We start from the raw sequence: 72,089 nt of genomic DNA on the forward strand, positions 1-72,089 counted from the left end.
AGCGAAATTCAATCCGCATTATCCGCTATTAGCACAATTTCATTAGTAAGGAACCTTAACTAACATCAGATTAGCATCAGCATGCTGGGCTTCATGCAAAACAATTTAGTAACACAAATTTGGAAAAACATCTAACTAGGGCTCTATCAAAACAGTGGAGGTGGTACCTAGAAAGGAAAAGCAAATATGCATGATAATCAACAGTCTAATTCATAATACATATCCTCAATGTGGATCAGCAAGCAGAGTCAGTCTTTGTCCTCAGGACATTAGTCCATCAGCAAGGCATTCAGGATTCATCATCAAAGTTCAGAAAACACAACGTCTTTAAGCATTAAAGTTAAGCATGTCTTTTGTCAAGACACAAAATAGGCAAGAATGAGCTATCCCTTCCCCATGGAGTCCCGTTAAATTAAAACTACTAAAACTATGTCTCAAATCCCTATTGGTCAATGAATCACATATTCACACTTTGTCCAATAAAACTAAAACTCCAGATCTATGTATTCTACCATTACTCCATTCATATGTCGTTGATTGGTTGTCCTGCAATGTCCTCATCATCCGGCTTGTCAGGTAACAAAATTGTTGCAGCTTCTACTCCAGTCAGTATCTCCATTGTTCTTCTCCTGAGAAAGTCAGTCTCACACACTTTACAAATGTTACATTAATGAGAACAGCATCTTCTAGCAGTCAGTTCTCATGATAAAGGACTTCAGCTATCACCACATATAAACAATGCAAAATGGAAATTACAGTATAACTCTCTAGGACAGACATTTATTAAACGTTAGAAAATACAGCTTTGACATGAGGCCTGGCAACTGGGCCAAGACGTTTGCTAATTTAAGGCCTACAATTAATAAAGCTAGAGCATGATGCATAACCCTTAATATGGCATACTACTACATTAGTCAAACATATATTCAACATTTCACAATATTAATTCACTAGTAAGTACACTTTGTGAACATTGGCGGCCACTCCTCACAATCACATTTTCAAATGTGTGCATTATTTTTCTATGTTATCATATTTCTACGCAAATCCCTTATTCAAAGTACGTGAACACTCTTTAATAATTTTTATTAAAACACCTGCGCTAGCATCATGACAACGACAGAAAAGCATCTGCGGAGCAAAGAATGGGGCCCAAACTGAAAACTACCTTGTAGGAGCCAAAACATTTGCTCTAACCCAGAAATAATCCTATATCAAGTTTTTGCGCAGGAGAAATAAATTGCATAGGAAATACACAGGCTGCTTCTTTTAGGATGGTACAGACCAAATTCGGACTACCGTCTATCACGCTTGGGATTGGATGTCTTCAGGTCGGTGTCATTGTCCTTGTTGCTTTCACCTCTCCATTTTTGTTTTTATCAGTGAATGGAGATATTCTGGCCCTACTATCTTAGTTCACAATTCTGTTTCTCAAGTTGCACTGCCGTGACGTGTTTAAGATAATTGAAGTATATTGCAATAAATGGTCTGGCAGTGCGCCTGTTTATGGATTTGAAGGCAATGAGTGATGCACCCTTTCAATGGCAAACGTTTTTGACAAATAAGGCCAGCACAAGATTTCTAGCAACATAAGGGTCCAGATGTAGGAACCAAAAAATTAGCGAGTCAGAAATAGCGACCCCTTGCGAATCACTTTTTCCGACTCACAAAACGAGATGCAAGGAAAAATCGCTATACCGAATAGCGATTCGGTGCAGAGTCGCACCGCAATTTGCGACCTCGCAATTTGTGAAGTCGCTATTTGCGACCTCGCAATTTGCAAGGTTGCAAATTGCACAAGGGTGTGGTCCAGAGTCGCAAATTGCGACTGACTCGCAAATTGCATGCAGGTGCAGATAAACTGTTGAAAAACCCACTTCCTGGTTCTGAGTGATGACATCAGAACAAGGAAGTAACCCCATGGAACAGGGAGGAGCCTACCCAGCCCAAACTGCAGAGTCACACCCAGGTGAGAGGAGCTACAGCAATAATGGCATCTCAGGACAAGGAGACACCCAGTACTGGCAGCAAAAGAAAACTAAAGTTTTCAGAGAAGGAGTTGGAGGTGCTAACAGAGGGGTGCTGCCTGCACCATGAGGTGTTGTTTGGAAAGGCAGCAATGAGTGTCCCTGACAGCCAAAAGAAAAAACCTGGCATGACATCGTCACCAAAATCAATGCAATCGGAGTCAGCCAACGCACACTAGATGAGGTCCGCAAAAGGTGGTACGACCTTCGCTTCAGGACCCAGGAAAGGGTGGCTGAGCGTATGAGGGAGATGCATGGCACCGGAGGAGGCCCATCTATAGTACCACCCCCTACAGCCCTCGAAACCATGGTGGAGACCACTCTGGAGCTGGAGGTAGTACTTGGCATTGGAGACCTTGACAGTTCAGCACCAGGAACATCCAAGAGTAAGTACCAAAATTAACATATTTACAGCACTCTATGCACCATGCACACAACCACAGTACACATAAGCATGCACCTCCAGATTAACTCCATTCCCAGTTTTGCAACCTATAGAACAGTGCATTATGGGCAATGTAGTACAGTAGTCCAAATATAGAGAATTTTTTTATTCTGAGGCATCAAACATATGTGAGGCACTGACATTGTTTCCCCAGTATCCCACAGGTCTCCCACAAGGACCCACCAACAGCGCCACTGTGCAGGGATAGGAACAAGCCATACACACACAAGAGGAAGCTAACACAGAAACTGCAGGGCAGTGCATGACAACACCACCTGTCCAACATGCACCAAACGACATGGATGATCCTGATATGGGTTTAGAGGCAGCCAACGTGACACCGGGGCCAATGATGAGGTAGAGTCGACCACATACGTCAGCTGGATCTGTGTGTAGAGGGCAACGCCCAATGCAGTCAGCGCATGGGGGGGATGTCACGGACATACAATTGTTGGGACTGGAGGCATCCTTACTGCAAAGTCACCAGCTGCAAAACAGACACATGCGGTTGATGAATCGTAACCTGACCAGACTGCAGAACACACTCTCGCAGGGTTTTGCTAATGTGGACAACCAGTTCACTACTATGAACGCAAACATGGCAACCCTAACCTCTTCCATAGACAACTTGGTCAGGGAAATGGTGGCAGACAGGGCACATGCAAGGCGCAGGGAGCGCAACACTGCTGCCCGTTTGGACAGCCTAAGGCTCATATTTATACTTTTTGAGCGCCGCATTTGCGTTGTTTTTTTACGCAAAATCAGCACAAACTTAAAAAATACAATTGTATTTTGTAAGTTTGTGCCGATCTTGCATCAAAAAACTATGCAAATGCGGCACTAAAAAAGTATAAATATGGGCCTAAGTGTGTCAATAGGGCACCTGGCTACAACAACAACCTGCCTGTCAAGGCGCACAGTGAGGCTGCAGATCGAACTTGGCCATTTTGCAGGTGATGTGGCAAGGGGACTTGGCCGCATCAGCCATGCAGTGGACCTGCTAGAGACCAGACAGGCAGCAAACGGCATTGGCGATATCCTGCAGGATATTGAGTAGATCTCCAGTGTCAGCAGTGTGTCTGCCACTGATGCACGAATCCTGCGGAGTAGCAGTGCCCGCCAGGGATCAGGGACCAACCTGGAGTGAGCCATGGTGGCCGTAGTCGCAGGAAGCTGTGAGCTCCCAATATTTGGTGTGACAGAGGCACATGAACTTAATGTGTCAGACTATACTTTTTGCTTTCATTATGCAGTTTAGTTGACTATAGTTTCCCCATTATATTCCTGAAATAAAAGGGATAATTTGTTGAACTACACAACTGGGCTATGTGTGTCTTCCATTAGTGAGTGTTGTCATGGTTGCCACGTACCTGCCAAAGTAGTGGGTTGCAAAGAGGTTGAGTCTCTGTCTGCCCTCCATTGCGATGCTTCCATCCCCAGGCTGTCGATGTGGTAGCTCCTGCTCTTCATCCTCTGAATATGTGTAGTCAGGGGTGAGATATAGCCCACGTCTGGTGGCAATGTTGTGTAGGATGGCACAAGTAGCAACGATCTTGCATGCTTTTTCAGGGGCATACTGGAGTGCTCCTCCACTTTTGTGCAGGCATCTGAAGCGTGAATTCAACAAGCCGAATGTCCTCTCTATGACAACACTGGTCCGACGATGTCCAATGTTGCATCGCCTCTCATTCTTATTGCCAGGTGTTAGGTATGGGGTGAGTATCCATGGTCTCAGGGCATATGCACTGTCACCTGTTTGACAAAAGAGGCAAAATTAGCAGGGCATTACAGGGTTACACAGTAACATGTATTTAAGGCATCAGAGTGTACTCGCCAGTACCTGATAAATATCCTTCGCCAAACTCCCCACGTTCTAGGCATTGGTGTATCCCACTGTGCCTCAATATGTATGCATCATGTGTAATCCCTGGATATTTAGCCACAATGTCAGTAATGACATTGTGGGCGTCACATACCACCTGGATGTTTAGTGAGTGGGTACATTTCCTATTGCGGAGCACATATTCCAGATTTGCAGGTGGGCAAATTGGTTTATGTGTCCCGTCCACACACCCTATTACATGGGGGAAGTTGGCAATTCTGTAGAAGTCCAACTTGGTGCTGTTAATTTCTGCCTCATTCCTGGAAAGGTATATATATCTGGACATGTGTGCGAGTATGGCATCTAGGAAACGTCTGAAGAATCGTGAGAGGGCACTTTGGGATACCCCACCTGCCACTGCAATCACCCCCTGATAACTACCCGAGGCCAAGAGGTGCAGTGAGCATAGCACTTGCACATGTGTGGGGAGGGCACAGCTGCGCATTGTCTGGCGTTCTAGCTGAGATTTCAGCAGTTCAATGATCTCTAGGATAACTGTGCTGCTCAGTCTGTATTTGTCATAAATCTCATCCTCAGTTTGTTGAAATAGTGTCTGCCTGATTCGGTATATCGTCTCCTGCCTCCTCCTCCTCCTCTGCTGGGCATCCTGGACTCTCCTCCTCCATGCAATCACGTATAGTGCACCCATTTTGAGTAGCCCAGATGCCTTCTGGGTCTCCTTTTATACTTTGGTTCTAGTTACCACTTGTTCGGAATCAGTGGTAATCTGGGTGTGCAAAACGGGCTTCTTGTGACTAGTCGCAATTTGCGACTGGATTGTGCATTCGGTTTGCGACTCGCAATTTGCGACTTCTTAACTGCGAGTCGCAAAATCAGGTCACAATTTTTGCAAGTTGGTAATGGGTCTCATCGCTATTTGGTACTCCGAAATGGGATTTGTACATCCCATTTTGCTTTTTGCGAGGTCGCAAATAGCGCTGCGAGCCACTTGCGACTCGCAAAAGTTTCCTACATCTGGCCCTTGATGTTGTTTCAATGCAAGTGCGTCTAGAAATCTTATTTGTTGGCTTTAATGATGTCCAAAGCCTTTTCCTTATGGAATGTTTTTCTTTTTGAAGGACTAGCATTACCATGAATATCTGAAATGCAACGCTCAGCCACATCAATTTTAGTATTCAGTTTGAGACTCTCTTTCACATGGTCAATCCTCACAGGCACAGAGATAATTTTGCCATCAATGGTTTTAAGATTGTCTTTCATTTTGAGCACTATATAGACCACACATCATATAATGCAAATCATCCTCTAATGCATTGTCTGTTCCGCTTCAGTTGGCCAAGCCATTTTGGATGATCGCCCCTTCTGAAAACCCATTATGTTTTGTTTAACGGTCTCCAGTACACTGTGCTACTCGAAGGGAAGTAACTGTAATATCACTGCCAGGTTCTATATATTCTCTCACTTTGGGAAGAGGGGCAAAATGATGATGATAACTGGTGGCGCTGAGGGTGTGCTAAGTGGCGCAAGGAAAGTGGTGCTCCACTGGGTGCAGCCTCCCTTTCCTTAAATCTGCCCCAATATATCTCACTATTGGAACCTAAATATGAATGAATGAAATCATGAACTCAATATGTAGAGTAATTTAAAAGGTATCACAACATTGCACTTATTAGGTCATTACAGCAAATGAGGATAAAGGAAACAGAAAATGTGTACACATTTATTTCACAGGAATAGAAAAATTTATTTCTACTTTTTATTTCATTGTACAGTCCCTGTTTTGAGTTCATATGGGGGTGTTCACTCAGTTTTAGTGTTCCAAATACACTCAAAGATAGCCCCCAAATTCCTGTGAAAGCCACAGAAGGCAACTAAACAATACATTTACAGACCAAATTTCCTGTGAACGAATCTAGCTGCTTACTGTGTTTTTTTTAATTGAAATTCCTCTTGTTAAAATGTCAACACGTTTCAGCCCATTCAAATCAGGCCTCCTTAGTACAAGGAACAAAGATGTGGGGTAATCAAAACATTAAAAAAATATTTTAATAATGTTTCCTGTATTGGACTTTGTGTTATACCACATTATTCTCATTGTGTATAAACATATTAAATACCTGTATTTACCCACAAGATTTTTAGATGTAATTTTGAGTGTGTATTTTTCAAAGCTCGTTTGCAATACTAACATGCAAGTTAAATATAATTTAAAGTAACAGGATTTAATTTCAAGCAGGTAGGATTGGTATTGTGCAGGAAGGGGCACCTTCCTGCCCAGAAAAAAATTCATAGAGGCGTTTTCCTCTTTCTATGTGTGCTCCAGAATTCAGCATTCATGAAAAAAAGGAAAAAACAAGAGAAATACAAATATTTCTACTCGTTACACCCACCTACCACAACGCCCATAGAATGCCTCTCTGGGGCAGAGTAAGGCAATGAAGCAACTTGCTCTGACTTGCCTTACTCCGTATGTATTAGGCCATTCAAAGCCACACTTTGAGTGGCCTCATAGATATGATTTTGTAGTCTGTGCTTCCGGAGCATCAAAAAAAGTGATGTTCTGGTGGCGCACGGGGCTCATAAATGTGGCCCTTAGTTCCTTCCAGTCCAGGTTTCTGTTGCACTTCCCTGATGCATTTTGTAGTTCCCTCTGTCTTCAGACCATTGCTAGATCATATCCTGGTAGTGGATTCATGTTCACTAGATTTGGTTCTAGATTCTATGCTTATTTTGACACCTTTATTTAAGCATTCTGAACCCTTCTCTATATTCGTTCCAATTCATACTCTGTTCCAGGCTTTCCTATTCCCTTTCATGTGTCTCTTGATTCCACTCGCCTTACCTTCTCCAGGTCGTAGCTGAGCCTTCCCTTTCTTAGTTGTTCCCTACACCTGGTTAAGTCCAGGCACTTGCCTTTCAACCTGCACCTGTGCTCCTTCCCCTGAGCCTCTAGCTATTTCAGTCCTGGGAGCACAGTTGTGCAGCAGCCTACAGCTAACTTCTTTTGAGTCTCTTCATGTTCTGGTGTGTTCCTGCTGCTATTACAGGCTTGCTATTTGGCCGTGTTCACCTTATTCCCAGAACCTATCTTCCTGTTTTGGGCTATTTTGTAGTATTGTATATATTGTTTCTATCATTTGTTTTCTTGCATCTCTGTTTCTGTGTTAGCCATTGATCATAGTCTCTTGTCTGCACTCTTCCTGATCTGCCCTGTTATATGAAGACTCATTGCCTTGTGTTCTGTGTTCCTGTTTGTCTGCATATTTTTGTCTTGCCTTGTTTGAGTGATAAGCTTTCCTAGCCTTGATTTCAGTATTTCAGCTCTGTGTATTCGGCCCCTGTTCCTGACCCTGATTCCAGTCCTGTTTTTCCCGGGGCCCAGTTTCTGTTTTGATGTTCCTTATTCTCTTTGCTGTTGTTCTGTCTTGTGGTTATATTGTGATTCTGATTGTCTTAGCTTCCAAGGTTGCCAGTTGGACTCCAAGGCTTGGTCTTTGGCACGGAGGACCACCCTGCACTCCTTTTCCATAGGAGCTGGTGGGTGTCTCCTAGAACTCAGTGAGGTTAATCTGGTCCTTGCTTTTATATAAGATCTTTTCACCTCACAGATAGATAATTTCCTAGGAGCAGACAAACGATAATTTATGAGAGTTTCTTTGTAGTTTGCCTGCTTTATCTTCCTGTTGTTAGTACCTGTGTTTTTCCTGCAGTCTTATAGTTCCCCATTCATTGCCTGCTTCAACCAGCTTTAATCCTCAGCATCTGTTCTACTTCCCTTAGTCTGTTGTTTATATTACACTCCAGTTATCCAGTCTTGTTCCAGTCTCACCTAGCTGGTCCCCTGACATATCACCCTGATACAACCCTGCCACATTCACCTTGAAGCACAGTCACCGATCTAGGGCCTCCAAACCTCACCTCTGACACGGAAAACATCTATACCCCACACTGCTGGATCCCCACACCTGTAGTCTCACAAGACGTAAGAGGGGTACAGACCCAAAGTGAATGAGAGCTACATACTCATGCCATGCACTACATCAGTTCAGCTGTCTGGGGCTGGACAAAGGCCCCATACAACGGACACATGCACAACTACAGGCGGCTCTTACCTGTTGTTCAACAAAACATGTAAGCATTGCACAAATTCAGTTGACTTGACGCTTTAATCTTCAGACAAGGAATGTAGTAGTCTAGGGACTAAATACCCCAATATAACACAACATATATCATAAAACAACTGTAAAGTGCATGAGTACGAGAGCCCCATAACTACAATCCTGCAAGTTACACTTCCACTTGGTTTGGAGCTCATTACTGTCACTACATCAATCCAGATACTGAATGTCGCGGACTGAAATGTTCACAAACTCGTGTACTAACCAGAAAAACATGCCAAAGGAATTCGATAACTTCTGCCCCTCAACAGAACAGACAGACTCACAAGCTCTGTGCAAATATTGTCTTCAACCAAGTTACAGTAAATTCAAACCACCTAAGGCAGTAAATGTAAATTCAGACCGCCACAGCTCGTACCTTAAAAGACCAAAGCCATATTTGCACATCAAGTTATGGAGTACCTCACAAAAAATTCATCAAAGCCTCCCACAAGAATCAAACACCTAGCATGGTGAATATCCTCACCAACGTCACGCCCACAATGTAAACACATAAAGCAGAAAACACAGGACAGACTCTTAGCAACCATCCACCAAACTATGTTATCCGTGAAAGGAATAAAGCACACTGCAGCTGTTTCCACAAAACAATACAACTAGTGGAAACCTTCACAGAAAATAAACTACACTGCAGAAGAGAAATACATAGTTGTTTAAAAATCAGTACAAGAAACAAATTTAGTAGTTTAACAAATGCTTTCAACATCATGTTTCATTTGAGATCAAAGCAACAACCATTGCAACAGACATCTCTTCCAGAGTTCTGAAAGCCCCAGAAGACCTGGTTATTCGGCCAATAAAATGGACACTGCTAGCGCCTGTATACCCGAACACAAGAAGTGCTTCACAAATCTACTAATTGATTGATTGTTGAGTAAATGTGCTATAAACGTAAATAATATACCTGAGTTCAGGCAACCTGCTAAAATATTCAACCTCTACAAGCATCAGAGAAAATAGTTTGATTACTTTCCACTGATTTTCATTACTCCAAGCCCTATACTACTTCGTCACAGTCTTTATGAATAAGGGTTTTCATCTCCCACGTGAAGACATTAACATGCATTTTCGAATAGACTCAATTTATGTGGGACAAACTTTTAAATGTGACCTTTACCTAATGTACGTCCTTTAAAACCATGACCAAAGAATCATCCGACCACATGAATTCTGTCCTTTGTGGAAGGGTGTGGGTAGTGTTGGACTGAGATGGGTATCAGTAGTGTAATGAAGAGTAGAGTAATGGAGATTAGTGGTACTTTTTCCAAGATTCAGCACTAGTTTACTCTTCCTTGTCTCTGTCCGTACATATGAGGATGTAGCAAGTAGAAGGATAGTGTCCACAACATACACACAAGAATCAAACACTGACAGTACATCTGTAATAATGATACTCTCAGCCAACAGAGAAGAGAAGACCTCTCCTCTGATATCTGCGCCCCCTAGAAAATCTTTCACACCATTCCAGAACACCATGACCTCAGCAGATACCTATTAAAACAAAGGTGGGAGCATGCATCATTACACACAAAGTTTAATACAAAGACAGAGGACAAAATATAATACATACATCCAAGAATCAAAGACTTCTTACTCAACAGAGACAGAAACTACACTTAGAACAGAAGGCACATCTAGCTTATATTGTGAAACATAAGAGGGGATGTACAGGTAGCAACTCTATAGATACCAAGCATGGTCACTCTCTAAAACCCTGCCATCCCTATAGCAGACCACCCATGAACAGAAATGGCAAGGTGAACCTTTGAAGATGCATATGGAGAGGCAATGTCAGAATGGGGCTAGCTACTACTGGTGGGCACAGTTGGTTCATCTCACGTATGCCAAAGATCAAAAGAAACAATCAGAGAATATGTAGCATGGAATACTCTGGTCTTGGCCCTAAATTCTTGATTGCCCGACCTACATCCAGTAAATGTAAAGATCAGCAACCCCAGGATGCAAGGCAAGTAAAATGTTCTCAAGAAGATGAGCTTAAGAAAAAACATTAGGACTGAAGGAAAGAAAAGAGAACAGCAGCATCCCATCAATGAGATATCTCAAGCAAGGCTCCTTACACAAATGGCCCTTATCTCCTCCAACTATTGGACAGACCCAGGGGCAACGGAAACATGCCATTTTCAAGGTCAAAAATGTTATGCGGAAGACACTGAAGCCGAGATAATTAATCTTCATTTTTCAGGCTAGGCCAATAATGGGATACCCGAACCGTACTGCGCACATAATACTAGACAAAAAGTGTCATCTTCCGCCCTATAGCTCATAATATATATGAAATCCTTAGCTCAAACAATCCATCAAGAGGTGCAGATGACGGGGTTATACTTGAAATCATAAATTTAAAATCTGTTTTTTGTGGACAATATTTTAATCTCTTTGACTAATGCGAGGGGCTTATTTCACACACTCCTAACTAATCTTCAGGAATTTAACCAAGTAGCGAAGTTCAGAATCTCAATACATCAGACATGCTATGAATCATTATACCACCAGAAACAATGACATGGCAACAGGCACGCTCTCCTTTTATGATCAGTACCAATATAATAAAATACCTAGGAGTTGACACTTAGAAAGGCAGTTTTCCCTGCTCCTGGCAGAAATCAAAGTGGGCGTTCAAAAATGGCAAATTATGGCTCTATCATGAGTAGGCGATAGTGTTTCAGTCAGAATGTCCACACTATGTAAACTCCTCTTTTGAGACCATTTTTATAACAGTTTCCTTACAATAACCAAAAGAGCTCCAACAGATATGCAGTAATTTAATTCACGAGGAATGGGTTTTCCAAACATGAAGCGGTACTACTAGAAAACACACCCCCACTACTTACTGTAAACATCTAAAGCAGAAATGGTGTGAAAGTTGTATACTATCAACCATATTTTGACAGGCAGACCACTCTTGGTGGTCTCCTGATTACATTCCAAATATAGACCACCAAATATATACTGCTCTTCATTTGCAAAAACAATCATAATAGTCTGGGGGAAAGCAGGCTACTTCTAAACATTAACAACATGCACTTGCCAGGGCCCTAATGACCAGAAAATACCCTACAATGGAACCACTGGCTGAAACCTATGGTTGGCAAGATCAAACCCTCTGAAAAGTGGAGATGTACACTCAGGAAAAAACAACCAACCCCAGTTCAAAGCAATCATGCAAGGGGCATGTCAAAAGTGGCCAAGATATAGGACACCCTCCTCTAGAGCTCTAATCTGTGGCTGGATGTCCTGTACCATCCTGCCTTCTTGCACATTCATGAGGCCTGATTGACCAAGGTTACTTCTCTGTGCTTGGAACAGTCTGCTGCATCCTTGACTTTATATGATCTCTGCCATGAGCTTTGCTTGGAGATGGGCAGTGGACAGGATGCAACCTGGTGTGAACCAGCAGCCTTCTGTGCCTGGCAGTAGCAGTAAGAATCCATGGTGTTCAGCTATGGGCCTCCCAGCTGTTGGGCTGTGAGTTTCCTTCTGGCAGGGCCAGGGCACATTTCTTGGGCCCATTTCGCTCACCACATGCAGAGGGTCACGGGCGGGACATGATCACAGTACCTGTGACTGAAGCCGATGGATAGGTCCAGTATGAACAGGGGAGCTCTGTTGTTGCCACCTGCTATATAGAGCTTTCTCACTGGTGCAGCTAAACCCTCATTGCTGGTCTGCTGAGTCAGGTATCCTGTGGAGAATGTTAAAGCTGAGAGAGTGGGATGGACTGACACCACCATCCACAGGGCCCATTGGTAACAGGGACCCAGGTAAGGATACACTGAATGCCTTTCCCTTTGGAACAACTGGGGCTCCCAGGGCCCAGGGGTCTGCTGCACCAATACTCCTAACTGCTTAGGCTCATTCCTTCTCCTTAGATAGAATGTCCTGACTTTTGTGGGAATGAACCCGGGTGGGTTGGTCTCTAAACCTGAGTGGAACATGTCCCTACAGACTATTGTCTTCACAGTGCTGTCTGCCCTTGATAATAGAGTGACCCAAATTGGAACCAAGAATTCTGTAAAGACCTATTGAGTAGGTCCATGGTGCATGTAAGTACACCTGAAATGTAGCTGAATCATTCAGTGAGTGTTTTTTTCACAATTAGCTTAAGACATAATGGTGGCACCAGCATGCTTCTCTTCTATTGTATATTGCCTGCTCCCTTAGAAATGTGTGATGCACCCCTCCTAAGTATAAGTGAGTGGACGCACCAACAAATGAATGCTTCTAGCACCCCTCATCTCAGTGGTGTCACTGATTGGACTTGTAGTCTTCTTCCAAGCATCTTCTGGACACATGATAAAGCCTAGAAGTTAATCCACACCCAAAGGTGAGACTTCCCAGGGGATATATGCACACTCCTCCTTACTGTGCAGCATGGGAGACTTCCCCCTTTGATATACCTCTCTTCTTGGGACACACTCTTGCTCACGTTGGGCCCAGCAAGTGTCCTGATTTCTACGGGGTTTTCGTTTAGGGGACAGCATTCACTGTTTTTACTGAGCTGAATTAAATAACCCATCAGTGGAAACTTAACAAGATGGCCAATGCTGCTGGCAGGGTACCATCTGGCCCTCCTCCAGAATGCTCGGCTCAAGCTGAATCCAACCGTTCAATTATTTCAGCATCTCACATGGACACTATGCTTTAAGTGATTAATAACTCCCAAATGGCACTCAAAGTTGGACTCCCCCCGATCAAGACCTCCTGAATGTAGTAGATAGGGCCATGGAGGCTGAGCGTTGAATTTCCAAACTTGAGAACATGGTCAGGACCTCACAGGTATCCAGGGCCCACATGTCGAAGCCACCCAGGCATCCAGTGGCGGCTTGTGAACTCTGAAAGTAGTGGGAAGTAATATTTTCTTACTGAGATAATGAGCAAGTATAGTCAACAAGAGTCACCTAATTACGAGGAATTTTAGGGGGTTCTCTCGGACAAAAAGTTGAAAAAACATCTGTAAACAATAGCATCCTATAAACTTAAAATTCAGGCGCCCAATCTTGAATATGTTCTAATTTTACACTTGCCTATACTTCAAGAGTGGAAACCTTAAACCCACACACACCACAACATTCATGGTTCAAAATTTGACAGCTACCTGAAAATGTCCCCTATTAGCCCCCCAAAATATTTAAAAATGAATGGGTTCCAACTACATTTACCTCCAAAAAGCAGGAAAAATATTTCACCCTCACCCTGCCCTGCATAAGTCCAAGTCTCAGGATCATTCCCTTCTCTTTTTGAGGGCGGTTACACTTCCCATGCACATCAACTGCATGGACCCAAACTTTAGGCTACACATGTCCACACCACATTGCTTTTATTTTCATTGTTACTGGCGAGTCTTAGCACATTTTACATATCTCAGACACTTAGAGCACAGTTTTGAGATGAAATGAAATAAAATGAAATAAAGATTTTATGAAGCGTACTGCCACTCTAAAAAAGAGCATCCTAGCTCTTATTCAGTTATCCAACTAGTTGCTAAACCTACTGGAAAAAGAAACATTAGGATTCAAAGACCAGGATCAAAACCAACCATAAATTCATTCGGTTAGCCGTTTGCAAACATCATCAGGTAAAGAGATTAGCCAGGTTTTGAAACATTTCTTAAATGCTCACTCATTCTCAATGACTCGCAATGATCCCAGCAGCTGGTTCTAGGCTTTTAGACCCCAGTACAGCAACAGATTTACCTCTTAATTTAAGCCTGTAAGAAGGAATAGTCAAGAAATTAGGGGCCGTATTTATACTCCGTTTGCGCCGAATTTGCGTCGTTTTTTTCGACGCTAAACTAACGCCAACTAACGCCATATTTATACTATGGCGTTAGAGGCGTATAGCGCCAAAGTTCCCGGAATGTGCGTCATTTTTTAGCGTGAACCCCTTCCTTGCGTTAATGATATGCAAGGGAGGCGTTCCCGTCTAAAAAATGACTCCCAGGCCTTTACGTGGTATTTATACTCCCGGGCAAAAGAGACGCCCGGGAGTGGGCGTGGCTAAAAACGGCGCATTTGCGCCGCTTTTTAACGCCTGGGTCAGGCATGGCGTTAAGGGACAAGTGGGCTCAAAATGAGCCCAGAGTGCCCTCCCCTGCCCCCAGGGACCCCCCCTGCCACCCTTGCCCACCCCAGGAGGACACCCAAGGCTGGAGGGACCCACCCCAGGGACATTCAGGTAAGTTCAGGTAAGTATTTTTTTATTTTTTTTTAATAATTTTTTTTGGCATAGGGGGCCTGATTTGTGCCCCCCTACATGCCACTATGCCCAATGACCATGCCCAGGGGACAGAAGTCCCCTGGGCATGGCCATTGGGCAAGGGGGCATGACTCCTATCTTTACAATGATAGGAGTCATGTTGATGGGGGATGGGCGTCGTTAAAAAATGGCGCAAGTCGGGTTAAGACGATTTTTTTGCCTCAACCTGACTTGCCCCATTTTAAGACGCCCTAACGTCATTTTTGCCCAACGCCGGCGCTGCCTGGTCTACGTGGTTTTTTTCCACGCACACCAGGCAGCGCCAGTCTGCTTGCGCCGGCTAACGCCATTCCATAAATACGGCGCCCGCATGGCGCTTCAGAATGGCGTTAGACGGCGCAAAATTTTTTGACGCTAAACTGCGTTAGCGCAGTTTAGCGTCAAAAAGTATAAATATGGGCCTAGAATTGGGGGATCTCAAGGTCTTTTGGGTCCTGTAATGCGTGAATCTGTCAGATAGGTACTTGGAACCTTTAAGAAAAAACACTCTAAAAACCAAGGTCGGAGTTTCAGTAAGAATTCACTTATGTACAAAACGTAAGCACAATTTGTTGAGTCCTTGTGAGGCCTAGCAGTTCTGAGGAAGCTTAAAAACAAGCCTAACTGCAACATTGTGAATCATTTAGAGCTTATGTAGAGAATATTTATTAATACTGAGGTAGGGACTACTGCAGTAATCAAGCATTGAAGTAATTAGAGCCAAAGCCACAGATTTACTTGATGTCAAAGGGAGAAAATCAAACATTTTTAATTACCAAATTAAAGAGAAACAAATACCCTATGCAGATAAAAGTTGGGAACAGAAGTAAAGAAAGCAGTAAAATTTGACACCAAGGTTCCAAGCCACCTTAACAGTTGGAGGAGGAGAGGTAAGATTGTCAGGCCACCACATATGAGGGCAAATGTCAATTGAGTATCATTTGCGTAAGAAGTTGCAGAAATACCGAACGAGGCAGTCAGTGAAAAAGGGGGGAATGTATAAATGTGTTTTTTTTGTTTTGATTTTACATGTGCAACAAATACAAACAAACTTTATGAGGTACATGGGAGAAATTATTGACATATGTTCGTCAGCCTATGGCACCATTAGATGCATGTGATTGTCAATAAAGCATGCTGCACAGATACCAGTGAACAGATCTTGATTCCTATTGCATTATCACTGCAGTTACTGGGTTGGACCTGGATGTCGCGCACCTATCATTCGTGCCCATCTTGAGGTGCAGCAATATCCAAGATTAAGGATCTTGTGACATAACTTTAGGGATTGTGTGTGAGGTGGGCGTTATCTTGTATGCATTTTTACCTATCCCTCTGTCGACAAGGTGGCAGTGAGTATTGTGGCAGTGGGGGATTTGGGTATATTGTGAGTGTATAAGTATGTCCGGAAGGGGCCCCATATACTTTTGGGTTAGGAGCATTGTGGCATTAAGTATGTGTCTAGTTGCTCCTGGCAACACGCAACATCACTGTGGGAGCGGGGTGCCGCCCCCAATGCATAGCTACCCTCGCTTTGTCAGCAAAAGAAGCATGGCAATTAGGCGTCTACTCTCCTCTGGTACCTCTTTAACGTGACACAATATTGCCACCAGTAGCATCTGGGGAGGTCTGTGTCCTGTCATTTCTTGCATAACTTTATACACCTCCTCCCAAAAAGATAGAATTTGTGGACATAGCCAAGCTAGGTTCATAAAGGAGGCTCTCGTGTCTCCGCATCTTATGCATCTTGCATCTGAAATTAGACCAATTTTGAAGAGGTGTAATGGGTGTCTGTATAGATGGTGCAGAAAATTGAAGGGAATAAGGCGGAGTCTGTAGTTGGGTGAAAGGTGGTTTAATTGGTTGCAGATTTTCTTTTGGATTACCAGTACAGAGCAAAACATTGTCAGCGTACATGGAGACCACCGAGGCTCTTGTGGTGAGTCCTATGCCCCAATGACCGTTAAAGTGGCGAAGAAGTGCAGCTAGTGGTTCCATCGCAATGGTGAATAAAAGGGGTGACAGAGGGCATCCCTGCCTCATCCCCCTGGTTATTGGGGTCAGATCTGAAACATATTTGTTTGTGCGCACCCTGGCCAGTGGGTTGGTGTACAATAGGTTGATCTGTTTTATGAACAGTGGGCTAAGGCCTATTCTGGCCAGAAGGGAGAAGAGGTAGGACCACTCTAATGTATGAAACGCTTTGGTGGTGTCCAGTAGGGCCGCAGTAGCTTGCACATAGGTTATGGGAGGTGGAGCGACCCGGTATAATGCAGGCCTGGTCGGTAGGAGTCACATTGTGAAGCTGGCTTGCCTGGTTTGAGTAAGGTGACTGTCATGGCTTTCTGTAGCGAGGCAGGGAGGCAACCCATTTCTAACGATGACCTGATACATGGCATGAAGGTGCAGGGTCACCAGGGGAGAAAGCTCTTTCTAGAATGAAGTAATGAGGCCATCCCCACCCGGCGCTTTGTCGCTTGGGAGGTTCGCTGTCACCTGTGCAATCTCTTCAGTTGTGAGAGGAGCCTCAAAGTAGGTGCGATGAGCACCATCCAGCCATACTAGTTGTATAGTGTCTAGATATTCTTGGAGATCCGGGCCATTCAGCAATGGGGTCCCTTGATACAGTTTGGCATAGAATGATGAAAAGACCTGTGCTATCTCTGGTGTGGTGGTTATTAAGTTGTCATAAGAATCCAAGATTTTGGCGATATGAGAGGAGGCTGAGTTGGGGTGTAATAATCTTGCTAGAGTTCTGCCCGATTGGTCGCCTTCACCGTTTCTACGTGCTTGAGCACCCCTGTGCAAGTAGTGAGTCTCCCGGATAGCTTTTTCCTGGAATTCTTTTAATTTTGCATTGATGTCTGCCAAGAGGTCTACACTTTTAAGATGAAAGTAGCGGGTTTCTAGAGTGCGGCTCTCACGTGCAAAGTTAGCCAACGACGTACGGATACATTTTCAAAACCCCCTTCTGATGTGCTATGCATGTGCCTCTAATGCACACCTTGAAGGCCTCCCACAGTGTGGAGGGCGAGGCAACAGTTTACATTATGGGCAAAAAACTCTTCAATCCTGTTATGAATCTCTTCACGGGATACAGCGTCACATAAGGTGCCTGGTTGTAGGTGCCTGGAGAAGGGCCTGAGCGTGGATTGAGGTCAAGCACTGTCTTACTCACTTGCCATGTAAGACCTCTACGTAGAATTATCGCAACCCCTCCTGGCGTAGTTCGAATATGTAGATGAGAAAGCAGCATCCCAGACTCTGGCTCGTAGGCGGGGGGACTGTGGGTCAGTCAAGTGTGTTTCTTGTAGGAAACAGATGTCAACTTTGTGTCCTTCGAGATAAGAGTGTACTAGGCGTGCCTTTCTAGCATCATTAAGGCCGGGTACATTCCAGGATTATCATTTCAGGGTGGCCATATCATTGAGGTCTGTGCTGTCTGAGGGGCCCGTGGCCCACAAAACCTATGTTGTGGTGCAATGTCGCAGGCCTTGTGTGGGGAAATGATATTTGTGTACCTCAGTGGAACAAACAGGTAACGGAACTTCAGAACAAGCATTCCATCCCACCGGCACCGATTCCAACCCTGAACTCGGTCGAAATACAGTCCCCCCTCCCCCCACCTTGGCTTCCCCATACCCTTAAAAAGGAAATTAACATGGGAGACTTCCCTAGGAGCAAAGTGACTCAAATGGCTGGGTGGCAGGATATGTATTTGAGTCCATTTAGAGATAGTGTTCAGGAGCGTTCAGGGCACAGTATATAAACAAATAATGGGGAGTGAAGGGCCTCATGTGTTGTTCAATCAATGTCACTGAGGGGAGTGCGCTCAATTGATCCAGGTGACCCCCAGCCATACATCGTTTTTTGGTTACACTCTTGGCGAACTGTATTGCAGACTTGGCATCTGTGGAAAAGTGTGGTTTTCCCTCCGTGGAGATTCAGAGCTTGGCGGGGTATAGCAAACTGTATGGAATTTCAGCATTTTGCAATTGTTTTTCACTGATATGAATTTGCAGTGGGCAGCTTGCACACTCTGGCTAAAGTCAGGGAAGGTGGGTATGCCACTGCCATGGTGCTGTATCTGGTCTTTTTCACAGGCCAATAGCAGGATCGTGTCCCTATCCTGATAATTCAGTAGTTTGCGATTTTTGGCCAGGCCAGCACCCCGTGCGGTGGCCGAGGGCCCTGCGATCGGCGAGCTCGTTCGACAATGAACACTGGTGTTAGGTCTATGCCAAACAGCGCTGCATAGCAGCGACTCAACAAAGTCTTCCATTTTAGATATTGAGGTGGACTCCGGGATTCATGTGATGCAAATGTTGCTGTGTCATGACCTGGCCTCCAGATCTTTGTTTTTGGCCATAATGACATCTAGTATCTTGCCCATTTTTAAAAGGTACTTCCTGGATTTGGATCGTTGGTCGTCAATGTCAGATATTCGATTCTCCAGGCCCTCTAGTCTGGATTCATAAGTGTCCACACGCTGCTTGACCTGGTCTAGGTGAGCAGTGAGGAGGTCGTGCTTGCTATCAATGGTCCTTAGGCTAGTTTTCCAATCCATGAGTATTCCCTTAAGATCAAGCTCGTTGGGTCTTCTTCCGTCTGAGGGTTCATGGTTGCGCCGTGAAACTTCTCACCTTCTGTATTACGGTTGAGATTTTTGGCCTCAAAGGTGAGCTTTGTCTGCTTGGTATCTGTTTTTCCCATGATTTCAGCCAGCTAGCGCCATCCGGGCACAAGGGTCAGCGTGTACCTGGTGTAACAGTTTACATCGGCTCTCAGCTTTATGGGGGTCGACGCATTCATCGGGCACAGGTGCAATTCCAGGGGCCTGAATATCACAGCCGCATGGGCCCCACCACACCCTGCCGTCGAGGATGGGGGCAGGAGCAGACCCACGCAGCTTTCCCCAGCAACGGGCGATCCCAGGGGAGCGCCAAGTCAAGTATGTGGCTGGATGGCTCACTCACCGCCCCCTCCTGAAGTCACCCCACGAAGCAATTGGTCGGGCGACCCACAGCCCTGAAGTCCGAAGGCTGTCCTCCCGTGCACGGCAGGGGCCTACGTCACAGATCTGAGGAGTTGGGAGGCAGCAGTGACCACCCAGATTCAATCTGGCCCCAACTTCAGAGGCCCAGAGCCCCCCTTTTGGCACCTACCAGATCACGACATCTGTGACGGGCACCCCAACAACAACAGGCGCGATGTGATGTGGCTGCCACAGGTTCCGTTGTGATAACGGATTAATCAGTGTCTTGCTGCTGGTCTCCTATTATTCCTCGGCTTTTCTGTCATGGAGACATCTCTTTGCTCCAATTAGCCGTGGCAGCCCTCGTTTGTGCGTGGCAGGGCGCCGCACGCCAGGCCGGCGTCCAGATTCCTCTCGAGGCCGCACCCAGTCCTACCGCGGTCCATCAGTCGCCAGATCGTCAGCGCTCCTCAATGGCCCTTCGCAGTTTCGGCTTTTATGCACTGTGCCCTGAGCTCAATCGGCTTGATGTAATTTGTTTATGCAGATTTTTACAGGATTATTATCTCCGGCCTGCGGTGCCCCTCTATAGAGCGGCCATCTTGCAGCCCGGTGAAACCATGCATGCCCTGGGGATAAATAAATGTTAAATAATGTTTAGTTAAGTGATGAGCCCTGAGATACTTCATAACCTAAGACTTTTTCCAATGAGGAGAACAGGCCCAGAGATATCACCTGCCTAATATTGGTAAGAAAGGACTGAAATCAGGCCCAAGCCTGGCCACAGATGCCAATCTACTTTAGACCCTGAAGGACACATGAATGGGACATTCTATTTAAACACGGCAGACAAATCTGGGAGAATTAACACAACCTTCAATCCTCTATCCAATATCACTTTTGTAGCTAATACTTCTAAGAGAGCAGATTCTGTGGAATGCCTGGGCCTGAATCCTGATCAAAAGGGATTATGACTGCCGGGATCTTTGAGAAAAGCCATAAGTTGTTAGTTGACTAGTATTTTCAGCATCTTGCCAAGGCTGGGAGGAGGGAGATAGGCCTGATATTAGAGAGAACATTAAGATGGTCATTACAACCCTGGCGGACGGTGTTAAAGCGGCGGTAAGACCACCAACAGGCCGGCGGTAAAAAAATTGGAATTGCGACTGTGGCGGAAACTGCCAACAAAGACAGCCACTTTAACACTCCGACTGCCACGGCTTGGCGGTCATTGCCAACAGACAGGAGGAGGACAAAGTACCGCCCACCCTGTCACAACCTACCAATCCGCCACCTTTTCCGGGGCGGATTAACCGCGGACAAAAACACAGCGGAAACAGGACTTCGAAGGGAAAACGCTCACCTCTACACACCCCACGAGGAATCCAGATGCCATGGAACCAGAGCTGCAGATCCTGCCAGCCCTTATCTTCTTGCTCCTCTACCAGGAGCATGAACGCCGGCGGCGAAGACAACGGTGAGTACTGCACCTACGACACAGGGGAGGGGGAAGGGAAAAAACAGGGACACACACACGCAACACCCCCACCCTCACCCACGACAACACACAAATACATCATGATACATTATAGTTACACCCCACAACCCCCCCCCCCCGGAAGAATGCAAAGACAAAAGAAAATTAGTGTAACCATTGTAATATATTAACATCAAGTACACAAAAATATATATATACATTATAAACAAAATATACACCAAGCTTAGTAGTCCAGGTAGTGCTCCAATGAAGTCCGTGGAACACTGGGCCCACACGGTATGTGCGAGGCCCACACAAGATCCCCGACCATGTCGGAGAGAACACTGCAGGGGCATCAGATAGCAAGAAAACAGGCACCTCAGTGGGAGGGAAAGGGGGGGCACCTCAGCCAGTTGAGTGCACAACGCCAAATCCACGAGAGGGCCACATGCCCACTGTTCCATCCTGGGGAGTGCAAAGCCGCAGTCTCCCAAGTCTCTACAGTGGGTGGATTGTCCACTGTTCCATCCTGGGGAGAGCAAAGTCACAGTCTCACAACTCTCTACAGTGGGTGGGTTGCCCACTGTTCCATCCTGGGGAGTGCAAAGCCACAGTCTCTCAAGTGGATGACAGTCTCCACTGGTTCTCGAGGGGCCATGGTGCCCAGAGTGCTTCATCCTGCCAAGGAGTGAGGTAGTGGATGGATCTCTCCACTGGTTCTGGAGGGGGAATGGTGCCCAGAGTGCTTCATCCTGCTAAGGAATGAGGTAGTGGATGCACCTCTCCACTGGTTCTGGAGGGGGCATGGTGCCCAGAGTGCTTCATCCTGCTTGTGAGGGACTCAGTAGCGTCAGTGCCTTTGGCGCTCATGGGCCAGAGGTGCTTGTGGCGGCGGTGCCTTGTTCAGCGGTGCTTGTGGCTGTGGTGCCCTGTTGAGCTGTGCTTGTGGCGGCTGTGCCCTGTTCAGCGGTGCTTGTGGCGGTGGTGCCCTGTTCAGCGGTGCTTGTGGCGGCGGTGTCCTTTGCAGTGGTCCTCTCTGGCTCAGCGGGCTGGTGCTGGCAGTGGCCTCTTGGGCAGCAAGGCAGGTGCTGGTGGTGGGCTCTTGGGCAGCAGCGCAGGTGCTGGCGATGGCCTCCTGGGCAGCAGGGCAGGTGCTGGCGGTGGGCTCTTGGGCAGCAGGGCAGGTGCTGGCGGTGGGCTCCTGGGCAGCGGGGATGATGACGGTCTTCTCCGCCGTGCTGCTCTTCCAAGACCTGCTGACTTTCTTGTGGCCCTTCCCCACCTTGGAAGGTGTCGCAGCTGACTCCACACTCCCACCTGTACCTCTGGGAGCAGCTTTGGTGGCTGGAGTCTTCCCCCTCTCCTGCCGGGCACTGGCCAACTTTAGATGCTTCACTGGTGGGGGACTGTCCGTGCTGTGGCTCCGTGCCACACTGGCTGCCCTGGTGGCTGGTGCACTCCAGATTCCGGTGACTACAGGCACCACTGGTCCCGGAGATGTTGTGGCTGAGGTGCTAAGTTGGGACCTGGAGAGTCGGGCCCTAGGAGGCGGACAAGGTCAAGGTTGGACAGAAAAAGGTTTTAGGAAACACTGGGATGGGTAGCTGGAGGGGGTTTTTGGAGTGGAGTAAGAGGTTGTGGTTGTAGGAGGTGTTCGTTTGGTGACTTTGGGTGAAGGTGCATGCGCTGGAGGCTGTCCTGAGGTGGATGGCTGTTGGGTGGGTGTGTGGCTGCGTTTATGTATCTTGGGAGGTGGCATCACAGACACACTGGGAGAGGACACAGGGGAAGTGTGAAAGGCAGTGGGGGTGGTGACTGCACGTGAGTGGGGTGTGGTGGCGTGTGTGCTGGTGAAGGCAGTAGTGGCTGTAGATGTAGTGCATGCAGGTGTGAGTGGAGACGAGACTGGGAGGGAGGAAGGAGATGAGGAGGAGGGGGACACAGTGGAGGCAGTGGATGTTGGTGTGTCTGGATGTGTGTGATGCTTGCGTGAGTGCCTGTGGGATGTGTGGTGCTTATGTTTGCCTGAGCTTCCCTTGTGTGTTGACGTGTGTGCATTCTGGTTTGAAGGTGTGCTTGGGATAGGCTGAGGTACAGGGGATTGGGTCTGGGTGGAGGATGTTGGAGGGGGGAGGCTAGACACAGGGACAATGGCTGCCATCAGTGCTGAGGCCAGAGTCTGCAAAGCTTGCTGAAGGGCCGCCTGACCAGAATGAATACCCTCCAGGAATGCATTTGTTTGTTGCAACTGCCTTTCTACACCCTTGATGGCATTCAAAATGGTAGACTGCCCACAAGTGAGAGACCTGAGGAGGTCAATGGCCTCCTCACTGAGGGCAGCAGGGGTGACTGGGGCAGGGGCTGAGGTGCCTGGGGCGAAGGTGATGCCCACCCTCCTGGGTGAGCGGGCACGTGGCAAAGGTTGAGGGGCTGCTGGGAGAGCGGTGCTGGTAGGGGGGGTGGCGGCTGTACCTGTAGATGCGGGGGCACAGATGTTGCTGCCACCACAAGGGAGCTCCCATCAGAGGACAAGTCCGTGTCACTGGTGTCAGCTCCTGTCCCCGCCGTGGAGCTCCCCTCGCCCTCCGTCCCACTGGTGTACTCCAACTCCGTAGTCTCGCCCTCCAGGGCCAAGTGGGATGCAGCTCCCTCCTGCTCCGTTGCCACTGCTCCTCCACCTGATGATGCTAATGCACACAAGAACAGGGAGACCACAAAAAGGGGGGGGGAACGACAGAAGAAAGACATGTTGAGTGCATGCATTACCGCTACAGTAGGCGGGCACGACAGACACAGAAGCCCCCTGCACTACGCTGCACACTTGGCCTTCTCTGTTCAATCCCTGGGACATGGCCTACAAGGCTATGGACGACATCTGCGGACATCGATTTCACAGGAGCCTGACTAGGTGCACTTGACACTGTACACAGGTGGGGTGCCACAGGCTCTGCCTCACAAGTGGACCTTGCCTCCTATACGCACCCTGGCCTAGGGAAACCCACAGCCCACCTCCCCCACCCAGACACCTCCACTGGGCAGAATGAGAGTATACTCACCCCCTTGTGGCTGCTGTGATGCCCCCAAGCGCCCATCCAACTCTGGGTACACCACCACCAGGATCCTGAACATCAGGGGGGTCATGGTGCAACGGGCACTCCTCCCACGTTGGGAGGCCATCCCCAGCTGGGCCTCTGCTGTCTTCTTGCTCCAGCGGCGAATGTCCTCCCATCTTTTACGGCAGTGGGTGCTCTGTCTGTGGTAGACCCCCAGGGTCCGGATGTCCTTGGCGATGGCACGCCAAATATATTTTTTCTGGTGGGCGCTGACCTACATGAATTGTACAGGGGGAAAAGAAAAGTTATTACCAAATGCACCGTCACAGTCACTGGGCCCCATCCCTACCCTTGCCATGATGCACATGCACTCACCGTCGTTTCATGCACGCCTCAATCTCCCCCCCATCTTTCATCCACCCCACTCCACATAGGTATAGCCCATACAGCATGCTCCCAGTGTATTTACCTGTTTGTCTGGAGGACCGTAGAGTAGCGTGTACTGGGGGAGGACCCCATCGACGAGTTTCTCCAACTCCTCCGATGTGAATGCAGGGGCCCTTTCCCCAGTCGCACGAGCCATTGTCTCTTCCAGACCGAGGTCACAGCAGCATTTGCAGTGTAGGTCCTCTCCTGTCGAAGATCAGGTATCGAGTGATTGAACAGATAAAAAATGGCAGTCACGTCCGTGGCGGTACGTACTGTCACCGCCGGCGTACATCGTCATTGGCTCCTGGGACCCATAGGGTCCAATGTTAACCAATGCAGCACTGCGCCACGGTCTTCGACCGCCTACCGCAACAGTGTACAACGCCAGCACAGTTTCCTCACATCCCATTGTCCCACTTTACAGGTCAGGCAGCCGCCATTTCAGGGGCCCAAATGGCTTAATTTTTAACTGCGTCACACATACCTAGGCCTAGCCTCAACACACATACAGGCCAAATATCGGATTATGATTTGTGTTCTGTGTAAGCTGTGTTTACGTACCTCTGAGTTGTTTGACTCTGTGCTCACTGTTGTCCTTCATAGGCACCGTCCGCTGGGACATGTGAGGAGATGGCGGCATCCTCCGGTGTACAGACCACTAGTGGACCTGTCAACAATGGAGGAAAGACATGTGATCATCACCTACAGGCTTGACCGTGCCACAATCCAGGAACTGTGTGCCCAGTTGGAGCCAGACCTGATTTCAGCTATCCACCATCCCACAGGAATCCCCCCTCAAGTGCAGGTGCTGTCAGTACTCCATTTCCTTGCAAGTGGGTCATTTCAAACAACAGTGGCCATAGCATCAGGGATGTTCCAGCCTATGTTTTCCAACGTGTTGTCCAGAGTGTTGTCTGCCCTGCGAAACACATGCAGAGCTACATCGTTTTCCCTCAGGTGGAGGATTTGCCTACAGTGAAAGGAGACTTCTATTCCCTGGGACACATCCCCAACATCATAAGTGCCATTGATGGGACACATGTGGCATTACCCCTCCCCCGCAGGAGTGAACAGGTGTACAGAAACAGGAAGAGTTATCATTCCATGAATGTGCAGATGGTGTGTTTGGCAGACCAGTACATCTCCCATGTGAATGCCAAGTTCCCTGGCTCAGTGCATGACGCTTACTTCCTGCGGAATACCAGCATCCCTTATGTGATGGGTCAACTCCAGAGGCACCGTGTGTGGCTATTAGGTGAGCACTTGGAAGGAAGTCAGTGGGAATGGTTGTCTGGTTCTGGGGATATCACTCCAGGTTAGTGTGTGTCTAACAGTTGTCCCTCGCCATTTGCAGGTGACTCTTGTTACCCCAACCTGTCATGGCTACTGACCCCAGTGAGGAATCCCAGGACAAGGGCAGAGGAATGCTACAATGAAGCCAATGGGCGAACACGGCGGATAATAGAGCGGACCTTCGGCCTCCTGAAGGCCAGGTTCAGGTGCCTCCATATGACAGGTGGATCCCTATTCTACTCACCAAAGAAGGTGTGCCAGATCATCGTAGCCTGCTTTCTGCTTCACAACTTAGCTTTGCAGATGCCTTTTCTGCAGGAGGATGGTCCAGATGGCGGTGTTGTTGCAGCTTTGGAGCCTGTGGACAGTGAAGACGAGGAAGCAGAAGAAGAGGACATCGACAACAGGAACTTGGTGATCCTGCAATATTTCCAGTGAGACACAGGTAAGAAGACAAACCTGCCTACTACATGTACTTTAACACTACTACCTCTCTACTGTCTGTCGTTTTCACACAGTGTATGGTCACTGAGCTGTCACTTTCCCTTACGATTTCACAGATGTGGGTCCCACTGTGAAACATCTGCTTTGATTCCTCACGAACTAGAGCTGTGTGACATAGGTATGTTGACATTACAATTGAAAGAGCATTTTGCCACAGTAATTGCTAATACACTATTCCGAAATCACAGACTGACTCCAGATTGTTTTGTGCTTCAAGGGCGTTTATTTAAGTGCTCAATATTGGAGGGGGTTGTAAAATGCTGAGGGGTGTTGGTGGAGGAATGTCCATGGCAGAGTCCAGTCTATTAGTCTCACAGGTGCATTGCCCAAATGGGCATAGGAAGTGGAGCTGGGGCAGTTTAAGGATGGAAAGGGTGACAAAGTGGGACAGAAGGATGACATTCAGGGTGGTCTCATTTCTTGGCGGGGTCCTGGCATTGTTCAATGTCTTTGTCCTGGATCTCAGGGACCGTTTGCAGGGTGGTTCTCCCCCTACAGGGGATGGGGTGCTGGTGTGGTGGTCCTGTGGCGGTGCCTCCTGTCCACTAGCGCCGGCGGAGGTGGTGGGCAGTTCATCGTCCATGCTAGTGTCAGGGGCACCTTGTTATGCCACAGTGTCCCTCCTGGTGTTGAGTACTTCCTTCAGCACCCCTACGATGGTGCCCAGGGCGGATTTGATGACTCTGAGTTCCTCCCTGAAGCCCAAATACTGTTCCTCCTGCAGACGCTGTGTCTCCTGAAACTTGGCCAGTACAGTTGCCACCGTCTCCTGGGAGTGGTGGTAGGCTCCCATGATGGAGGAGAGGGCCTCGTGGAGAGTGGGTTCCCTGGGCCTGTCCTCCCCCTGTCACACAGCAGCCCTCCCAGGCCCCCTGTGTTCCTGGGCCTCCATCCCCCGGACCGTGTGCCCACTACCACTGCCCCCAGGTCTCTGTTGTTGTTGGGGTGGTGGGTTAGCCTGGGTTCCCTGTAGTGGTGGACACACTGCTGCTTGACGTGTCCTGGGGACAGAGGTATGGGCCCGCTGGGTGGGTTCTGTGCTGGTGTTTCCAGAGGGGGGAAGCTCTGTGGTGGCCTGTGACTGTGTCAGGGAAACCGACTGTCCTGAGGTCCCTGATGGGCCAGGCTGGTCATCTAGATCCAGTTAGAAAGAGCTGCTGCCATCACTGTGGGCCTCTTCTGTTGGTGGTGCGGACATGTGTGGACCCTCCTGTCCGGTGACATTGGGTAGGGGTCCTGCAGGAGTGTAAAGGCATGATTATTGCATCTGTGTGTGCCATGCTGTGGAATGGGTGGATGTCCGTGTACCCCAGTGCTTGCATTCCTGTGTAGGACCTTGTGTGATGAAGGTTTATGGGGGTGTATGGGTATGTGCAGTGGGCATGCTTTGGTGATGGGTGTCCATGCTTTGTTGTTGCATGCAGGTCTTGGTGTTGGGATGTGTGGGTTGTGATAGTGAAACATTTGTGAGGAGTAGGAGTGATGGGGTGAGTGTGAGGGTGGGGGTATGTGATGGCATGCATGTAGGGTGGGGAATGTAATAGTTAAGATTTGACTTACCAGAGTCCATTCCTCCATCTACTCCTGCGAGGCCCTCAGGATGCAGATTCGCCAAGACCTGCTCCTCCCATGTTGTTAGTTGTGGGGGAGAAGGTGGGGTTCCGCCGCCAGTCCGCTGAACCGCAAGGTGGTGTATTGAGACCACGGAACGCACCTTCCCCTGTAGGTCGTTCCACCTCTTCCTGATGTCATCCCGATTTCTTGGGTGCTGTCCCACTGCATTGACCCTGTCCATGATTCTGCCCCATAGCTCCATCTTCCTAGCTATGGAGGTGTGCTGCAACTGTGATCCGAATAGCTGTGGCTCTACCCGGATGATTTCTTCCACCATGACCCTGAGCTCCTCCTCAGAGAACCTGGGGTGTCTTTGCCGTGCCATGGGGTGGTGTGGGTGATGTGTGCGGTGGTGTGTGTAGTGATAGGTGGGGTGATATTTAGTGGTGTGTTGTGTGAGGTGCGTTGAAGTTCTGTGGGTGATGGTATTGTGTGCCTGTGGATGCTTGGTAGTTGTTTGTGGTGTCTCTCTCTGGCCTTCGTTTGGGATTTTTGGTTGTAGGGGTTTGTGGGTGATGTGGGTGAGTGTTTTATATTGTATTGGGTGTGTGGGAGTGGTGTGTGTATGTGTATCAGGTGTGTGTATTTGGAATTGTCCAATGTGGTAGTGTTTTGTACAAGTGTGTGTATTTTGAGCGCAGCGGTGTACCGCCAATGGAATACCGCGGTTGAAAGACCACCGCGTGGATTCGTGTATCGTAATAGTGTGGGCGTATTTCTGTTGGCGTGACGGCGGAGGTTTTGTTTTCGCCAGTTTATCACTGACCTTTGGTGTGGCGGACTTGTGTGGGTGTCTCAATTTTGGCGGATTCCGTGCTGTGGGTCATAATAGCTGTGGTGGAGTACCGTGGCCGCGGCGGTGTGTTGGCGGTCTTCTGCATCGCGGTAAGTGGCTTTTACCGCCAATGTTGTAATGAGGGCCTAATTCTTGGTGATGATATTTCAATGACGGCTTAACCATCACCAATGTCCAATCTAAGGTATAAACACTGAGAAAAGTGAGGCATTGAAATGCTATTAACCAGATTAATGACCATAGCTTTCCTCGAGCTAGCCGGAGGACATGGGTCCAAAGGGCAACCAAATTTGCAAAGTGATAAAGCACGTTCAGATTGCTGAAGAGAAATCTGCTGAAAAGCAGCCAATTTGGGCATGGAATAAGAAGAATCCTGAGAGAGGCTGTGAGAATCATCAGACCCATTAGCATTACAATTAAAGTTCCTGTTAACACTGATTTTAATAATGAATATTCATGTGTTTTGAGTGTAAGATTTGCTTACAAAATGTATTAACTTAGAGAAAAATAATGCACACATTTGAAGGAGCGCCCACCAGAGTGGCCGCAAATGTTCACGAATTGCACTTAATAATGGCTTATTAATATGAAATGTTAAGCTTATGTTTGATTAATGTAGTAACATGTTATATTAAAGTTTATGTATTAGGTATTAGCTTTATTAATTGTAGGCCTTAACTTAAGGCTAGTTGCAGGGCCTCATGTCAAGCTGCATTTGTTAGGCATTGTATAAAATGGATGCTTAGAAAATTAAATTGTGGTTTTCTACTGTACTGTCCCTGTGCTTGTAGCTAAAAATCTTTCTTAGAACTGCTTGCTAGAGGATGATGTATTTGCTAGTGCAACAATGTTTAATGTAATGTGTGTAAGATTAACTTGCCTGGGAGAAGACAATTAACACTCTGGCTGGAGTATAAGCTGCAACAATATTGATACCTGATGAGCCGAATGACAGGAGCAGGACGAAAGAAGCCAATCATCGACATGTGAACCACATAGTAGAAGAACTTTAGATTAAGGGTTTTAGTTTCATTGGACTAAGTGTGAACATGTGATCCCCTGACCAATTATGAAGTGGAAAGTAGTTTTAGGAAATCTAACTTAGCTACACTGCACTGAGAAGAAGTCACCATTTGCCCATTTTTTCATCTTGAGAAGAGACGTGCTTAACCTTGCTGCTTAAAGAGACTTTGCTTTTCTGAACTTTGATCCTGAATCCTGATTGCCTAGCTGACCGAACTGATGTCCTGTTGACGAAGATTGTTACAGCTTGCTGAATCTTATTGAGGACAACTATATACACTGACATTACTAAATGCTATGTCTATTTGCTTCGTTCCTGGGTACCAACAAGCTATATTTTGGTAGTGCCATAGTTAGATGTTTTCCAAATTTGTGTGACTGAATTGTTTTGCATGAAGCCCAAACATGCTATTCTAATCTGGTGCTAGGATTCTCACTGATGAAGTTAGCTACATGAAATAGCAGCTGATGTCTTTTCCTTGCTGGATCTAAATGTATTTAAATACCGTTTGTGCAGTTATTCTTGCTATTTATTTGTACTGTAACTTTAGAATGTATAGTAGCTCAAGCTCTGATTAGATTGCAATTTTTTCGCCGCTTTGGACAGCCAGTATTGTTTCTGTATGTTCATCAATTGATTTTAAGATTAAGCTATGTGACATTATCATTGTTAATACAAAAAAATAAACATTCTAACTTTTATATAACGTGGTGGTTATTCATGACTGTAAGGTCATGGTGTGTGGAATTACTGACGCCTATTGATTGCTATTGTTATTGATTGTTATTTTTTATTGATCTATGCATGTACCGGATATATGTTGGGAAAACCTTGAAGCGAGTCAAAAGGTTCATAGGTCTATATGTGTCTCCCTTGTAATAAGGTCTGACGCACTAACAGAGATGGTAGCAGAGGATGGCTTGTCTCCTTAAGAGCCCATCATAGATGCCCGGTAAAGCTTTGTCTCCTTAAGAGACCATCATACAGTCCAGAAAGAGAGGTAGCAGCATGTCTGTCCCAGAGATTTTAAGTGAGAAATAGTAGGTCTCCCCAGAGATGATAGTATCGTGAGGGTTAATTCCCTACGGAGAGACTTTTTGTCCTCCAATCTCTACAGTGCTAACCATGCCCCTACACTCCCCCTTTTACCGCATCTTAGTATATTTTTTTCGTCATTGTCACCGTCAATTTAACTTCACATATTTTTTATTTAAATCTTTAAGTCTTTGATGGATTGATCACAGCCCCTTCCTGCAATACCTGATGTGGTTCACATGATGTCGTAACAACCTTGTTTTTCGGTCACTGCCTTACAACTAACTAGAACACGTGTTGGCTGTTTGCGGAATGTACATACTTACAAGGAACAAAAGCTTACTCAGTTTGGAAACCAACCTTGATTGAACTTTGGACTCTTATTTCCATATTGGAATATATTGCCCGTACTGCCTTCTGGAGTGCCCTGGTATTTTTCTCCAATAAGTTTTCCAGCACAGTGCACTGAACTCCCGTGGTGGTTGGGTGTTACACCAGGTTGGCACCCACAAGAACTTCAGTGGCTTTGGATTTACTAGTCATTCATTTTATGTACGGATGTGTGGATACAAGGCATCAACCACCGTTTTGTCTTTATGCAATAGCCTAAATTCACCTATTGCTCCGGTAGCACAGAGTCAGGTGCTACAGTCGAAGGCCCCGAGAATTTACCCTGATGTCCCTGTAGTGGAAACTGCCACAAACATAATATTGTCTACAAGACAGGTTTTCCTGAAACCGATATTGGCTCAGACAGAGCCAACTCCACTTTTACTGCTGCAAGTGCAGCCTCAAGTAATGCAAAGATACACTCAGATAACTGGGACCCAAACAGATATGCCTGTACTGATGAGCCAGAATATTGGAACTACGCAACCACAGAAATTAAGTGTTAGACCAAGCCCAGATGCTGTATCTGTAACTGTCACCATTGGTCCGATTGTACCTTTGTTCGCACAAGAGAAAAACAGCGCAGATGGACAGGGGGTCCTGAGTCAGAATTCAATGGGCGGGAGGACTTGATGAGAATATCCGAGTAGTCTTTACTGTGGGACAGACCTTTGATGGATCAAGATCATTGCTAGACCTTAGTCCATTCGAAGTTCCTCCGGAGACTGGGATAGGGTAAAATGTTAGTCAGTGCCTGAAATTACTGACACCGCAGTCCCTGAATGCAGTGGTACAACAGGTGCCACATGCCCAGGCTAAGAACATTTTGTTGCAAGGTTTAAAAGCCCAGAAATTGACTGATTGGTTAGACAAGCTGAATACCCGCAGAGTGCTCCTAAGGGAGAGGAGTACATGAACTACACGAGACTAGGAATGGAAGCGGGTGAGCTCATTGAAGGGACTATGGGTGTAACAGATTAGAGTCCTGAACAGAAGCAGAATTGAGATATCTGTGCCCGAAGATTACGAGGGAAGTGAGCAATGTGCATGAAAGGTTAGCAGACCTTGCTGAAAAATACGGCATAGAAATAGAGAAAACAAAGCATCTGAAAAGGAGTTACAAGTTAGATTTTGACACAAAAGACTTTGAACACATGAGATCTGCACAGATGATGGCACACCTCAGGGAGTTACTCCAAAGTGTCCAGTCACAGGGAGGGGAGCCTTAGACAAGTGTGAAGGCAGATGGGCAAAGAACAGAGATTAAAGAAAAAGGGATTCTGCGGAGCTGACTGCAAATGCGCAGCAGGGCAGGGATCCAGTGAAAATCTTACCAATGAGTGAGATTCCAGGAGGGAATTTTGTTCTTGTGCCTTGGAGCAGAAGTAACATTCTGTCCTTTACAAATGACTATCCCAGGTTGAAAGAGAAGCCAGTAGAATAGTATCAGCAGACAGAAAGGTTTGTGAAACTTTCAAAATGCCTTTCGGAAGGCTTGAACACTCTATTAGAGATGGTAGTCCCAGCTGATCTGTGGATGGAGCGCAAGAGGAGTATAGAGTGGCCTACAGAAGAACCAGAGAGAGATCAGGTTACGGGTGCGCCATCTCCTGAAGTAATTAAATATTACTATAAAGTGATTGAATTTTTGAAAACGAGAATTTCGCCCAAAAACATTGACTGGCAGAGAATAGACAGGACAGCTTAGGAAGCAAAGGAGTCGATACATGCATATTATAAGAGATTGTTGCAGGCATTTAAGCATTACAGTGGTATGGAAACAATTGAGCCGAAAGACAGGATTCATTTTGTGTTCAGATTTGTGGAAGGATTGAGACCTGAAATTAGCCAGATGATTAAGAGTCATTTGATTTGCTGCCAAGCAAAGCCAATTGATGAGGTGTTGCAGTATGCAAAGTACTGTAGTGATGAGATTGAATTGAAGTGGAGAAAGTTGGAGAAAAAGGCGGTAGTAATGCAGATTAAAGCGGCACACACAGGGATGCAGGGAAAATTTCCACAGCAGCAGGGAAATGTCTTATTTCCAAATCAGATGAGAGGTGGAGGTCATGGAGGAATTGGAAATGGAAATCGTAGTCCCGATTTGAATACTATAGTGGTTCAGAATGCTGTGCACGGAATGAAGAGAGTGTTGCCTTGTCACGCTTGCGGAGCAGTCGAACATTTGAAGTGAGAGTGTCTGATGATGGTGCAGAAAGGTGACATCAACTCATTCCAAAACATGCAAGGACCAAGAATGAGAGGTCGTAATCTGAATTTTCATAATAATGGAAAACAGATGCAGAAGTTTCAACCCATGCAGCAGGTGAAAATGCCACGTGTACAAATTACATAGTTGCTGCCAATGCAACAGCGGGTTCCCATGGTATCTAGACAGCAAATTCAAACACATCATGCCCCAATGGAACAGCAGCGGTGATCTTCCTCAACAGGTCACAGGTCAGAGGTCCAACCAAAGTAATATCACAGTTTTCCAATTCCCGTTACACAGTGAGAGTGGAATAAACGATGATTGTGTGAGCAAGAGTTCGGATGAAGAGGAATGTGTGCTTGCAGCTTCTTTAGAAGTAGATCAGAAAGGACCATATGTGAAGGGAAAAGTAATGGGTCACAGGGTTTCAATCTTGGTTGACACAGGAGCTACACGCTCTATGGTGAGATCTGCAGAAGTTCTGAAATTGCCCCTTTCAGGAAAGATAGTCCAGAATGTAGTAGTAACAAATTAGTATTTAACCAACCCAATTACAGAACCAGTTCAGGTTAAAATTGGAAACTTTAAAGGATTGCGCAAATTTGTAGTCTGTGATTCAAGTCCAGTATCCCTATTGGGAACCTTGCTTCCAAATGAAAATGTTGAAATTGAAAAGTTGGAAGACATTGAGCATGATTGTTTTGAAGTGACTGACTTGTGCACAAGATTCCGATTATAAGAAATTACTGGTATCCTGGAAGCATCCTGGCTTTGAGAACTACATTTTGCACAAGTAGCGAAACTAGTAGCCCTTACTAGAGTGTGCCATGTTTCTGCTCAGTTTAAAGTTAACATCTATACAGAAAGTCAAAATGGATTTGGAATAGGCCGTTACTTTTGCCAGTTGTGGTCACTGAGGAGTTTCACCAGTGAGAAATTGTGACAGAGTGAAGGAATTGTTGCATCCCATCCAAATGCCTGAAAAGATTGCAGTGGTGAAAGGCAGTGCACATCTGAAATCGCAAGATTTTGTGTCAGTGGGAAATGGATATGAGGATCAAGTTGCAAGGTTTTGTGCATTGAACTGTATATCGCTCAAAGATAAGGGGAATTGTTACCTGAAAAAGATTAAACATGTCCAAGTTTTGCATTGCAGGTGGTAGATACATTGGAAGAATTGAAAACATTGCAGAATAATGTTGACAGGGAGGAAAAACCTTCATGGAGCAAAATGAAATGTGTACAACAACAGGATGAATTGTGGGTTTCAGAAGCGGGACAATTGGTTTTGCCAAACAGTATGTTGTCTCAAACGTCTACATATTATCATGTATTAAATACAAGAGAGGGACAGGGAGATAACTGGTCCAGTGTACGGTCTCCCAAAATTACCTGTTATATAGAAAAGTACACTGTTCCAAAAGACAACAAACCTATTTACTATATGGGAAAACAGGGGCGAAGAGAGTCAGGGATATATTTAATATCAGGAGAGCCCTCAAGCACCCAATAGGGTGACAGGTTTCATCATTGGGCTATCTCCTCGTCAGACCGGTGATGCAATGTCTGGCGGACCACCCAAAGATTGGGATGGTACTCAACCGAAGGCAATTTGCCAGGTGGAGGTCTGGAACGAAAACTGACTAAAAGGAAAGAGAAAGGTGTGCGAGTGAAGGAGAGTGTAAGCAAGATAAAATTGGCTCTGAGACTAAAACATCACTTTAATGAATCAGAGGAAAGGCTCAGGCCAAGATTAAAATCATTCAGAGTCTTAGAGGGAATAATGTCCTGCTGTACTCTATAAAGAAGGAAGGGTAGTATACCTAATTCTGTCTATTTATGGTCAACATGTTTTGCGTCTTTTTTTGGTCAATAAATGATCCTGTGAAGCTTCGTCAGGACCCAGAAAACTACTTCTCCTATTCAAAAAATTATGAAGTGCTGGAATGTCACTTACAAACTGAAGACAATTTGTCAGAGTCAGTTGGTCAATCAGTCGCCCTGCATGAAAGTGAAAAACAAGTAAAAATTAGTGCCAACGTGCAAATGAGCATAATGGATGGTGCAATCACAGTAAATCCAACCCCAAAGTGCCACATATCCAAATAAAAATAAATGGAAGGATTTACCATCCCATATTCGAGATTGAGCTTCCTAGGACCGCGCTAGCCTCAACCAAGTAGGTATTACTAGGCATGGAAACAACATAGTGACAAACAACTGCACGTCAATATGTACAAATTAGCAGGTCATTGAGGAAGCGCCAAAAACATAAATTTGAAATGGTCACATCATTCATGAAATTTGATAGGTAATGTCAGAAAATCAAACACCAATCAATAGAAACTGTAGCCTAAAATAAAAAGTCTAATTCCTATATGAGTTCAATCTCAACATTAAATGCAGGTACTAGGTCCCAGGGAAAAACTTAGGACCCTGTGCATGGAGGAGAACTCACTCAGGAAGAAACGAGATGGAGATGGCAAAGCAAAAAGAGTTAAGTAAAAGGCTGTGAGAAGCCTATGTATGCTTGGTCAGGTGTGAACAATCTGGAGAAAATAGCGAATCCCTCCGTATACATATTAAAAAGCTAATGAAAAAAGCTAATGAAAAAGGGAGGCTCCAGAACCCCTGTGCCTCCTAACAGACTTACTTTTGTCGTCTCCTCAGTCCAGCAGGACACCTACCCAGCGCCGCGCACCTGTAGACGCTCGAGCGGCGTCTGCGGGCTGTTTAAATATGTTTGTAGAGACGCTTCTACTCGCGTCTCGATCCGGAAGCAACCGGACGGTTGCTTCGGGTCATAGAGATAGAAGAAGGACCCTTATTCTGGCCCATCGGCCATCTTGAAAGAGGCATAATATGTCCGCGTAAATGTAATAGAACTGCAATGATTGTGCCAAAACCAAGGAAACACCCATCATTGCTGGATCAGTTATAAATTAACCCCGATCGTGACAGCACATGAATATTATCAAGTGAAAGTAATATAATCATCTGATGATAAAATAAGGAGATATGAATGCTAGATGGGCACTGAGGTAAAGAAATGGACACCAAGAGTACTAAAGTGGCGGCCATCTTACCAGTGGTGGTTTATTCCAAGGCAAAAACTTCTGCAATGCTAGGATAAACTTGGAATTCAAGTGTAAACAGTACAATTGTAATCACCCAACCAAACATGTGGTTCATTACTACACTCAAAAATATGGATATTAAGCTCACTTCCATGGGAGGGGAGTCCGAGTCCACAAATAATTCAGAAAACAAGTGCCCCCACCAAGTGAGAATTTAATGTTTTTTTTAGTCTTAAGTCATAAAACGATACATAAGTCATCAGAGGTCCTGGGATAGCAAGAAACCAATGATTGGTGGTAAACAAAAAAGTATATAGTCTTGTTTTGAAACTGTAGTCGCGTTCTAGAGTGTTAAAGAATTCCAGGGAATTTCATAATTTAGACCTTCACTATAGGTCTTAAGTCTGAACACCCATTGTTGTTCAATTTTAAATAAAAAGTTGGGATCGATACTATTGTATCTCGGTACCTGTACCACAATCCACCACATGTCATCAGGACCATGTTTAGCTTCTAGAAAGTGTGAGCTAAGTTTCGTTGTAATGCGGGAGCATCTAATGTTGCTCCAGTGTTCATTGATACGCTGTTTTACCGGGCGAGTTGTCATCCCAATATATTTTAAATCACAAGGACAGGAAATCAAGTAAATACATTGGCGTGTATTACAATTGGTATGCTTATTCAAATGCCAGGTACCAAAATGATCAAGGTCCACTCTGTCTATGCGCTTAGTGAGAGGACAGACATTACAAGAGCCACACGGGTGATGCCCTATGACCGGAGGCAAGTTCCACAGAGTATTTTGTTTAACCGAGTCAAGATGTAGGCGAGGGCGAGTATGAACAATTAAATCCTGTATATTAGGAGATCTTTTAACCCCTTAGCTGCTGGGCCTTTCCCCCCCCAGTGCTGAGCCCTTTTTGGGCTATTTGGGGTAGTTCGCGCTTAGGGCCTCATAACTTTTTGTCCACATAAGCTAACCACGCCAAATTTGCGTCCTTTTTTTCCAACATCCTAGGGATTCTAATGGTACCCAGAGTTGGTGGTTTCCCCTGGAGGAGACCAAGAAAATAGCCAAAATACAGTGAAAATTTAGTTTTTTCCAAAAAAATGGGAAAAAAGGGCTGCCGAAGAAGGCTTGTGGTTTTTTCCCTGAAAATGCCATCAACAAAGGGTTTCTGGTGCTGAAATCACTATCTTCCCACCTTTCAGGAACGGGCAGACTTGAAACAGAAAACCAAATTTTTCAACACAAATTTGGCATTTTACTGGGACATACCCCATTTCTACTATATTTGGTGCTTTCAGCCTCCTTCCAGTTAGTGACAGGAATGGGTGTGAAACCAATGCTGGATCCCGGAATGCTAAACATTTCTGAAAACTAGACAAAATTCTGAATTCAGCAAGGGGTCATTTGTGTAGATCCTACAAGGTTTTCCTACAGAAAATAACAGCTGAAATAAAAAAATATTGAAATTGAGCTGAAAACAACAGCCATTTTTCTTTATGTTTTACTCTGTAACTTTTTCCTGCGATGTCAGATTTCTGAAAGCAATATACCATTTTGTCTGCTGGACTCTTCTGGTTGCGGGGATATAAAGGGCTTGTAGGTTCATCAAGAACCCTAGGTACCCAGAGCCAATAAATGAGCTGCACCCTGCAGTTGGTTTTCATTCTATACTGGGTATACAGCAATTCATTTGCTGAAATATGAAGAGTGAAAAAGAGGTATCAAGAAAACCTTTGCATTTCCAAAATGGGATCAAGATAAGGTTTTGAGGAGCAGTGGTTATTTGCACATCGCTGAATTCCGAGGTGCCCATACTAGCATGTGAATTGCAGGGCATTTCTCAAATAGACGTCTTTTTTACACACTCTCTTATATTTGGAAGGAAAAAATGTAGAGAAAGATAAGGGGCAATAACACTTGTTTTGCTATTCTGTGTTCCCCCAAGTCTCCCGATAAAAATGATACCTCACTTGTGTGGGTAGGCCTAGTGCCCGCGACAGGAAATGCCCCAAAACACAACATGGACACATCCTATTTTTTTTATAGAAAACACAGCTGTTTTTTCCAAAGTGCCTACCTGTAGATTTTGGCCTCTAGCTCAGCCGGCACCTGGGGAAACCTAGCAAACCAGCACATTTTTGAAAACTAGAAACCCAGGGGAATCCAAGATGAGGTGACTTGTTGGGCTCGGACCAGGTTCTGTTACCCAGAATCCTTTGCAAACCTCAAAATGTGGCTAAAATACCACGTTTTCCACACATTTCGGTGACAGAAAGTTCTGGAATCTGAGGGGAGCCACAAATTTTCTTCCACCCAGCGTTCCCCCAAGTCTCCCGATAAATATGATACCTCACTTGTGTGGTTAGGCCTGGTGCCTGCGACAGGAATAGATCACACAACGGTCAATGTTGGTCCTTACGTGAGGCAGCTGTTGACCCTGGGGTGATCCATTCCTGACACAGGCACTAGGTGTAGGCACTCAAGTGGGGTAGTGTTTTTATCAGGACAGGTGAGGAGTCACTGGGTGGTAGGAATGTTGTGGATCCCAGCATATTCCTGTAGTTTGTGTGACAGAAATGCGAGAAAAATAGAGTTTTTTTTCAACATTTCAGCTTTGCAGGGTATTCTGGGTAAGAAAACTTTGGGGAATCCACACAAGTCACACCTCTGTGGACTCCCCCGAATGTCTAGTTTCCAGAAATGTTTGGGTTTAGTGTGTTTCTCTATATGGCCGCCGAATCCAGGACCAAAAACACAGGTGCCTGCCTTACAAAACCAGTTTGTTTTGCCATAGACAATTTTGATGTCTCCACAATATGATTTGGGTGGTGGAATTTGGGGCTGAACTAAATTGGTGAGCTCCCAAGAGAGCACTCTCTCTCTGCTTGCCGCCGCATTCACCTGCTCTCTGGGTTGGCCTAACCCACTATTACCCAGTTGCACGAACAGCTTGCGAAGGGACAGCAGGACTGTCCTCATCACCTCCCTCATAATGTACTGGAAGAGGAGTTTTCGAATGGGACTCCTCTGACTGAAAAATCACTCCCAGAGTCTGCGCCATTGTCCTATCCCTCAGATGCTGTCTCAGTATCTGATGTCTCAGTCTCTGATCCTATGTCAGAGCGGTCCTCTATAACCCGAGTGCAGGCAGCAGTCATCCATCAAGATGCCATCTCTGCTATTGGCTAAACTGTTGCTCTAAAACACTAGCCTACGTAGACAGTCACAAAATCGATGGTGTGTGTGAGATACGTGCAACAGTAGAGGCCACCTTACCTGCGCTTCTTCCCTCAATCAGCACGTACTTTCAAGACACTCAAAAAACACCTTGTCACATACCATTCGTCACAGTCTTTAGCACCTCCTGCGCCCAGTCCAACAATCATTATTGGTGCTCCCACTCCCTCCTCCTCGGATTCCCTCATTACCACCCAGCAAAAGTGCCCTTCATCTCTCCATAGACTTTACTAATGTACTCAGCTATTTACATAAAATACAGATGTGCTCTTTGCAGTAGGCATATAAACCTTCTGCGCTTCTTTATGGCACTAAAACTGCCACTAGACAAGTCGGACCCTTTTCCCCCCAGGGAAACCACACACATATTGACAAAAGTGATGTATATATGACAGCCAACCACCTGAAACTCAACTCAAGCAAAACTGAAATAATCCTCTTTGGCCCTCACCAAAAAAAACTGGGACCCCCCATGGTGGCCCACCACGCTAGGCCCTGCACCCACCCCCGCCAACTACGCACGCATCCTCAGCATCATCCTAGACTCCTCCCTCTCTATGACCCAACAAATCAACGCTCTTACCTCCTCATGCTTCAACAAACTCCGTATACTGAAAAACATTCAAATGGATCCCCACAGAGACCAGAAAAACTGTCACTCACGCACTCATCAGCAGCAGGCTTGATTACAGAAACGCCCTCTACGCCGGCACCACTCTAAAACTCAAGTGCAAACTACACGCATCCAGAACTCAGCAGCACGACTCATCCTCGACCTCCACCGACACGAACACATCTCTCCACACCTCAAATCCCTCCACTGGCTCCCCATTGACAAAAGGATCACCTTCAAGATCCTCATCCTCACACACAAATCACTCCACAACACAGGCCCTGCCTACCTCAACGAGAGTCACCTTCCACACCCCCACACGAAACGTCCGTTCAGCTGACCTCTCTCTCGCCTCTGACCCCCGCATCAAACACACCACCACCGGGGGCAGATCCTTCTCCTACATTGCACCCAAAACATGGAACGCACTCACAACCCACATTCGCAAGACCCAAAACCTACTTCTTTTCAGGAAGGGCCTCAAAACCTGGCTTTTTGAACAGTGAACCTCCTAGCCCCTTTCCCTCCCCCCCGTCCTCCCCCCAGCGCCTTGAGACCCTCACAGGTGAGTAGCGCGCTTTATAAATCTCTTTGATACAGATCTACCTATATATATATATATATATAAATATATATCTACATAGATATATCTATAGATATATCCATGTACCTAGATATATCTATCTACATAGACATATATACATATATTTTTTTTTAGTTGTTGTATGGTTTCCTTGGGGGCCAAAATCTGTCATTTCAAAATCCCCCTGCGATTGCACCCCCCCCCCCCCCCCCCGCCAGGGGGCACCTACCTTTTTTTTTTTTAAAGAAAATAATGCCGGGGGGGGGGCGGCCCGTTTTCCGGGGGGGGCCGCCCCCCAAAAGTGAAATCCCTGGTGTCTAGTGGGGTTTCCTGGCCCCCGATCGCAGCTGTGCTGCGATCGGGGGCCAGAAACAGTTTCAGAAGGCCTCGTAAGAAAGGGGAGAGTCTCCCCTTTCTTACGAGGCCTTTTCAAAATGTTTCCTGACCCCCCCGATCGCAGCTGTGCTGCGATCGGGGGAGCCAGGAAACCTGAAAGTGTTTCCTGGCCCCCGATCGCAGCACAGCTGCGACCGGGGGCCAGGAAACACTTTCAGGAAGGCCTCGTAAGAAAGGGGAGACTCTCCCCTTTCTTACGAGGCCTTCCCGAACGTGTAAAAGGCCGTTTTCCCCATGAAAGCAGGAAGCGGCCGCAAGGCTGCTTCCTGCTTTCATGGGGAAAACACCTTTACAACGTCAGCGCGCCTCGCGGCGCGCTGACGTCACAAAGGGGCGGGTGGGGGGCGGGGGGAGACACGGTAGCTTCCGTGTCTCCCGGGGGGGAAAAAAAAAATTAAAAAAAATCCTCGGGTGCGACGCACCCGAGGATTTATTAATGCCCTTCCTGGTGTCGGCCACTGGTCGTGACCCGCACCAGGGAGGGTGTGTGGGCGTCGGCCAGTGGCCGACGCCCGCACTTAAGAGGTTAAAAGCAAACAGGGGCCTCGGGATCTGAATACCGCCACTCTGTAGGATATTCCAACGTTTATTAATGAGTTTCTTAATAGAGTTGGACAGCGGGGTGTACGTGGAAACACATGTCAGTCGATTTTCCGGTTCTCTAAGGACAGGTGCCAGTAGAGCCTCTCTATGATTATTACGAGCTCTTTTGTAGGCAGGATTAATGATCTTTTAGGATAGCGTGGATCAATGAGTTTCTGTTTAAGATCAAGGGACTGGATGTCAAAAGCTTGGATTGAGCTGCAGTTGCGACGTAACCTTAGGAATTGCCCAACAGGTAGGTTATCACGCAGAGCCTTAGGGTGATGGCTGTCATACAGAAGTAAACTATTACGATCAGTACTTTTGTGGAAGGTGTTGGTAGTGGGCTTGCCATTGTCTTTCTTGATCACAAGGTCCAGCAAGGAGACTTGTGTAGATGAAGAGTGGGCAGTAAATCTAAAAAATGGGTCCAAGGTGTTGACCCAGTGAGTAAAGTTGTCTATATCCTCATATGACCCTTCCCAGATAATGAGAATATCATCTATGTACCTCCGCCACAGTGTGATGTTATCGTGAAAAGGATTGGATGGTTGTAATATGAACATCCTCTCAAAATTATACATATACAAACAGGCCAAACTAGGTGCAAACGTGCTGCCCATTGATGTCCCTTGAATCTGATGGAACAGGGAATCTTCAAATTGAAAAAAGTTCCTTTTCATAACTAATCTTGCGCATTGCATCACAAAGTGGAGCGGAGTAGGAGATGACCATGAACTTGCAAGGAGAGCTGACTCCACCACTTGTAAAGTGGCCTCCTGAGGAATGTTGGTATATAAGGCCTCTACATCCAAAGTGATGAGGGCTTGAACTTGGGTATTGGAGTTGATGTTTTCAATCAGGTTCAGGACGTGTTTTGTGTCCTAGAGGAAAGTGCTAGAATCTTTCACCAAAGGTTGGAGAAAGAAATCGCAAAAAACAGACAGAGATTCTAACACTGAACCAATGCCTGATACAATGGGTCGCCCTGGAGGAGGAAAGGTACCTTTGTGTATCTTGGGCAAGCAGTAGAAATATGGAGTACGAGGATGTGCCGTGTCGAGGAACTCAGCTTCTTTAGATCCATGAGTTGCTACGGGCCTCTGCAATCATACTCCTGATTTTTGTCTGAAGATCGTTAGTAGGGTCATGAGCAAGGGGGGCATAATGAGTCGTATCACTCAGAAGACGTAGGCAATCCTGCCTACAGTCTGAGGTGTTCATAATTACAATCCCACCTCCCTTGTCTTCTGGCTTAATCATTATTGATTGATCCAAAGATAGATCTTTCAAGGCCTTCCTCTCTGTACATGGTAAATTCATAAATGGCCTCTTAGGGCGGATAGAATCAAGATCCGCCATAACAGCTTTCTCAAAAGCCAGTACCTCAATTGGGAGAGAGTGTGATGGAGGAACAAAAGTGGATGGTTTCCTTAGACCAGTGTCATTGCTCCCGGATGTCACAGGATGTTCCAAAAAGAAAAAATGAAGTCGTATTTTCCTAAAGTACCGGGAGAGTTCACAGTTCAGACGGAAAGGATCCTCAGAGGGTGTCGGGACAAAACCTAAGCCTTTGTTCAAGGCTGCTGATTCGTATGTTGAAAGTCGTCTATCGGATAAGTTGACCACTAGGTCCTCGGTGGGGGTTCTTGACCTGACTCCGAGTGACCATTTGTGGTTCTTCTCCGTTCCAATGGACCCGTCTGCCTCTGCCTCTCCTTCTGCCTCTTCCTCTGCCCTGGCTGCGGCCTAAAAAAGGCACGTAAGGTAACATAGGGTGAGGTTGAAAAAAGGGGTAAGGCGGTTGCAAAAAGAATGGTTGATTAGGAGGGTATTGTGGTTGGTTATAAAGGGGTGATTGCATACTATCATCAGTGCTCCACCCATAAGACGAAGAACTGCTGCTGTAATTGCAAGTTTTTTTGTTGGACACAGTGGATTCATTGGATGAACGGGATTGAGCATCAGCATTATAATCTTCCTTGATATAAGGATATACTTTCTCTCGATCAAACCTCCTGATATCTTTTTGAAATTTTGAGATTTTCTGTTGAGTCAGAAACTCTTTCGTCTCATTGAGTTCTGTATTGATTTCAAGGAGCCGGCTCTTAAATGCTGATAACGTGACTGTCGTTTTTATGGTGCTCTCAATGCAATTAATTTGTACCATAATGGATTCCGCTAAACGTTTGGAGGAGTTAATAATCAGAACTGGCCAATCTCTGGTACATTTCCATGCAATCTGCACCCAATCTTTTCTGAAGGCTAGATCATGTAGGAGAATCCTAGGCATGTTGGAAACCAGGAGGCCATTGGGAACAATATTTGCTCTAAGATATTCCGTCATTATGGTGCCATGCTTTATGGTCTTGATTAGTTCACGTTTTAAAGAGGAAAGTTTATCCCAGTCCTTTTTGAGACTTCCCGTGGGGTTAGAGCCTTCATTGTTAAGGATCGAGGATGCTTGTAAGATCGCGGATACTATCTCGTCATCGAAACTGAGACCTTGGAAGGTCTCCATAGTCAATGGTCAAAAGGGATAGAGTAATAAAGAAAGGTTCTCAATTGGAACCCTATAAGTCCCACAGCAAACCTGCTGTTCTAAACTATTAAATACAAGAGAGGGACAAGGAGATTACTGGTCCAGTGTACGGTCTCCCAAAATTACCTGTTATATAGAAAAGTACACTGTTCCAAAAGACAACAAACCCATTTACTATATAGGAAAACAGGGGCGAAGAGAGTCATGGATATAATTAATATCAGGAGAGCCCTCAAGCACCCAATAGGGTGACAGGTTTCATCATTGGGCTATCTCCTCATCAGACCGGTGATGCAATGTCTGGCAGACCACCCAAAGATTGGGATGGTACTCGACCAAAGACAGTTTGCCAGGTGGAGGTCTGGAACAAAAACTGACTAAGAGGCTAGAGAAAGGTGTGCGAGTGAAGGAGAGCGTAAGCAAGATAAAATTGGCTCTGAGCCTAAAACATCACTTTAATGAATCAGCGGAAAGGTTCAGGCCAAGATTAAAATCATTCAGAGTCTTAGCGGGAATAATGTCCTGCTGTACTCTATAAAGAAGGAAGGGTAGTATACCTAATCCTGTCTATTTACGGTCAACATGTTTTGCGTCTTTTTTTGGTCAATAAATGATCCCGTGACGCTTCGTCAGGACCCAGAAAACTACTTCTCCTATTCAAAAAATTATGAAGTGCTGGTATGTCACTTACAAACTGAAGACAATTTGTCAGAGTCAGTTGGTCAATCAGTCGCCCTGCATGAAAGTGAAAAACAAGTAAAAATTAGTGCCAACGTGCAAATGAGCATAAAGGATGGTGCAATCACAGTAAATCCAACCCCAAAGTGCCACATATACAAATAAAAATAAATGGAAGGGCTTACCATCCCATATTCGAGATTGAGCGTCCTAGGACCGCGCTAGCCTCAACCAAGGAGGTATTACTAGGCATGGAAACAACATAGTGACAAACAACTGCACGTCAATATGTACAAATTAGCAGGTCATTGAGGAAGCGTCAAAAACATCAATTTGAAATGGTCACATCGTTCATGAAATACGATAGGTAATGTCAGAAAATCAAACATCAATCAATAGAAACTGTAGCCTAAAATAAAAAGTCTAATAGTCTAATACCTATATGAGTTCAATCTCAACATTAAACGCAGGTACTAGTTCCCAGTGAAAAACTTAGGACCCTGTGCATTGAGGAGAACTCACTCAGGAAGAAACGAGATGGAGATGGCAAAGCAAAAAGAGTTAAGTAAAAGGCTGTGAGAAGCCTATGTATGCTTGGTCAGGTGTGAATAATCTGGAGAAAATAGCAAATCCCTCCGTATAAATATTAAAAAGCTAATGAAAAAAGCTAATGAAAAAGGGAGGCTCCAGAACCCCCGTGCCTCCTAACAGACTTACTTTTGTCCTATCCTCAGTCCAGCAGGACACCTGCCCCGCGCCGCGCGCCTGTAGACGCTCGAGCGGCAAAGGTGTTTCCTTGGTTTTGGCACAATCATTGCAGTTCTATTACATTTACGCGGACGTATTATGCCTCTTACAAGATGGCTGACGGGCCAGAATAAGGGTCCTTCTTCTATCTCTATGACCCGAAGAAACCGGCCGGTTGCTTCCGGATCGAGGCGCGAGTAGAAGCGTCTCTACAAACATATTTAAACAGCCCGCAGACGCCACTCGATATATTAATTATATCCCTGACTGTCTTCGCCCCTGTTTTCCTACATATTATCATGGTCAAGAAGATGTTGGGAGGGATGCCATGATTCGTCTCTTCAAACATAATTGGCTCAATCGAGGTTTAGACAAATTGATGAAGCAGTTTGCCATTGTTGCGTTGTTTGTCAGCAAATGAACAGGAAAAGGAAAAGGGACAGTGGTTAATTTGAGCCACATTGGAAAAGCAGGAGGTCCATTCAGCAGAATGCAAATGGATTTTATTGAGATGCTTGTGTGTGGAGGTTTGAGAAATGACAGCCTTGCAGTAGCAAAATTACTGCTTAGGGAACTGATACCACGTTTTGGGTTTCCAATGGCTTTAGAATCAGATAGAGGAAGTCACTTCAAACAATTAAGTAATTACATTACTATGTGCAGCATTGAACATTGAGCAGAAGTTGCATTGTAGTTACTGCCCTGAAGCATCAGGACTAGTGGACAAGTTAAATGGTACTTTGAAGTCAAGAATGGCAAAGATGTGTGCATCCACAAATCTGAGATGGCCTGATGCACTGCTGTTAGTTCTGATGACAATGAGAAACACACCAGACAGGATTGTCACCGCAAAAAATCCTCTTGGGCAGAGCATTGAGATTGCCAGTGGTGCCTGCAAATGCGCTCGTGAGCATTACAGATGATATGGTGTTGGACTACTGCAAAGGTCTGGCTAATGTGGTTCGCTCTTTCTCCCAGCAGGTAGAAGCCACCACACTGCCACTGATCTAAGATCAAGGATACACCCTGCGGGCAGGTGACTGGGTGGTGGTCCGGAAACATGTGAGGAAGACGTGTTTGGAGCCTCGCTGGAAAGGCCTGTTGCAGGTGGTTCTGACCACTGCCACAGCTTTGAAGTGTGCTGGAGTTCTGAACTGGATTCACACAAGCCACACGAGAAAAGTGGCATGTCCTTTGGATGATGAAGAGGAGTTATTGAGAGTACCAACAACGACCAGACAAGCCTCAGACTCAGAAAGAGAAGAAAGAGGAACTGAGGCCAAATCTGAGTCTGTTGAGGATGGTTCAGTCACTCCTGTGAGAGACGAAGGAGAAGACCTCCAGGGGGGTGACAGTGAGCCTATGTCAATTGAGGCAGCAGGAGGGCCTAGTCAGAGGAGGGCTTTCCCAGAAGTAGATGAATTTGAAAAACAAACAGAGCAAACGCTAGACAATGAGGGGAAGGAGTTGAGGCAGGTCAAAGCCAATTTGATCTGACTCCTCCGGAACCAGTTGCAGGTCCGTCAAGAGAAAATCCTGCAGAGAAAAAAGAAGTCTCAAGTTCAATACTGAAAAGAGCATTGACCAAGGGTCCACTGAAAGGAGATAAGTGGCCAGAATCACAAGCAAAGAGAAAAGAAGCAGTTGCTGTGACAACAATCGAGGAAGAAGCAGACAATACTAGGAGAGACAATCTAAGTGAAGGGGAATTGAATGGAGATCGTAAGTTAAAAAGAAAGAGGATAGCAAGTCAAAGGTACACAGGTCGTGAATGAGGGTATGCAACTACAAATGAATGGCCTACAGAGTTTTTGTCCTTTTGTTTTGATCGAGACGTTCCAGGTCAATAGTTTGGCACTTGAAGGAAAAGTAACAAACTGAACTGTTGAGACAAATTTTAGAGAAGGTACAAAGAAAAAGAGACTGTTGAAAGTAACCGGAAAATAATTGATAACCTGATTTGACTTTTGAAAACCTGATTTGACAAGCTGCTAAACCGATTTTTTTGACAAGCTTACCGATTTTTGAGAAAAGGACTCTGGAAGTGAGACTGAAAGCTGTGAATAACTGCTGGAAAAAGATTTTTGTTTTTGATTTTGCTGCATAGTTTCTAAATTTTCTCTCCTACTTTCTGATTCTTTACAGAACATGAGTAACATTAGCCAGCAGGGTAGGAAAAACAGGTCCTGTAAATACATGAGTGTTGGTTTGGCCATGATGTGTCTGATATTGTGCCTGATATTGATTGTGGGTATGACTGTTCTTGACAAGAGTAAAGCCGACCATACTTCAGCTTTAGAGACAACTACTGCATTAACAGTGATAGAGAAGTTTAGGCTTAATGAGAAGTAGCTGCATGTAGATAATGCCCAAGGGGAACTTTCTTCTAATGTGTTTTATCGCTTATTGAGTGAGTATGTTTAGACGATGGATGCGAAGAATTGTTATGTGTGTACGCAGATTCCTTCATCAGTTAAAGGAGTTACTTACATAGGTTGCCTATAACTAATGGGATAAATTGTAGTCTGTTACTAACAAGATTCTATAACCAGGAGTACATTCAGTATCTCTACTCCAATCATGACATTGCGTTTCTTCCGTTTGTCCCCATAATTAGGTAACTGAGTAGAGTACTCAAGGATAATGACATACTGTAGTATTAGTGAGGGGTTTCTTTGAGCCTAAATTAACTTTTGGGACAGCTTGCGCTCACAGGAATAATCTGACATGCTTGCTTACACCTTTAGAGAAGAGCTTCTTAGATCACACATATGACAGGAGAAAGGCATTGAAGAAGAAGTTAGAAAAGGGTTTAGAGAAAAGGACTTTAAGAAATGATTATGCTTATAGTGCAATAAAAACACAAGGGAAATTAGCTTTAGATGTGCAACACGTAGGAAAGCTTTGTGTATATAGACCTAGATCTAATACTGACACTTTGTTTGTGGAAACAAGTGAATGTAGGCATGTGTTTTGTTTCTGAGTAAATGGACATTTATATTGAATGGACAGGATCCAGCTATTCCTGGCATATATTGCATCTGTGGACTTAATGCTTATTACCGTCTTCCAAGAGGATGGTATGGTACATGTTATTTGGGGATAGTTTTCCCAAAGATTTTCTAACCGTATAACCTAAAGAGATTACCGAAATTGAGTTACATCACTTTGGAGAGGGGAGTTGTTCTGAATTCAATAAAGGTTCAAAAGTTGTCTACTATTGTGGATAACATGCTGGCAAATTTTTCAGGAGCCATCATACTGATAGATACAGAATTGGCTGCAGAAAGAGCTATGGATCTTCAGAACCGCTTTGCGTTAGACATTCTTTTGGCAAAAAATATTCTTGTGGTCATTATTAGCCAACTCAGGCCCATATTTATACTTTTTAGTGCCACATTTGCGCCGTTTTTTGATGCAAATGCAGCGCAAACTTACAAAATACAATTGTAGTCTGTAAGTTTGCGCCTCTTTTGCGTAAAAAAATGACGCAAATGCGGCGCTAAACAAGTATAAATATGGGCCTCAATGTGCATGTACAGATGTCAAACTATGAACAGGGAAAAGCTGCAAAAGGCATGAAAATGCTGAACGCAAGTGGATATCAGAATGTGATCACATACATAATATCATGATTGGTCCTATCTAATCTGCAAGGAAAAGACACTTAGGGCCAGATGTAGGTAGTTTTGAATTTGTGAATCAGAAATTGCGAGTCGGTGCGACTCGCAATTTCTGAGTCGCAAATTCATATGCAGAATGGTGTCTCAGACACCTTCTGTGAATCGCAAGGGGTCGCAAAGACCCACCTCATTAATATTAATGAGGTGGGTCGCAATTTGCAACCCCCTTGCGATTCGCAGCACTCACAGGGATGGTGGTTTGCTGGAGACAGCAGACTTCCATGTCTGTGACTGCTTTTTTAATAAAGCAATTATTTTTTTTTTAATTCCAGCCCGTTTTCCTTAAAAAAAATTAGTTGCAATACAAAAGAACAAATGAAACCATTTGACCACTGCCTGCTCTGAAAAAATATTTTGGGCGACATTCACAGAGGGTAAGGGGTCCCCAAGGGGTCCCATGGGGACCCCTTCCCTTTTGTGAATGAGTTAGCACCCACTTGACATGGTGCTAACTGCAAATTGCTTTGCGACCGCATTCGCGGTCACAAAGCAATTCTGCATCGTGGTGCGAATCGCAAATAGGAAGGGAACACCCCTTCCTATTTGCGAGTCGCTTTCCCATTTTGTGAGTCGGTATCGACTCGCAAAATGGGAATGTGCATCGCGATGCCCGTTTTGCACGGCGCAAACTGCGAATTTCGCAGTTTGCGTCATGCAAAACGGTTTGCACATCTGGCCCTTATTTTCTAAGGCACGAGCCTCTATGCTAGAGTAACATGAATGGCAAAGGACATAATTTTATAACAAGACAAGAGGCTTCTTGTTTTAGTTTCTCTTAACTCACTCTTTTATTGACAGTATGCAAACACACTCACAATAGCGCTGAAAAGGATTTCACTTTAACAGAGAGGATCACAAAACAAAACATCAATCCAGCAATATTAGCAAAGGAAAATGTGCTGTTGTCAGCAAAGTATAAACTCTCAATTATTATTTAAGAATAACCAAGTTCTTTCCTGCAACATACGCCGTTATGTCTGTGGACTACCTCATGACTCTTACTGCTTGAGGCACCAGTAGGAATTCTCGTGGTGCCAGGTGCCCCACTGCTAAGGCATACATCTTTTTAGGCATCTACAAACCATTTTCTCAATTTCATTATTTCCTTTCCACCGTATTGCTGAAACTGATATCCTTCCTTGTGGCATCTTGGGTCATTTCCCAGTGATGCTCTCCCATGGCCGTCAACTGGTCCAGGATAGCAACACATGTAGGCTTGATGGTTAATGGGCAAAATCGTTTCTTGCTAACTTCTAGGTGAAACAGAATCCTACTTCCTGGATAATGTGGGTCGGTTGAGTCTTAAGTACCCTTATGAGAGGCTATCAAGTCTAGGATTTGCTGTATCATGTCTAAAAATAAATAGGAAACACAGAATTACAGTCTTGGAGGTGTACATTTGTGAGCTTGAACACAGAAACAGACACGCTAGTGATTGTGAAAAGCTATCCACTGTAATAGGGTAATTTAGGCTCTATCCTTTATACATCACAATTGCACATTTATATATTCATATACAACATTCATATACAAAGTGTGTCTCAATTTCATTAACATGTGTGATGCATTCAAATGGACTAATATAACGTAAATATTGAAGTTATTTGGAATTGCATGCATAAACATATTTGGATTGATTAATTGATTTATGAATTCATGTTTGCATATCCATGTTTAACATTTGTTTTGTGGTGTCAGTTGTGAGGTTCCATTGACTGCACATGTGACATAGGAACCTGTAACTTTGTATGAGAGGAAATCATGATTGGTGCTGGTGGGTCCTGTTGCTCAAAAGAGAAACTGGACTAGTCACGGTGATTCCCGCTAGTTGAGGTGAACTACTTTGAGGAGTGAGAATTATGTCATTGGGTGCTACACTGGAATTAGACGGTTGGTATGAGTACCGCCATGCTATTGGTTGTTGCGTCACTGACAACTGCGCTGCAAGAGGACAGAGCAAGAAGTGCCATGCTGAAATTGGCTGTTAGTGTTGGACAAAGTTTTTGGGTAAAAGAGAATTATTCTTGATTTGACATAACATTTCTGTTTGTGGTTGCTGTGTGGAAGCTCCTTAAACATTAAAGGCATACAGACAGAGCTGAGTTCAAAATGCAGTATGATCATGATCACGGAGCCATGTGTTCTTGAACAGATGACCAATTTGGAGAAGTTCCTTCTGATCTTTTATACATGAAAACCACAAAAATGTCAAAATACATCATTCAATCAGAACAACATAAAGGGCATTTTTTCTTCAAGTACATGGAGAGATGTTGATCAGAAGATGCATGATGTTCTACACATATTAGACATCTAACCAATAACAGTAAAAAAACATTTTGCGATGGCAGTGTGATGTAAGATGACCTCAAGCGTGACCTTCACATTACTCAAAAGATTGGGACTTTTTAAGGAGTCAACAAAGACAATTTCTTCACAACTCAGTCCAAGCCTATGTGGACATCCAGATGTCTGTCTGTTGCTGGGCGAATGAAGCAATGCATGTCGGGTGAGGTGTCTCTTTTAAGCAAGCCTTGCATTATAAACTATCTGTCAGGGTACATTAGTTTAGTAAATGTCATACAGACTTTTGCATACATTTGCAGGCCTGTTTATCATTGAGTATCACAGGATGGTCTTCCTAATCCTCCTGGCACTGTCCCACATGCATCAGTGTTGAGGTCTAGATATTGTGTATGGCATGTGTGCTGTTACTACCTTGGGGAATAAGTACTATTGCTGTATTGCCTCATCCTTAGTACCTCTTGCTCAGCCTTCGGTGGAACCTGATATATCACTATCTGTGGTGGTTTGTGTAGGCAATGTTGCACATGGGACATTAACAAACCCTAGATAGTCATAAGCTACCTTTTGTATGTGTATTTAGGAACAAACATTTATCTTCTCCACCAGGAATCTGGGATGCATAATTGGTCCACTACTTACTACCTATTCTTAACCTAACAACAAACCCACACCTCCTATTATGATCCTCACACTTGTACTTTCTATAATACAGTTATTAATGACAACTCTTATTTAACAGGTAATGGAACGTTCATGTTGTTCTATGTTTTTCAAAGCTGTAGTTGGTTAAGGTGATGTGCGATACTACTCTGTAATTTATTTTCTACTAGGCACTGTTGAAACAGGTGTGCAAAAATATCAAATGGCATAATACTTTAGATCATACTTCACTTTCTATTCAACATTGTTCTTTTCCCCTCAAAGCATGTTTGCTTATCCCCTTGAAGTTTAGTTGTAGTGTAAATCTGGGAAATAAGTTCAAAGTCTTAAAGTTCAAAAGTCTCAGTGTCATTCAATGTTCATATTTTGAAGTAAGAGGCATCTGTGTGAAATCAACAGATACCATGTCCAGGAGCACAAAGAAAATAGCTGGTATCCTTAGCCATTTCTTGGTGGGCCTTGAAGAGCTGTCTGACATCATTGCTCAATGAATTTCAAAAGAGACCTTCAAAATGATACATTTCTTGTAGTAGTAGTACAAAGTTTATTCGACTTTCAACAAGTCATAAAAGTATCAAATAAAACACATCTATATGTAGGAGCACAATAAATAGAGTAAAAGAATAAATAGCAAAAATAAAATACATATCATTAGTTTATCCATTCGCACATATTTAAATATCCTAGTAAGGTTTGCACCAATACACCCATAGACTTTCTTGCAGTTAATACAGAGCATGAACAATTTGCCAAAATTCCACACATTTCAATAGAGGATAAAACCTGTAAGCTAACGTACGCACTACGGCACTGACGCAAATTAATCAATCTTAAAAGAGGCACTAAAAGACGCTTTCTCTGTTTGTCGTAAAATTTACAGAGGAGGACCACATGTATCGTAGTTTGGGATGCCTTTGCGTCACAGGGACATACCCTTAAAGTTCTACTCTAATCATTCATATTCGGAAAAGTTACTAGGCGATGGAAAGTATCTAACCTTAATCTTGTAAGAACAAAACGATACCAAGGGTTTACCACATTTACCAAGTAGGGCTGCATGCCCTCTGTAGACAAGATTAATTTGTTAGACATAACACTAAACTTTTTTGATTCTACTTCCCATCGCTGTTCTCCTAGATGCTTCAATGTCAAGGCCCTCAATTCCTTCCTGGTAATTTTTTCCAATGATTCTGGGTTTGTATAATATTCTTTACTGCCCATGTTTCCAAAAAAGGTCATAATATATCTCAACCAAGGGACTGTTAAGGAGTATTTTGACACCATACAATCAGATAAAATAGCCTTATTTAGTCCAGTGTGCTCAGAGATCCAAACTTTCTGCCATAATAATAATGGCTGTATCTTTATCAAGTCAGCTAGAAAGGAGACCCCTAATTCCGCGTTACTAATATACAACGATGTGCCGTTTGGTACCATTAACAAATATCTGAGAAAATCGTTTTCCACCGTCTTGATCAGGTTGCAATTAGTATACCCCCAAATACCTGATCCATACATGGCAGCCGGGATACACTTGGCTCTATAGATTTTTACCATATTCAGCGGGGTAGTCCCCCCTAGCCTTTTTGAGAAAATTTTCTGAGCCGCCGTTGTTTTCATGATCTGATCTTTTTTCGTTTTCATACAGTGTGCCCAGGAAACCTGTTTATCAAACATTATACCCAGGTATGAGAATGTTCGGGCTATATCGACTTTCCCCTCTTGGATAGTAATATAGTAGGTCTTGCCCTGTTTCCTACCGCAATTCATTATAAAAGTTTTAGAACAGTTAACGGTAAGTCCCAAGTCTGTCATAACAATTATGCAAGTGGTTAAAAGTTTTTGGAGGGCTAGTGGTGTCCTGGCCATAAGCACTGCATCATCTGTATAGAGTAGCGCCGGGACAGCACGGTTACCTATTTGGGGAAGATCTTTGCATTTACTTATCAGTTCACGTTCTAGGTTATTTATGTATAATGAGAACAAGAGTGGAGCAAGTACACAGGCTTGGCGCACTCCTCTGTGTATGCCAAAAGGCCTAGTACATTCACCTCTTATCCCATACCTTACTCTTGCTCTACACCCTGTATACAGGTCCCGTATAAACTGAATTATTGTTGATTCTACCCCCATGCTACTTAAGATGTCCCATAACTTCTCATGTAATACACAGTCAAATGCTGAAGATAAGTCTATAAAGGCCAAGTACAAATTACCCTCTCTAATCCTTGTGTACTTCCCGATTGTAATGCTTAGATTCAGGCCCTGTTCCACCGTACCTATTCCTGTGCGGAAGCCATACTGTACTGGAGATAAAATGCCATTTTCTTCCGCTCATGTTTGAAATCTATTCAAGATAATTATCCCCGCCAGTTCAGCTGATATATCAAGTAGGGAGATTGGCCTATAACAAGCTGGGTTAAGGCGATCGCATTTTTCATATATAGGGACGATAATAGAATCTCGCCACGATGATGGGGGGCCTTGTATGCAGTAAGCCCTCAATATCAGCGTCAATAAGGGGCCCCATAGTTGCGTGTTTGCCTTATATAAACCTACCGGAACACTATCAGGGCCTGGCGCTTTCCCCGCTTTGCTTGAGTTTATGGCTTCCACTACCTCCTCTAGTCTAAACTGGGGTGTTACAATCAGACGTGGGCCTTCCTGGGCTCCTGGACCCTTTAGGGAATCCGTTGACTCTATATCACTGGGCTGACAGTATATCTTAGAAAGCTATGCAATCCAATCATCTTCCAAAATTGCAATTTCCATTCTAGGGATATCTCTATCCCCTAGCACAGGAGTATTTATTGTTTTCCAGAAGAGGATATTGTCCTTCGCAAGGCTAGCTTTGTGTAACGTTTCCCACAAATTTCCCTTCAGAATGGATTTCCTTTTTAATGGCTGTCTTGTATTCCTGTCTACACATACGTATTTCGATCGGGCATCTTGTTGGGGCACTTAAGGCCTTTTTTAGTCTCTTGTGTGCTTTTGTGCAGTCATGGTCAAACCAACCCATTTCCCTTTTCTGTCCTACCTTTCCCATTCTAATAGTGAGAGCTTCTTTCACGCCTTGTGTTATCTGCAAGAAGGCACTTAAACATTTTCCTGGAACTATATCCTCACTAAGGCAATCTACAAAGGCTTGATTATGATCACGTATTAACTGTTTCAATAAACCCTTTGGATCTGTCTGGGACCAACGCAATGTGTATCCAGTGCGCAGGGCTAATTCAGTGTCATTTACCAACGTAACCTTATCGACTTTAGCCGATGTAGAAGGAGTTAGTGAGAATTTCAGGCTCTGAGGGAAGTGGTCACTTATCGCATTTCTTGTATCTTATATTTTGCGAATACTTGAGGCAAAAAACTTCTCTAGAATGGAGGCCAGGTACTCTAGAATTGAGGTTCTAGCAAGGTCTTTCAGCCAGAAGTGCAGGAGATGAAGTTGAGGTGCCCCTAGTCCTCGTTGTTGCTCCAGTTGGGGGACACATTCTTGGGGTGAGAGCGGAGGTCCAGGGGGACAGCCCCTCACACTTTGGCCCAATCTCCCACTCGGGGATCATGTCCAGCTGGTGTTGTATAGAAAGGAAGGGCCTGCAGCACCTGACGATGAAGGTAACTACATGTGACCATCAAAACAACTAAGATACTGACAGCAGAAACATGGACATGAGTATAGGCCAGTCAAACAGTATTTCAGCTGGTGCTCAGTTTGGCCACTCTTGTCAGGGGTGCTTCTGACCAATGAAGCAAGCTGTAGTGCATCAATCCAGAAAAGCTCAGCAGGTGCACAAATCTTTCCAATTTCAGTTTTAGTACACCATTCCTGAAATCTACTGCAACCTCTGCTGATGAATGGTAGGCACAGCCCAACTATGTGTTTTTCCAAGGCCCTTTATGAAAGAAACTTGATCATTATGAAAACCAACATTGATCCATTGTCAGAACTCAAAAACTCAAACATTTGGCCACAGTCAGAGTTCACTGTTCTCTGCCATAGTATGTCTCTAGTTCATTGTAATTGTTGCAGAAAATGAAACAAAGCCTTAAGGGGAAATCCTGATCCAATGGCATTAATAAGTCATACTTGTATGTTAACTGCTCTCTGTATTATGTGGTACAATCACCTCCCCCTTTTTGCGCACACATGATCCCACATGCTATTGTACCACATGTGAGGAGTGACCCATAGTAAAAGCAGCAGAATCAGAAAGCATGTAACATAAACATCACTGTTAATGGAATAATTCCTTTCAACTGAATGTGTGCAGGACAATAATGATAAGTTCCTATTCACATATCATCGAGGGCACAATCGTTATCAGTGAAACCATACTTGTACTACATTGGAATCCTGTAACTCAATTAAGTAAGACTGAAGAGGTGCTAGAGGGAATATGCATCTAAATCATTTTTAAATCAAGAAAAGAAAGCCTAGTCTCGATATGTAGGGGAAAAGGCTCCCTCCTCTGTCCACAACCACATCATTTTGAAAGAAAAAAGGTGCACGGAAACATGACATCAATTTGTACACAAAAATAAAACAAAATCCTTTTTGAAAAATAATAATGTGATGAATTTAGAAAACGTGTTACCATCAATGTTAATAGGCAACCATCATTACATTGTCAGTGCATAACGAATGCAGCAAACCCTCCTTTTATAGTGTATGTGTAACACAGGACATTCATTCGGAAACAATATTGTAAATCCACTGATAATGTTATACCAATATTTTGTTCCTGTACTTAGTCTTTTTTCATATCATGACCGAGGCATTTAATCAGTCGCGGCTCACGGGGTTTAAAAGCAGCAGGGCAGCTTGTGGCAGAACGGGGTGGGGGTTGGAGGGGGATAATAATACCATAAAGAAAATAGAACAAAATAAAAACGTACCTGCCTCGCTGCTTCCGTACCGCTGCTCCTTCTTCCTGGTCACAGGAGGCACGGGCCCCCAGTCTACCCTGCGGCCAATCCTGACACTGCTCGAAGCAGCGTTTGGATTGGCTGGAGCACCCAGCCAGGGCGCTCTCAGGCAGACTGGAAGCCTGTGCCTGCTCTCTCCAATCTGGCAACACAGTGCCAGGCTGTAGAGAGCACAGGGCGCATGTGTGTTTGGCCAGCCCGAGATGTCCGGCCAAATTCACATGCACACTGAGGGTAGTTCACAGTGAACTGCATTTGTCCCCATCATCCCCCATTGCCCGCCCCTTTAACAACTGAACGATAATAAACATAGTTTATTATCGTTTCATTGTTAAAGGTTTGCAGTGGATGCTGCTGGCTTGGGGGCAACACTCCTCTACCATAGCAGAGGAGTCACTGCTACATTTAGTAAATAAAAACAAAAAGTTACTGTTACATAGCCCTTCTAATCGCATATACTTGTACCATCTTAAATGGAAATCAGCATTCAAATAATACATAAACAATGACACTCAGTAACAGCTGAATATTCACACAAACTATTTCACGAAAAAATAGTAACCCCAAAGGTCGGGAGGAAACAAATGTGACACATGTATACAACAAGTTTAATTGAAACATACTATTGTATGCCTTTAATCATCTTCAACACATGGAATAGTCGCATTAAAGCTAGAGGGGTTAAGAGCTCAGCAGGCATCACTAATGTCAGATGCCACTTCCCCTTTCTTGTACAAGCATGATGCTGTGTACTTCAGAGTTTACCTTAGGAACGATACTGGTGGGGTAGGGGTCTTTACTCTGTGCACAGGGTCTTTAGTTGTTGTGTGGCTATACTCTTGCATAGTGAACAAACACAAAACAGGAGGGAAGGGAAATTCACATTTGGCACCTTTATCATCAGAAGTAGATGAATTATAGCTGTGCTGTTGTACCACATTGCACATCTTGAGGTAGGAACAACTCTATATTTTATTCACATCTCAAATAATATATAGACCCGGAATTTTAACTCAGCAGCGCAGGCACTGCAAGGCAACTGATACCAATAACACAAGCAAGTATATTCACCATCATTGACATATTAGGCATTCTATGTTGTGAGGAACAAGACAATAGATAATAGGTAGAGGGAGAGAAAGAAACAAATATTCTAACATAGGTATGTCCAATGTTCAAAGCCAGTATGGATGGATAAAGTGGCAATCTACTGACACATGAAGGCAATTCATGTCACTGTACTGTATAAATTAGGATGTACCCCAAAAACTCCCATAAGCAATGAAAACAACATAAAACAGGACACAGACATATACACAAAACATATCTTCTTGTCCATGTTCTGAAACCTATGGAAAAATACTTTTGTGCCAATCAGGGTGTATGGGAAAACTATACAAACCTTAAAATTAAGAGAATCTAAATATTTATTAGGCATGAACATTCAGTTTGTATATCTGTTGTTCATTCTCCACTTTAAAAAACTGCAGGCTAAACCTGCTAAGCTATCCAGTCTACCGTGTACACTACATTTCCATTTGTCCTGTCACAGGATATTACAAGAATCTGTGGCTATGCGCTTGGAGGCGTACTCATAGTCTGTGGTGAGCAGAAATGGGGAAGGGAATCTTAACTGGCATAACTGATGCAGGAGCCTTAGCAACTTTTACTATTAATAATATCATAATGTTTTTCAGATGGTGTGAATGGTCCTTATTCTGTTTGCAAATAAATGGAAAACGTCTGCTCATTGCTGTTTAGTGAATATCAAAAATAAAATTACAATTATCACGAAGTGATAGGTCTTTCACACAAATTATCATCATGTGGGAAGACAGTAGAAACATGGGGTCGATATGATCCCACCGTCAAAATACAGTCACTACTCTGTCCTGACTGCATTTTGGTACCGTCCACAGACATTCTCATTGTAGTCCCTGACCCTCTGTCAGTAAGTCACAGGCAGACTGAGCCAAACTGTGAAACTCTCCCGACAGAGAGACAGTCAATTGAAATGATATCTTCCTGCTATGTTTCAACATTCTGTGTGGGTTCTGCACCTGCTGCAATGCCTGCACACTGTTGCATTAATTTAAACTTCAGAACTCTAACAACTTCACAGAACGCCTATCATGCTCGTCCATCATTGTTCTTACGTGCCCCTTCCTTTGTTGAGGATACAATAGCTGTCCCTGTCGTCAGACTGGTGCTCTCACTCACACTAAACAGGAGTGCATAGGGGTGTCTCAGCGACTAGTTCCCTGAGCTCATAGCCATGGAAAACAAAGGGGATACCACATTCAAATGCACACATATACGTTCAGCCCTGAGCAGTATTATTAGTGGAAGCAAGAGGAGCGCTCAGGCCACCCACATTTACTGGAAAAGTGCTTTCAATGCCAATTCACTAAAAGCGTCCATAACTGACACACAGATGAGAGAGTCTCTAGGTAGACAAAAAGAGTTCTATAGGTGCCCCTTTCCCAGCGTCTTTGCCACATATGTGAGGAGAAGACAAGAGAGGAGAATAAGTGGGAATGCAGAAACCCCATTGCTATCTGCCTTGTACAGGTACTCTGCCCTGGACAGGAGGCGGCTGGATTTGCGCATACATTTCCAGAATCCACCAGAAATTCCGGCATGCAGATACTCTTGCAGACAGTAGTGAATCCTCTTGTATTCAGACATGAGACCCTAGTTAAAATCTAGGTAAAGGAATGGTAACATTATCAATAAAATGGAGAGCCACCTCCATGCTACAACTGCAATACAGACAAGAGGTATGACCAATACAGTCACACTACGCATTTGAACACCTCGGATGGAAAATTTCAAAAGGCATTCAGAGGAAATGCAATCTTCACACAAAACATTAAATGGAATGGTACCATTAATTTTCACGTACACCCAGTATACCCACTATCAGTACTCAGTGATATACCCAAACATCAGGCCCTGCCCTAGGCACCTGGCAATCACTCTACTGTCAGGTGCTATGCCCTGGGCCCAGTGACCTCCACAGGTCATGTAAAACCAACAATATGTATGCACTAAATGCGGGAACCACCCAAAATATATCACATCCAGTCCCAGTCCCCCAACACCACCCTCCTCTTGTAACTAGGGATAGCTCCTTTTTACAACTGGAGACCCCACAGGTGTCCCGAGCACTGAAATACTCAACCATCAGGTGCCCCCTCAGTACGAGCTGGTGAGGGTAAGGGGGAACCCACAGTGGAGTACCAGCTGCCCAGTACTGTAAACCAAAAAACACGAACATCAGCAGGCTGTGAAGCAAAAGAGGATATTCGGAAATATACTGCATAGGAAGCCAGCAATGTTGAAAATAGAACAGACAACAAGCCAAAATGGCAAGGATCAGGAGTAAAACTAAGGCAGAACAGTGAGGACACTCACCAAGTACTTGCAGGTGGGGGAGCAGAGGGAGGGGGCCTCACGGCAGAGAGGTCAGGATGGGGGGTGGCTGGACTGGGACCTCCAAGGCGTCCACAGTCACCAGAACCAAAGTGAAGTGAAGGGAGAGTTCTCCAAGCTGTCCGTCTGGGACTGCATTCTTCTTCAGAGATGTAGAATCTCCTTAAAAATGAAAGAGACACAGAAAGAGCTGAGTGTAAAGTGCAGTATATTCGTGATCACAGAGCCATGTGTCCTTGAACGCATGACCAATTTGGAGAAGTTCCATCAGATGTTTTATACATGAAAACTACAAAGGTGTGAAAATAACATCATCCAGTCAGAATAACAAATAGGGAATTTCTTCATCAAATACATGGCGTGATGTTGATCAGAAAATGCATGGTATTACACATATATTAGACATCCAACCAATCACAGTAAAGCAACATTTTATAATGGCAGCGCAATACAAGATGACCACAAGCGTGACCTTCACATTACTCAAATGTTTGGGACTCTCCAAGGCGTCAACAAAGACAAGTTCTCCACAGCTTCTGTCCAGACCTATGTGGACATCCAGATGTCTGTCTGTTGCTCGGTGAATGAAGCAATGCATGTCACGTGTCTCTTTTAAGCAAACATTGCATTACAAGCCCATCCAACCTTTTGCATATGTTTTGCAGGCCTTCCATGACTGAATATCACAGGGTGAGGACAGACCTGGGGAAATGTAAAATGGATTCTTTAGCCAGTTTCTACAGTTGAAATTGTCATAAGAAATTAAGGGGGTCATTCCAACCCTGGCGGTCAATGACCGCCGGGTTGGAGGACCGCGGGAGCACCGCCGACAGGCCGGCGGTGCTCCCAAGGGCATTCCGACCGCGGCGGTAAAGCCGCGGTCGGACCAGCAACACTGGCGGTCTCCCGCCAGTGTACCGCCGCCCTTTAGAATCCTCCAAGGCGGCGCAGCTTGCTGCGCCGCCGAGGGGATTCCGACCCCCCCTACCGCCATCCAGTTCCCGGCGGTCTGCCCGCCGGGAACCGGATGGCGGTAGGGGGGTCGCGGGGCCCCTGGGGGCCCCTGCAGTGCCCATGCCACTGGCATGGGCACTGCAGGGGCCCCCGTAAGAGGGCCCCTACAAGTAATTCACTGTCTGCTTGGCAGACAGTGAAATACGCGACGGGTGCAACAGCACCCGTCGCACCTTCCCACTCCGCCGGCTCGATTACGAGCCGGCATCCTCGTGGGAAGGGAGTTTTTCCCTGGGCTGGCGGGCGGTCTTTTGGTGACCGCCCGCCAGCCCAGGGAAAAACTTAGAATACCCTCCGCGGTCTTTCGACCGCGGAGCGGTATTTCGGAGGGGGGAAGTCTGGCGGGCGGCCTCCGCCGCCCGCCAGACTTGGAATGACCCCCTAAATGTTTCAGAGCCATTAGAAATTTGATAAGGGAGCTTTAAGGATTCCTGTCTGAGCGAGTGAAAAGGCACCACTGGAAACCATGGCAGGTAATTATATCGCCATAAATGTGGAGCTCCACAAATGCATTTGGCTAAGCCAGTGGTAAAGATCACAGAAAATGAAAGCACAATTAGTTCAAGAGTTATTGAAAATCTGAGAAAGGTGTTGTACAAAATGAAGCCACCCCCTAAACTGATGCAGTATGAATCACTTAATGCTTGGGAGCATTCTGCCCAATGCTAAAGATAAAGAAAATTATCAGGGTAAAGTTAGCAGAGCTGTGTTGAAGCCAAGTGTGATGCAAAACAACAGAGATGGTGAACATAACTAATCAAGGGAACCACACTGCATCCTGCATTGATGAGTGTTGAACCCCAGAAAAGGAAAAAGAAGAAAGGGGAGGACAAAACGGGAATACAGAGGGTTCAGGTAAGAGTGGTGATAACAATTCTAGTGATGAGTTTTTGAATGTGTTACTGTCACCCCCCCGACTTATAATGTGGCCTGCCTGAGAAAACTATGGGAGAAAATTCACAGATTCATGCTCCTGTGAACTCTTCTGTTTTTAATGCCCCAGGTGCAATAACGGTTCCTGTTGCTATTGGTCCACAAGTTCCTTTACAAAACATGCTTTGATGGTTCCTACTGGAGCAAATATGTCAACCACTTATCCAGTTACCCCAGGATGGAGGGAATGGGAAGACGTCTTCTGGTCAAAACTAAGTTACCTTCACCTTCTGCTGCCTCTGCATCTTCAATGTCAAATAGGACAGGACTCACTTCCATAAAGGAACCTGCCCAGATACCTCAAAATTCTTGCATGCACATCTGGAACTCACCCCAGTGTATTTCAAGCAGTCGCCCAGTGAAGGGTGTGGGGGGGCGTTAATGTCTGATACAATAATAAAAATGTTGTTAATTCACAGGAGCTAGATGATTTGAGTGGATATTCAATGGGTTCTTAGAGGTTGTGAAGGCTCAGACTTAAGTAGGGAAGTAGAGGCTCCGGAGAGTGAGAAAAAAGTGGATGTGGATAGATTAAAATCAGAGATGGATGGAACACTTTTAAGTAATCTTGACCTTTCCCATCTAGATACTTATCAAGAAAAGAAGCTCTTATACATTTGTAAGGATGTTACAGGACATGCAGGGCAAGCTCATGATAAGCTGTCCGAATCGGCACCAGTGTATGATATAGATCTAAAAAGGGCAAAATTCTTACAGAAGAGTTACCAGGTGTTTTGAGGAAAGTGATATAACAAGTATGAGGGATGCAGAAATGGAGTGAGCTAGATAAGTGGGAAGGCAAGTGGGTTAAAAAGAAAGACTAGAAGAAGTTGAAGACAATGTCTGCCAGAGGGAGCAAAGAGGGGACTCAGAATTTCCCTTTAAGAGTGGTCCCTGGTGGAGTATACATCCTTGTGCCTTGAAGTAGTGGTGATCTTTCGGCTTTTACAAATGACTTCCCAAAGCTGAGGGAAAATCCAGTATTGTGGTACACCCAGGTTAATCGATTTGTAAAACATTTCTCATGTGCTATGGGTGAATTGAATTCCCTTTTCGACATTGTAGTACAGAGTGACTTATGGGCAGAGGGTAAATAGCTATACAGTGGCTGGAAAAGGAGCTTTAAAGAAACCAGATAACTCATGCCCTGTGGCTCCTGGTGATGAAAAAGTATCAGCAGGTTATTACATTTTTTAAAGGAAAGGTGCTGGCAAAAGACACTGATTAGGTCAGGACTGACAGAACAACTCAAAAGCCTAAATAAATTGTGCATTCTTTTTATGAGGGATTGTTGCAGGTGTTTAAGCAACATAATGGGATGGAAAACCCCAATTGTAAGTTTTTTGTCTCGGTTAGTGACAGGATTGTGGCCCTAGATTAGCTTGATGATTCAACAGCATTTGATTTGTTGGCAAAATAACCTAATTGATGAGCTCTAGAGGTATGCAAAGTTTTGCAGTGACGAACCGGACATCAAAAAGAAGCAGTTGAAGGAAATGTTTATACTGGCTTTGATGGAGGCAACACAAAGCAGAAGTCAGAATCAGCCATATAAAGTGAATGTTGGTGGTATGCAAGGTGGTGCGTATCAACAAGGAGTACCTGTGATACAGGGTGGAATATAGGTTCCTCAAGATAGAGGAGGAGGTGTGCTATTGACCCGAGTACTGGGATTAATGTGGTAACGCTGAAGCCTCTATGCCTCAGCAGAATGTAATTGGCCTTAGATTTAATATGAATCAAGTTCCAAATCATAACCAGAAATATTTTCAAAGTCAAAATCCTTTTCAGCAATTTTCCATTTTCAGTTCACTTGAGGACTATGGCTCTCGCTTGTCACATGATGGTACCTGAAGGGGGAGGAATACTGCGTACTTTGTGCAGTCTTGGAGGTAGACCAAAGTGGTCCATTTGTAGAAGGTAAGGTGAGATGAATGGCCACCTGTATCATTATTGATGAACTCCAGTACTACCGTTCTATTGTTAGAACACTGGAAGTTCCAAAGGTCCCCCCTTGGGAAAAGGAATCAAAGTTGTAGGAGTTGCAAATAAGCAAATGACAATCCCTGCTACAAAAAAAGGTTCCTGTTAAAATTGGATCCTTTTTGTGGTGTGTGATTCCAGCCTTGTAAATCTTCTAGGGCAGTGGTTCCCAAACTTTTGACTCCTGTGGACCCCACTTTATCATTACTGGAACCAGGGGACACCCACTGAATCATTATTGGAATGTGGAGACCCCCCCACTGACCCATTACTGAAAGCAGGGGACCTAATCTGTTAATATTTTTTTATTTTTTAAGTAGCCGCGGACCCCCTGAGAAGGCTTTGCGGACCCAAAGGGGTCCCCGGACAACAGGTTGGGAACCACTGTTCTAGGGTGTGATCTGTTGTGTAAGCTTAACTGCACCACATATTGCACACCAAAGGGAGTAGAGTTTCAGACTCATGATGAGAGTGTGGATTTCAAATTAGCAAGCCAAAAAACAGCTGTTGGATTGTATCCTTTGATGACAACTGATGACTTACCAATGGATCTTATAGATTTGGTGAAACCTGAAGTCTGGGACTTTTTAGGGAAGGACACAGGTCTCATAAAAGGAGTTGAGCTGATCCTAATAAATGTCAAACCCAATAGTGACTACCCTCAACCTCCTCAGTAAAATCTAATGCCTGAAATGATAGCTGGAATTATACCAGTGACTGGGTCAATAATACAGCAAGGCATTTTGAAAGCGATAGTAGGGAGTCCATATAACTCTCCCATTATGGGCCTCAAGAAACCTAGCAATAAGGATCACATCATGCAGAACCTTAGAAGGATCAATAATATTGTTGTTCTTTGTGAATCCAGCTGTGATACTATTTCAGATTCCATGTGAGGCCAGTGGTTTACTGTGATTGATTTATGCCAGGCTTTCTTTTCTATGCTCTTGAATGATGACAGTCAGAATCTTTTTGCCTTCTGGTTTCAAAACCATGTTTTGGCATGGTGCCAAGTTCCACAAAGGTTTACAGAGAACCTTTGGATTTTTAGTCTACTCCTTAAAAATAATCTTGAGTCCAGGATAATACCCTGAAAATCAATCAGTAGAAACTTTATTTCAGCCAAGGGCCCTGAAAGTCAGAATAGTTACATTACACTGTAAAAACATTTTAAAAATCAACTCTAATATTTTTTTTAATAACCTTACATGAAACATGTCACAACAGCTATAATGTCAATACGTACATACAAATAAATAACTAAAAATATGGCTTCATGTGACAACCAAACCGTGATGTGCTGATGTCTGAACACATACAAGATAAACATCCTGCTATAATGAACCGAAATCAAATAGAGACACCAGCAACCTAGGATGGAAAAACAAGTGAAGTATACGCAACAAGACTGTTTCAAAATCACATCCTTATTTCATTTTACGTAAACATACAAACAGCAGATACAGACTACTAGATTATTAAAATCTAGGCTCTAGAGGACAGTAAAGACGTAGGCCCGTATTTATACTTTTTTAGCCCTGCATTTGCATTGTTTTTTTATGCAAAAGCGGCGCAAACTTACAAAATACAGGCCCTCATTATGACATTGGCGGTAAGTATTGCTTACCGCCATGCTGACTGCCGCCAACATACTGCCACCGCGGTGGATTACCGCTACCCATATTATGACACACACACACATAGCAATCCGTCATTGTCAGCCAAACACACTAGTCCTCTAGCCCAAAGGTCGGTGATAAACTGGTGGTATCCAAACCCACACAGTTACGCCAACAGAACTACGCCCACAACATTATGACCCACGAATTACCACAGTGGACATTGAATGGAGTTAAAGCATTGGTGATACATACCGCCGCACTCAAAATACACACACACATACAAAACAACACCACATAGAACAATTCAAACTACACATACCTGACACCCATTCACACACCACACCCACACCACTGTAAAACACACACCCACATTACCCACAACCCTTTATGAATACAAACAAGTGCCACAAGAGAGATAGCAAGACCACAGACAAGACCACAGCCACACACCACCATCACCTATAGACATCCACGCACCTTACATCACACACCCCAACACATCACCCTGCACGCCCTCACCCACACCACTCACACTACACCCATAGCACCACAACGACACCAGGTTCTCTGAGGAGAAGCTAAGGGTCATGGTGGAGGAAATCAACCGGGTAGAGCCACAGCTATTTGGATCACAGGTGCAGCAGACATCCATTGCTAGGAAGATGGAGCTACGGCAGAGAATCATGGACAAGGTCAACACCGTGGGACAGCACCCCAGAACAAGGGATGACATCAGGAAGAGGTGACACGATCTACGAGGGAAGGTGTGTTCCGTGGCAGAAAGACACCAACTAGCTATACAAAGGACTGGTGGTGGACTCACACCTCCTCCCCCACAACTAACAACATGGGAGGAGCAAGTCTTGGTAATCATGCATCCTGAGGGCCTGGCAGGAGTAGGAGGAGGACTGGACGCTGGTATGTCAAATCTCAATTACTATCACCCCCCCACCTGCATGCCATCACATACCCCTACCCTTTCCCTCACTCCCATCACTCCACCACCTCCCACACACCCCACCATCACAACCCACACATCCCAATACCAAGCACTGCATGCAACACCAATGCATGGACACCCCTCACAGACCTGCATGGATACCTATCACTAAAGCATGCACACTAGAGGGAAACAGCTACCCCACCAAATAACAACTCACACAAGGCAAAGCTGCAAGGCAAAAACAACCTTAGAGGGCAACACGCCCATGCACAAGATGTCACACGCAGAAACAATAACACTGCATTTACATCCCCACAGGTCCCCCAGCCATCGTCACCGGAGAGGAGGTGCCAGCAACATCCAGTCCCCCCCAGAAAAGGCCCACAGTGATGACAGCAGCTCTGGACGCCTGGATCTGGACGTGCCCATCAGGGATCTCTGGACAGTCGGTTCCCCTGGCACAGTCCCATACCACCACAGAACCTCCCGCTTCAGGAAACACCAGCACAGTACCCACCCAGCAGTCCCATATCTGTGTCCCCAGGACACGTCAATCAGCAGTTTGTCCACCACTACGGGGACCCCAGGCCACCCCACAAACACAGGACGACCAGGGACCTGGGGTCAGTGGCAGTGGGCACACGGTTCAGGGGCCAGTGGCACAGGACAACAAGGAAGCTGGGAGGACTGCTATGTGACAGGGGGAGGACAGGCCCTCTCCAGGAGGCACACACCAAGATCATGGGAGCATACCACCATTCCCAGGGGACGATGGGCCAGATACTGGACAAAATGCAGGAGAACCAGCGGCTGCAGGAGGGACAGTACCTGGGGATCAGGGAGGACTTAAAGGACATAAACATCACCCTGGTCACCATTGCAGGGGTGCTGGCAGACATGGCCAACACTATGAGGGAGGCAGTGGCACACCACTGGGCCCCTGCCACTAGCCAAACCGATGAACACCCCTCCACCGCCGCTGCAGCTAGTGGACAGGAGGCCCCGCCACAGGACCAACAGGCCACCAGCACCCCTCCCCCTGCAGAAGGAGAACCACCCCACAAACGTTCCCTGCGATCCAGGCAGAAGCCAGAGACTATTGCCAAGACCCCCACCAGGAAATAAGACTCTCCTGAATGTTACCCTTGTGTCCCACCCTGTCACCCTGTCCACCTTGAACTGCCATTGCTCCCCTTCCTATGTTCCCTTGGACAATGCACCTGTGATCCACATAGACTGGACTCTGTCCTGTACCTTCCTCCACCATCAACCCAGCCCATTGCACATCCCCCTCTACTTATTAGCACTTAAATAAACACCCTTTGAAACAAAATACAGGTATGGAGTATGTCAAATGATTTAACTATGTATTCATTTAACAAGGTATAAACACTGCAATACAACTATATAGTAATGTATACATAGGAATGACCTGTAGTTGGCTGCAGTCAACACACCAGGAACGATAGTGGGGCACAAATATCTGCAAATAGATATACCAAAGGGTACAGTGAGTGGCCATAGAAGTGGGAAAATCAGCTTGCCAGTGACAATGTCAAACACAAAACTGTCAATTAAAAGTGAAGTTACACTGTCTTACCTGTGTGCCATTGGAAGTATTGACGAATAATTGCACTTTTGTTGTCCTCATCCTCATCCTCTGCCTCCTCATCTTCACTGTCCACAGGGTCCACTGCTGCCACACACCCATCTCCAGCCTCATCTTCCTGCAGAAAAGGTACCTGCCGACTTATGGCAAGGTTGTGCAACATTCAGCATGCCACGATGATCTGGCAGACCTTCTTGGGTGAGTAGCACAGGGAACTACCTGTGAGATGGAGGCAACGAAACCTAGCCTTCAGGAGGCCGAATGTCCTCTCTATAATTCTTCTTGTTCGCCCATGTGCCTCATTGTAATGTTCCTCTACCCTTGTCCTGGGGTTCCTCACAGGGGTTGGTAGCCATGAGAGGTTGGGATAACCAGAGTCACCTACAAATATCGTGGGACACCTGTTAGACACACACTAACCCTTAGGGCCCACACCATACCCATACACCAACATCCGCTGGCTGGGAACCAGGGCTCACATATTAGCCACACCCGGTGCCTCTGGAGTGGAGCCATCACATATGAGATACTGATATTCCTCAGGATAAAGGCATCATGCAAAGACCCAGGATACATTGCATTCACATGGGAGATGTACTGGTCCGCCAGGCACACTATCTGCACATTCATTGAGTGAAAGCTCTTTCAATTCCTGAACACCTGTTCATTTCTCCGGGGGCGGGGGAGACAAATGCAATATGTGTACCATTAATTGCCCCAATAATGTTGAGGATATGCCCATTGCATAGAAATCAGCTTTCACTGTGGCCAAATCCTCCACCTGGGGGAAAACGATATAGCTGTGCATGTATTTAATCAGGGCAGACAATACTCTGGTCAGCACTATTGAGAACAATGGCTGTGACATTCCTTCTGCCAAGCCCACTGTCACATGGAAGGAGCCAGTTGCCAGGAAATGGAGCACAGATAGGACTTGCACAAGAGGGGGGATCCCAGTGAGTTGACGTATAGCAGATATCAAGTCAGGCTCTTATTGAGCACACAGCTCTGTGATTGTGGGCCTGTCCAGTCTATAGGTGAGAATAGTGTGCCTGTCCTCCATTGTTGCCAAGTCCACCAGGGGTCTGTACACAGGGGGATGTCTCCATCTCCTATTCATCCGCAGCGGTTGCAATCTATGGGACAAAACGGTGAGCAGCTGGTCAGTATCTGATATTTCCAAACACTACACTTCATTGTATGTTGTGATAATAGTATATTGTTGGACAGGTCCAAATGGTGCTTATGTGTACTGTGACGCAGTTAGGTGCCATGGCCTGCCCCTCCCTGTAATTGCATCCGTCTGTCCTGTATGGAGGGACATGTGGAAATGAGGAAATTCTGCTGACGTTGTGCGCCATTGCGGGAGGCAGTTGAGAACCGCCGTGCAACTCCTCATTGATTATCATTGGGCCCTGTGGGTTACATTGACCAATGGTGATGTACTCCGGAGGTGACGGTGAACACTGCCGCGGACATGACCGCCATTTTCTATCTGTTCACTCACTTGCTACCTGCCCTTCAACAGGAGAGGACCTGCACTGCATGTGCTGCTGTGACCTGTGTCTGGAATCGACCATGGCTTGTGTCACTGGGGAAAGGGCCCCTGCCTTCACCGCGGTGGAGTTGAAGAAACTGGTGGATAGGGTCCTACCCCAGTACCAAATGCTGAATGGGTCTCCAGACCAACAGGTGAGTACACTGTCAGCACGATGCATGGGGTATGAATGAATGAAGCGCTGTGTGAAGGCCTTGTGTAGGGGGGTTGATGGAAAGGCCCTGGGCAGCGTGCTGCATGTATGTTGGCCATGTCTGTGTGTAGGGGGATGTGGAGGGTTATGGTGAGCCATTAGTGTAACAGGCAGGACAGTCTGACTAAAATCTTTCCCTGTGTCCATTTCCCTGCCGGTCAGCGCCCATCAGAAAAAGGGTATATGGTGTGCCATCGCCAAGGAAGTGCAGACCCTGGGGGTCTATGGCAGGCGGAGAACCCACTGTCGGAAACGGTGGGAGGACCTGGGACGCTGGACACGGACGACGGCAGAGGCCCAACTGGGGATGGCCTCCAACGAGGAAGGGGTGCCCGTCGAACCCTGACCCACCTGATGGCCGCATGCTGGCGGGGGCCTATCTGGAGCTGGATGGGCGCTTGGGTGCATCACAGCAGCCACAAGGGGGTGAGTACAGTGCCCCAATATACTACTTGTGCGTGGTGGGGTGGAATCTGGATGGGGGATATAGGCATGTGGGTGCCCCTAGGTCAGGCCGGACATTGCAGGGTAGGTCCCATGTTGGGCAGGGTCTGATGTTAACTTCCTCCAACCAAGCTAGTAGGAATCCACTACTGGGCAGGGGTCTGTGGGTCTCAGGTATGCTGCAATTGGCGTTAGGTGTCCATGTCCATGGGCTGGTGACTAGCATTGTGATTGGTAGTGCATTGCCTAGTGCGTAGGACTGTTCCTTGTGTGTGTGTGTCGTGTACGCCAACAGTGGTGTTGTTGGCGCCATTGAGCAAGTGTATCCTTTGTTTCTTCCCCCCCTTTTTTGTTTTGTCACCCTGTCCTTATGTGCGTTAGCATCATCTGGCGGAGGAGCAGAGGCACTGGCGACGGAGGGAGCTGCACCCCAAAGGACCCAGGAGGCCGAATCCACTGACGGTGAGGGCACCAGTGGGACGGAGGGTGAGGGGAGAACCACAGTGGAGACTAGAGTGGACAGTTCGGACAGTGATACCTCCTCCGATGGAAGCTCCCTGGTGATGGCGGACACCTCTGTGCTCACCCCAGTTACAGGTACAGCCGCCACTCCCCGTACCAGCACCGCCCTCCCAGCAGGCCTTCAGTCTGTTTCCCGTGCCCTTTCACCCAGGAGGGTGGGCATCTCAGGCCCTGCCCCAGTTAGCCCTGCTACCCTGAGTGAGGAGGCTATTTACCTCCTGCAATCCATCTCTGATGGG

This window comes from Pleurodeles waltl, chromosome 12 (genome assembly GCF_031143425.1).
Source record: "Pleurodeles waltl isolate 20211129_DDA chromosome 12, aPleWal1.hap1.20221129, whole genome shotgun sequence".
NCBI classification, from domain to species: domain Eukaryota; kingdom Metazoa; phylum Chordata; class Amphibia; order Caudata; family Salamandridae; genus Pleurodeles; species Pleurodeles waltl.